The sequence below is a fragment of the Aulonocara stuartgranti genome (genome assembly GCF_965226115.1).
Source record: "Aulonocara stuartgranti genome assembly, chromosome: 13".
Taxonomy (NCBI): Eukaryota; Metazoa; Chordata; class Actinopteri; order Cichliformes; family Cichlidae; genus Aulonocara; species Aulonocara stuartgranti.
In genome coordinates, this window is record NC_138949.1 from 9,556,459 (window position 1) to 9,627,109 (window position 70,651).

The following is a 70,651-nucleotide window of genomic DNA, read 5'->3' on the forward strand; positions in this document are numbered from 1 at the left end:
AATCTATAGAGTCTAGTTCTGTGGTAGACAATGGACTAGCTTTTGGTCCTGGGTAAGATTGTACAACAACTGCCTGAAGTCAGTCCTCACCAAGCGAACAGAGCAGAGCAGGCAGTGACGTGGTGGACAAGGTCAATGCCACAATTTCACAGCTGGCTGTCATGTGGTTCATGAGTCCGCAAGGCTCGCCGTCTGGAGTGTGGACAGGACACAGGAAGCCCCAGGACTCGGGCAGCAGCTTACGCACAGAGGTGGTCCTCATCTTAGCGAACGCTGCTCCTCTGTGCACGCAGCGGAAGTGAGACAGGTAGCGAATGAAGTTGAGCTTGTCAGCTACAACGCACAGCCCGGTGTTCTGCAGCATGCCCAGACCTGTGGGAGGAGGGAGCACATTTTTAGATGAATGAATGAATGTTTTAGTGAATTTTCAAAGCTGGCCATGTATTAGTCTTGGACAGGACCTGTCTTAGACTGGAGGTTTCCAGTGGCCAGCAGATATTCAAATGGTCTGGTCAAGTCAGTTCCCATGTTGAGCATCTTTATCATCATTTCAGAGCTCCATCCTCCGGTCACTTTGCTGCCTCTCTTGTCAAAGGACAGCTTCACAGACACCAGCCATGCAGTCAGTCTCTCCTGCGAAAACGTTTGAGTGGTTAAATCACACAACTGAAGGCTTAAGTGGAAGAAGACACTTTGTGTGAGCACTGTGGAAAGTGTTGGGAAGGTTACTTTTAAAATGTATTCCACTACAGATTACAGAATACATGCCCCAAAATGTATTTTGTAAGGTATTCCGTTACGTTACTCAATGACAGTAACGTATTCCAAATACTTTGGATTAGTTAATATATTATCATGCTTTTTACAACTACATGAATGTACTACTGCTGTGTGATTTATTACTATTACTGAAGGCTACTCGCCATAATGGCTTTCCACCGGCGTGGAAATACCAAAAGAGAGCACAGTCTAACATATGAATCAGGAAAAGACCGCCGTGTAATCCATTTATTTCAACAAAGTAACTGTATTCTGAATACCACCTTTTTAAACGGTAACTGTAATAGAATACAGTTATTTTAAATACATAATGCCGGTACAGTGGTCCCTCGTTTACTGCGGGAGTTATGTCCCAAAAATAACCCGCGATAGGTGAAATCCGCAAAGTAGCCAACTTTATTTTTTACAATTACTATAGATGTTTTAAGGCTGTAAAACCCCTTACTACACACTTTATACACTTTTCGCAGACAGGCACAACACTTTTCTCTCTTAAACGCTCTCAAAGTTCAAACCTTTGTAGAAAAATAAGTCCAGTATTACAAAATGAAGGCAAAGGCACCCGCGGTTGCCTTTGACGGTGCAAAACGTCTTGTCGACATTGTGTTTGTTGGGGAGAAAAGTTACAAACATACAGTACAGCACACTGCTAGCGATCGAAGATTTACGTAAATTTAACAAGCTGAACGCATTCTGTACTGTAAAGGAGACACGGCACGAGATTGACTGACAATGGTCTACAGCCAATCAGGATGCAGAACACAATGTGCTGGAAAAACAAAACAAAAAAAACATGAAAAATTGCACCAAAAAAATCCGCGAAACAGCGAGGACGTGAAAGGTTACAGCGAGGGACCACTGTACATGTATTCCATTACTACCCAACACTGACTGTGGACATGGAGCAGTCAGGTAAAAAGACAAGAAGTAGTCCACAGAAAAGAAACATGAATGTAGTGAAGGAGGACATGCAGAGGGCTGCTGTGAAAGATGTTAGCAATCGGGTGAGATGGAGGCAAATGATCTGCCTAAGAGGAGCAGCTGAAATGCTACTACAGTCCTGCTCAGCAAAGGAGAAAGGACAAAGACAAAAAAAACTAAGAAAAATATTGAAGATTCTTGCCTTCAGAAACATGAGGTAGAGCTGACCAGGAGTGAGCACTTCCTGGCACACGATACTGTCGGGGTTTTCTTCCATGCACTCCTGCTTGGCAAAAGTGAAGAGCTTCCTCGTCATCAGACAGAGCAAGTAGAACTTCTCCACGTCTGACTTCAGGTGGATGCAGATACACTCACTGATCAAAACAGAGTAAGCCCCTTTTTTTAAATAAACATACCACCAAACATAAAGCAGAACGGGTGTCAACCGTATCCATCCCCAGAACTTACTTTAACAGGAAGTTGGCACACTGTTCATTTGTGTACCACTCAGGGAGGTTCATCTTAACCCTGAAGCGCTCTCCGAGGTAATTGAGCACCTTGCTGCGGGTGGTGCAGTTCTCCTCCATGACGATGCGCAGCATCTCGGACACACAGGTCTTGTAGAAAGAATTGTCCTCGCGGCCTTTGATCAGCTCCTGGTAGATCTGGAAGTCTGTGAAGTCCACCAGAGCCTGAGGAACATGAGAGCAAATGAGCACACAATGAGCCTAAAGGATTTTTATCATTAACTGTTCTGTAATGAAAGCTGCAGGCTTGCTCACCTTTAATGCAAAGCCTAGTGGGAGGAAGAAGAGCTCTTTCTGGTAGATGAAGTTCAGCATCACAGTTCCATTTTCCAGATAATGCAGGTTCATGTTGATGGCTGTGTGCTCCTCCCTCACGCAACGCATAGAAATACCTGAGTGAAGAAAAAGCCGGTGAAAACATGCAGGCGTGGACTCATTGCTGCACTGTTTTCTTTAGAAGTAATACTTACCGTACTGAGTGTAACCCTGACCCCTGTTCTTCCACTTGGGTCTTGACATGGCGATAGGATAGTTCCTCCTTGGCATTATCAGCATGCGGATAACCTTCTCAATTCCATTCACAATGAAATAACCTCCCATTTCCTGTCAAAGTTGATGCTGGTATTATAGGACAATATTTAAACCCATCCTGGCTCAGTTTAAAAGTACAGCTGCCATATCCTACCTCGGCTTCTTCGTGATGCTCTACAAGCTCTTTGGGGGACATGCCATGCAGGTTACACAGCTTGGACTTCACCATGATGGGCACATGACCCAGAGACTGCTTGATGATGCCTTTGGGAACTCCATTGATCGACCAGCTGACATCTGCCTGAAATGAGTCAACACTCACCCAGTCAACATGGATTATTTTAAAACGTTGCTGTGGGAATATAAACACGACTCAGGCTTACCACTATTTTCCCTTTGTACGAGCATCTTCTTCCCCGGCACTCTGCTGGGAACACCTTCATTTCCTTGCAGATGTTCCCTTTGGCAACCACTGGGTTTTGGATGGCAGCTTCAACGAAACCAAGGCTGATCCGTTCATTTTTGAACATGAACTCTAAGGGGGGGATGGACTGGGAAAGGTGACGGAAAAGTGAGAAACGTAAGAAAGGCAAAGATTATGGGAAGCAACTGCAAGAGGGATGTTCACAGCAGGTTGAGCAGCTTTCAGAGAAAATACTGCTGGAAATGATACCAGCAGCTAGTCGACCAGCAGGAAACCAAATTCTTCACTCACTCATTTCATCGTTGTTATGGTGGCTTTCACTGGCCTACAGTAACTCACTGCATATCACTGCACTGCGTGCTCAAGACAAGCTTACACAACTCCGAGTCACACAGTGTACGCTATTAATCGTAGTTTTAACTAGTTGGGGTTAATCGCTGGTCTTAATGAAGTGATTCATCACATTGTTGAGAACTTTGAAGAAACATTTGCTGACCTGCACAACGCGGTTGAGTCCGTCTGTGACTGCCTGGTCAAACGACTCGATGTGAGCTTTGGTCAGATCCTGAATGGCAGCATGCTGGGTGTCCTTCATGTGGCCAAAGCTTCCATCTGTCAGATTTTTCAGACTCGGACCTTTGGGAAGATCACTCCACTTACTTGAAAAATCCATGCTTGCGCTTGTTTACCACATGTGCATGGTTGACACAGGAAGCACATGCCCTACACAGGAAGAGAAGCGTTTTCTTCTTCGCTTAAGTTTTTTGGGTGTAACTAGACTCGCACACTGCTAGCTTAGCGCCATCTTGTGGGCGTAGTTATGCATAAAATTTCGTTTAGCTAAAATGACGCGAGTGGTGGTCATTGCGCCGCTCCTCCAGTTGGAGGCGCTGTGCAACCGACAAACAGCGGTGGTTTTCAATGGAAAAAGAGGAGAGAGAAACTGCGTTGACGCTTTTATAAACTGTAAAAACATGATATTTAAGTGTGTGTGCTGTGTGTATATTTCTGTGGAGAGGGGAAAGAGTATAAAAAGACTGGGTCCCGCTGTATTACTCAGGCTGCACTACAGCGTCTATTCACAGGCGCGATCCCACTACTGAGCGGCACGGGGGCTTTGACCTGCTCCGTTCCCGACCTGGGCCGGTGCACCCCTCCGTAGGCGACCTGGTGGTCCCGAGCTCCCCCAGGAGCACCATATCGATACCGAACTTAGTGCGGACACCCGATCGGCATAGTCCGCTGCAGCTCAGAGCTCCTGAGCTCAAACGATCCGCCAGCCTCAGCCTCCCGGTAGCTTGGATTACAGGCGCGCGCCACCGCACCCGGCGAGAAGTGCTCTCGTTCATGCAGGCTTTAAGGTGCCTACACGTGACGTCATCCGAGAGGGACGCTCTGCCCTCGCGGCACCTGCTCATTTAAAATAACATTATTATTATTCCAGAAATTTAAAAAAAGCTAAAGGTAAAGATTAAATCTTAATGTTTCACATTACATAGTCAATTTAATTTCATTATATAGCGCCACACTGTAACAACCCAACACTGTCTCAAGGCGCTTCATATTGTAAGGTAAAGATGCTACAATAATAGAAGATTACAAGAAAATGGCATATTGTAATGTAATAAAAGTGCATTGAAAACACGATTCAAAATCACACAAACTTCAACCATTTTATTTTTCAAGGCTAAATCTTAATAGGACACATCCACAGATCAAACTGAAAAACATTTCTCCTCCAATTCTTTGTCTTCCTGACCTTTGTCAGCTCCAGTTTCTAAAATCATTCAGTACTGGTTATCTTGACACATAATCCACAACTCCACTTATTACACTTTGCTTGCAGCAATCATTTTACACTACAACATTTAGTAAGTAAAAACAACAACAGTCTCCTTGAGCTGAGGAGTTGTTAATAAAACTGCTCTGTGCTGAGTCTGCTTAATGACAGGAGGGTTTGTATGAATGCAGAAACTTTCATATAAAACAACTCTATTACCAGTTTGCTTCGGGTACAGGGAGTGGCAGTTTGATTATCCAGTGTCTGTACTGAATGATGCTACTTTAAGTGCTTGATGATTTGGTGGACTGCCTCTATGTGATTAAGAGACTGAAATAATGTTGTGCATGTTTCTCATCTTATCTGCTTGGCAACAAATGATTCCTTAAAACATCTTTAACGACTGAGCCTTTGCCTCAGGTTTGATGACTAAAATGGGTGGATTATATTAAAATCTATGATTATTCACTCCAAAATATTCTTAGACACAATAATAGATCATCCAATTAGGCTGCTTTTCAATGTAACATTGTGATGTTTAATATACTGAATTGAGGTTTGCAAATTTTAAAAGTTTAAATTACACTTTTAAACAGCATATTCCATTAATATTAATTACAAGGCACTGTATGCATGACACTATGATTTAACAGCTGAGCCCCCCTAAAGGTTTGAACCCAGAGTGGCCCCTGCTTCTGATCTTCATTTCTAGTCATGTAGAGGAATGTGCCATATTCATTCTATTTGGCTAATGTTTCCTCACTTTTAAGAGATTTCTGTTTGATAGCCCATAAAGCCCTGCTACATCTTAAATAGCAGACAAAATTATTGTAATGTAATAAAAGTGGATTGAAAATAAGATTCAAAGTCACACCAAGTTCAACTATTTTACTTTTCAAGGCTAAATCTTTATAGGATACGTCCACACGTCTTTATATAGAGTGCTGAGGATTTTTCCAGTTTTTTAAAAAAAAAATTAGTTCAAAGAGGAACAAACTCCCATTCCATTATTTTGGACAAATGTGGAAAAATCCATCCACATCCATCCATTTCTCTTAGCCAGCTAAAGTTGTAGCCTATCACAGTTGTAGTTTCTCATATTTAATTGCATTACCTATTACTTGCGGTGAGTGCTTACCTATTTGAAGTGCATTTCAAATATTTTTTTCTATGAGCAGAAAAAAACACAACATAAATTCAAGCTGTTGTTCTGTGCTGTTTACAGTCCAGCATTTTGATTTTATTTAGTAAATTAATATCTTTCAAATCTTCAGACATCAGTTTGCCTGCAACAGGCATTACAGGTTCTCTTATACTCCTGATGCACTGTAGCATTAAACTGTAAACCACAGGGAGACTGTGGATATTACAACTGCCAAGCAAAAGATTACACATTGAAGCTCTGGATGACATAATAGCTGAAAGTATTCATGCTTCATTTATTTAAAAAAGAGAAAGTAGAGCTTTGCTTTAGGCTGCTTTTGTTTATTTTTGTGTTCATTGAATACAGTCACCGAAGAAAGAAAAATGGTTATTTGTATAATTTTTACAGTTATTATGAATTATTATTAAAAAATTATTATTAGTGAAGTTGCAATGTGTTGGTAATTTCTTCTTCCTCAAGTTGGAGGCGCTGTGGGACCAACAAACAGCAGTCTTTTTCAATGGAAAGAAAGGAGAGAGAAGCTGTGTTGACGGTGTTATAAGCTGTACAAAACGTGATGTGTGAGTGTGTGTGCTGTGTGTATATTTCTGTGGAGAGGAGAAAGAGTATAAAAAGACTGGGTCCCGCTGTATTACTCAGGCTGCACTACAGCGTCTATTCACAGGCGCGATCCCACTACTGAGCGGCACGGGGGCTTTGACCTGCTCCGTTCCCGACCTGGGCCGGTGCACCCCTCCTTAGGCGACCTGGTGGTCCCGAGCTCCCCCAGGAGCACCATATCGATACCGAACTTAGTGCGGACACCCGATCGGCATAGTCCGCTGCAGCTCAGAGCTCCTGAGCTCAAACGATCCGCCAGCCTCAGCCTCCCGGTAGCTTGGATTACAGGCGCGCGCCACCGCACCCGGCGAGAAGTGCTCTCGTTCATGCAGGCTTTAAGGTGTCTACACGTGACGTCATCCGAGAGGGACGCTCTGCCCTCGCGGCACCTGCTCATTTAAAATAACATTATTATTATTCCAGAAATAAAAAAAAGCTAAAGGTAAAGATTAAATCTTAATGTTTCACATTACATAGTCAATTTAATTTCATTATATAGCGCCACACTGTAACAACCCAACACTGTCTCAAGGCGCTTCATATTGTAAGGTAAAGATGCTACAATAATAGAAGATTACAAGAAAATGGCATATTGTAATGTAATAAAAGTGCATTGAAAACACGATTCAAAGTCACACCAACTTCAACCATTTTATTTTTCAAGGCTAAATCTTAATAGGACACATCCACAGATCAAACTGAAAAACATTTCTCCTCCAATTCTTTGTCTTCCTGACCTTTGTCAGCTCCAGTTTCTAAAATCATTCAGTACTGGTTATCTTGACACATAATCCACAACTCCACTTATTACACTTTGCTTGCAGCAATCATTTTACACTACAACATTTAGTAAAGAAAAACAACAATGGTCTCCTTGAGCTGAGGAGTTGTTAATAAAACTGCTCTGTGCTGAGTCTGCTTAATGACAGGAGGGTTTGTATGAATGCAAAAACTTTCATATAAAACAACTCTATTACCAGTTTGCTTCGGGTACAGGGAGTGGCAGTTTGATTATCCAGTGTCTGTACTGAATGATGCTGCTTTAAGTGCTTGATGATTTGGTGGACTGCCTCTATGTGATCACCACGTCTCATCTGCTTTTAAACCCCAAAGCACGCTGGACCCCCGACAGAAGCAGAGTAACATAGTGTACGCTGCTAAGTGCCAGGAGGGTTGTTATGATTCATACATTTGGGAAACCAAACAACCTCTGGCGAAGCGGATGGCAAAACACAGAAGAGCTACCTCTTCAGGCCAGGACTCTGCAGTCTATTTACACCTACAGGCCAGTGGACACTCTTTCAATGATGAGGATGTACACATCCTGGACAGGGAGGAACTCCGGTTTGAGTGCGGAGTCAAGGAGGCCATTTACGTGAAAAGGGAAAGACCATCTCTGAATCGAGGAGGGGGCCTAAGGGTACATCTTTCGCCATCTTACAATGCTGTGATTGCAGCCATTCCCCAACTCTCTGTGAATGGTACTCATGGCCATTGATCAGTGGTCTTTGATCAGTGGGTTTTGGTCATTGGTCATGAGAATTTGCATAATTATGATGAAGGAACTGATCTCTTAGCCCATTGTTCCTTCAGTGGGCTGGTTTCAGTCATTATGCAAATGTACTGTTTATAAGATTGGGGAAACCTGCAGTCAGCTGAGACTGAAGAAGTCACTTGGATGAGTGACGAAACATTTCTCCCACAAAACTCTACGTCCAGATGAACAGAATCAACTTTTGGGGGTTCTTTAATGACTGAGCCTTTGCCTCTGGTTTGATGACCAAAGTCTTCACTTTAAAACAGGTGGATTATATTAAAATCTATGATTATTCACTCCAAATTATTCTTAGACACTATAATAGGTCATCTGACAAATTCAGCTGCTTTTCAATGTAACACTGTGATGTTTATTATACTGAAGATTCACGATTCAGGATTCAAGATTCTTTATTCGTCACATGCATAGTTATACAAGTACAACACGCAGTGAAATGTATCCTGACACGCTCTTGAACTGCAAAAGGGGAGAGAAGAACATTATATACATAAAGTGAATATATACATGGGGGAACTTTATGAGCATTAAGCATTAAGTACACACGTGACGTCATCTGGAACCAGTTTAGAAAGCCGTTAACAACATTATCTTTCAGCAATAATGACCTGACATTAGTGACAGTAAAAACGCCACAGGTTAACACGTTTAACACTAAATAAAGTGTTTTGTTGTGGAGTTTGTGTTCCCCCTCACAACGTCATTCAGTTACTGAAGAATAAACCTGTAATTATGGAAAGTTTTTTTTTTTTTTTATTGGAAACTGCTGAAAAGCAGCTTATGAGTCACATACAGTGCTTCGTGGTCAAAGCTGTCTCTAGTGTTACTGCTGGTTCGGTAAGCAATACCATTTTTTTAATAACGGTAAAAGATCACACACATAAATATGTGATGTTTTAATATTGCTTTTAATAGGGGAATCAATCAGTCATCTGGGAGCCTGTGGCAGAGTGCACATTTGGGGGTTTTTGTGTAATTTTGTTGAGATGACTGTGCAGGAAGAAGACCCAGATGAAACAGGTAGAGATTCAAAACACACGCAATGATGTCATTGTGATTCTGATGTTACTCTTTTCCTTTTACATACACAATCCATACAAGTAATCCTCTCCACACCTCGCTCTGACGACATTACTTATGTGACAAGTCTTTTTTGTATATCTGATACAGGCAGTGACTTCATTGCCTTCCCATGTAATAAACTTTGATATACGTACAAGATTAAAAAAAAAAGAGGGAAAATTCCTTCAGAGAGATCTCAAGTTACAACTTGAGAACATGTGGCAATGCGATGGCCTGCTTGCCTGACTGGCCTGTAAGTTACCTTTCTGTACTGCAGAAACGAAAGAAAAGGCCATCACAACATCTGGAAACTCCCTGGTTTGGTGTCCTTCTTCCTCCTTCAGTTGAAACGTGAATAATAGGCTGACCCATCTGTGAGTCCGAAGCCCACCTATGCATTAAGAACACACCATAAAATGAGTGATTGCAGCTCTGTTTCTAGGTGTCTTCTCCATGCCCGTCTTTGCTGGCTGATGTCTCAGTCATGGGACAATCCAGTCTGTCCCACTCTTTCTGTTTGTTACAAAGCCCCAGCTCTAAACTGGACAAGGACATTGACTTGTTTTTTAAGAGCAGTTAAAGTGCTAGTTTGTGTGAAATTTGGATAATTAAGTGAACTGTTAGCATTTTTCACATTCAACATCCTTGGAAGGAAGCTCGTGGGATGGTGAATGCAGGATCTCAGAAATGTTCACATAAAAGGAATTAATGTGGGCTCCAATTTCACCTCAGCTGGATGTCCAGGAGAAGGTTTGGACCAAGGTTTGTGGGCGAAACAGAGTGTAAATACTGAGGCTGTGATTTCTGTGACTACAGATGTGCAACAGACTACAGGATGTTTCAGTGGTTTTATGTTAAATCATAAAAATACACAAATATCAACACATACAAGTAAAGGTGTGCAGAGCTCCTCCTTTCTCTCTGATCATGGAGTTGTCTTCAGACCTCAGTCCTAGAGAGAATTTGTGGAGGGAGCTGAAGCTTTGAGTTGCGAAGCAGCAGCCAAGAAACCAAAATGATTCTGAGTTTCTCTGAAGAAGAGTGGCCCAAAATCCCTCCTGATGTGGCCAAACCTGGTGACCAACTACAAGAAATGTCTTACTGCTTGGCGCTGTTGGTAGTTGCCAACAAAGATTTCGCCACCAAGTCATGTTCTGTGACATGCAGACCAATTTATAACATTCATGTCATCTCTTTCCTTGGAAGTTTGGTTGATATTCTGTCTCTCTCCATCAAAATGAAACTAGTCTAAAAGATTGCTCACTTCCAAAGAAGTAAGCAATCTTGCAAATTCAATCAGGGGATCAAATAATTATTTCCCTCGTGTTTTTTCACATCGTGGATAGTGATTTTTTAGTAAAAGCAACCCCACATAAGTTTGTGTTTGTATGTATGTATTGTATGTTTATATAGCATCTAAGATCACATGACCCTACATATATCTCAGTGGGTTAGAACAAAACAACGGACAGATGATGCAGCTGTGCCACACATCAGTTCTTTCACTGCTATCTTGGCTAAGATTATTAGATAAAATTTTAATAATTTGTTTCATTTCCTGGTTAACTAGTTTAAAAGGAATTTCTTCACGCAAAGCTGGTTGAATGTCCCTGTTTAAGATCATGTGGGTACACCTCCTGGGGGCAAATGAGGTCAACTTATGTCAAGAGAGAAGCCAAATTTCAGAAGAAAACCATGAGTAATAAAAGAAGGAAGAAATATAAGATAACTATGTGCGGGTGTGTGGTTCATCTGCATGATAACCTACTCATGTGGACTTTTCCCATGATAAAAGAAGTCACACCTAACAAATGGATTAGACACATTTTCTCTTTTTAACTAATCTGCGAGGCGTTCAAAGACAAATCAAAAAAACATTAGTTAATAACCAGTCTCACAGCAGAGAGGCAAAATTTAGAAACAAAAACTGAACTTTTATTAGTGTCGTATTATTTCACCATCCACCTACCAAAGGTCTGGGTCATTTCTGAACGTTCTGTAGCTCGTCTGCGAGCTGCGTTCACAGACCACTCTGCTTCCCTCATCTTCTTCAGTGTTGCTCAGAAGCCTGAAATGCACATCAGAAATGCAGCCCAACACGTGGATGTGCAGAAATGTTTGCATGACAGAAGCAGTAACATGTTTTATTCTAATAATATTGTCTCTGATAAAGACAAACGTTCATGCAGATTTCCAATAAATCATAACCCAACAACAACAACAACAAAAAACAAGAAAACAAAAAAAACAGCACACATTCCTCTGATCATGATGCTTGCTTTCGAGTCAGGTCTGTGACAATCTGTTCACTACAAAAGGTGTAACACTGAAAATGCAGCAGGATAATCTTTGGTAAAGATGAGAAAGTAGAGATATAAAACACACAAGGAAAAACATGAGAAAATGAGTCACATGTACAAAAACACTCTAAGTAAGAGGAAATGACATCAATGAGGTTTTCTAATGAAAGAGGCAAATTTACCCCGGTACAAAAAAAAAATAAAGGTGCATTTAAACGCCTTTTAAAAAAACAACTACAAAAAAAAACAATATACAGTTCCCTCTAAGGAACCCTTCCCTTTGATGGAAATGTCCCTACAGATTTAAAAACAATACTAAGATTTTGTTTTCTCTTCGTATTAACTTCAGTCTCTTACACATCCTTCATTCTCGAGTCTTCTTGTAAACACAGAGTAAAAAAAAAAAAGAAAGAATGAAATGTTTTGATGATTCACCTTAATTATTGGGACACAAAACCTCACATATTTCAACAAAAGGGTGTTTTTGTTTCTTTTCCTTTTTTTAAGGGAATCAAACGAGCCCCTAGAAACACATGAATGTGCAACTGTCAACTATTTCAATCTAATAAAAGACAACAACTGAACAATCTGACAATCATTTCTAACGAGCAGTAACACAAAACAGATTTGACACAAGTCGTCTTGGACGGGAACACCTCTAAAATCTTGTCTACTCACAAAGATTTCGTTCGAATGAAAAGGTCAAATATTTAAAGACCCCACAAAGCGAAACAAGTCCAAGTTATTATGAAATTAACCACTGTATTGGGACTTCCTTAACACCGCTGACTTTTCTTTGGTAATGACGATGTGGTAATGCTCACCACAGTGTGTTTTTCAACACACCGGGAAACAAGCATTTGATCAGCTTTGCTATCTTTTCCAAGTGTCCTTTAATGGGGTCGTTAAACATGTTTAAGAAGCAGTAAGACACTCTGTACAAGCTACTCTACGCTCACTTCACCAGCTCAATAACAAAGACCTACTTTACACTTTACAATAACAGTCTATCAGAGAGAAAACACAGAGTTCTTTACAGCAAACAGAGCTGTGGGTTAGGGCTTGTATGCTACATGCTTTCACACAAATATGCTCTCTTCAGATCACATAAAACAAATTGATTACAGAATAACTGACGAGGATTTTTCCCTTTTCGCCACTGAGAGGTCCCTGTAGCAGACTCGCTCCCGGGTTTACAGCCGAAGCACAGTCTCCCTGCTCACTTATGCCACCCAGCTGCCCTGATGTAGTGTCCACATGGTCAAGTCAGGAGGAATGTTCAGTTTCAAGGCCATCCTTTAGCTCAATCAGACAAGTAGTGTTAGCGTAACACACCAGAGCCTTCATCCTTCAGTCTCTAGAGCTTCTTGATCATGTCTAATATTTTTCAAACAAACTTGTTTGTAAGTCAGTTATAAAAAGTGATTAAAAACAAAAACAGAAAAACAAGAAGTGTCTGATGATTAAACAGCACTCAAACCTCCATAAGCTCACTAAAATGTCAAATGCCTTGTTTTATGCTATTTTCTTGTGGACTTAACATGACTTCAGTGAGCAACAGTGCAAAAGCTTAAAGAACGAGTACAGGTTACTGTAACAGAGCAAGCTAACTGGCAGGCTTTCTTTTTAAGGGAGAGTGGTTGGAAATGTAAGGCACTACAGTCTCAGTTGGAGCGTCTCTGCGACTTTCACCACTTCGACCAATCTGCTTGGGGATGCCCGTCATCGTTCAGAAACTCTGAGAACATTTACTGACCAGTTCATTGCCATCCTCGCATTCAAAATATGCATAATCAGGAGCGCACGGATCTTTCCTGCAGTTCAGAGAAGTCCCTAAAGAGAAAGTCTCCCTTGGGCCAACGTGTGCAAAAGTACGAAGGAGCGGCTCGGCAGCTTGCTCGCATGTGTAGCATCTCAGGGTGCAGAGAGGCGGCACGTGCGACCAATGAGGATGGGGGAGATGGAAGAAGCTTCTAGCACAGAAGAAAAAGGGAGGGGGCATATTTGTGCTTACAGGCGAGTGAAAGGACCCACGTGGAGAGGTGCTCTCAGTTTGGGAGAGGAACAGGAGTTGGTGGTGAACAGGGAGGAGGAAGATGGGGAGGACGAGTAAGGAGAAGAGGACGCAGATGAGGAGTCGCCGCTATTTAGGGTGAAGACACTGGAAATGGCCACGTCCACAATGCCTTGACATAACTCTGGATATAGTTTCCTGCATTAGGAAAGGATAAATAATAACAATAATAAAAATAATAATAAACATTTCAAATTTTAAACAGATGTGAAATTTGTTATATTTTAGATGGAAAAACATTGCTAAAGGACACGTAACATGGAAGGTACTGACTGTGCACAGGCTGGAGCGCCGTTGATTTCAATGAGCCACACTTTGAAGTTCTCGTCCACCATGAAATCAAATCCAAAAAGCTGGAAGCTCTGGTAGGACAGGTGCTTGGTGCTGATTGCGGACTCGATGCATGTCAGACAGCTCCTGTGAAACCAGACATCCAAAATCTTCACCGATCATCCTTTTATAACAAAGTCTCTTTGAGTGATGAGAGCAACCAGCATTTGCCAAACATCAGTCACGTTTTCACAACAGTAATGGTTGTATACTGCTGTTATTAACACCAGTATATGAGGTTTAATCGCACACCGACAGTTTTTAGGAGTTGTGATTGGGCGCTATATGGCCTTTCAATAATACAAAGAAAACCCGACCAATCAGATGACCCCCTATGAGCAAGCACGTGGCAAAAGTGGGAAGGAAAAACTCCCTTTTAACAGGAAGAAACCTCCAGCAGAACCAGGCTCGGGGAGGGGCGGCCATCTGCTGCAACCGGTTGGGGGCGAGTGGATGAAGAAAGAACAAAGACATGCTTTGGAAGAGATTCACAAATTAATAATCACCAATAATTATATGCAAAGTGGTGTAAAACCACTCATATATCTGTTAAAAAACAGTTACAAAAAGAGGTTCCGCTAAAAACCACAATCTTCCTTTTCCTGTACAAAACCACAGCATAGGTTTAAAGCTGTGTTTTTATTCACACAGGACGCAAGAAGGGTAACTACAAGCAAGCAAGGAGTAGATAAGCGAGAGTGAAAACATGAACCCCTATTATAATGTTGGGAGGATCAGGTCCAGGAATTGTTCAAAGTTCCTATTTTGCATGTTGTAGCACAACAAGCGAAAGTCCACATCAGACATGTTCTCAGCTAGGAATACTCTGTGCAGTTTGGACAAGAGAGCTCTCAGACTGGAGCACTAAAGAGGTAGGACACATGATACCCACCCTCTCTATGAATTCTCTGGACAATTACTCTCACATGGACTCAATCATCATATTACCGAGCTGATAGAGTGTGCTTTAACTTAAATTGCAGCTTGGTCAGGTGATGTTTTGGAAGTTTTATGTGTTAAAGAGGTAAAAACCAGCAGGATTCAGGAGGAAAATGGGAATATGTATGTATGGTCAGAAGGGTAAGATGGCGCTGGCACGGCTGGCAGCCTTAACCCAATTTCCCTCGGGCACCCTCCCCGGGCCTGGCTCCAGGGCGGGGCCCCGGTAACCCTATCCCGGGCAGTGTAAACTGTTCCCTCGATGTTTTCTTCATAAGGGTCTTCTGAATCGCTCTTTGTCTGGTCCCTCACCCAGGACCAATTTGCCATGGGAGACCCTACCAGGGGGCAAAAGCCCCCAGACAACATAGCCCCTGGGATCCCTGGGACACACAAACCCCTTCACCACGATAAGGTAGCGATTCACGGAGAGGCATTATGTCTGATTTCTAATTTAAAAAAAAATAATAATATTTTGCCTTTTAGTGTGGCATAAAAAAAGCTAAGCTCAGCTTTTTATCTAAGAACTAATAATAAAAACAATAGCAAAATAGTTGCCTACTTTATGGTCTGCTTTATCTGAGGTAATATGGTGGTCTCCAGCGTGACGTTGTGAGTGTTCAGCAGGTACAGCCTGAACTCGTCGAAGAACATTTCGTTCCCCTCCTCGTATCGGCCGTAGTTCTGGGAGTGCTCTTTCTGGATGCAGTGGTTAGTCAGGTGGCTGGTCATGTCCTGCAGGTCTGAGCTGTTGTAGGGCTCCGAGGAGGTCCGCAGCACGCCCTCGCGGTATAAGTAGATGTTATACTGATGGTCCACTAGCACCCAGCTCCTAGCAATAGCATAAACATAAAGCTAAGCTGTTAAGTTGGGACATAGCAGTGCTTTCTCTGTGGCTTTAAGTTTGGCAAAAAAAAGAAAAAGAAAAAAAAAAACCTGCCTGATGTCAAATTTCCGATGTCCCGGCTCAAGAAGCAGAGGCTTCTCCAAGTACTTCTGAATAACATGAACCTGTCCCTGATTGTCAATATAGTCCAGCAACTCATTAGCATCGTGGGATATCAAAATACCAGCACCTGTAGTAATAGTAAACAAGAAGAAAAACACACACACACACATTTACAGATATATATATATATATATATATATATATATATATATATATATATATATATATGAAGCTTCCAACTAGTGTCTTGTTTTTAACCAATTAAATACTAAATATAGATATCACCTTTAGCTCCAGCAGAGGACTTGGCTATCCACACTGTACCCTCTGCTCTTTCTTTCTTAGCGTTATAGGAGGCCAAGAAAACTTCCCGCTCATCTGTCTTCGGATTGCTCTTCAGATGGCTGATGCCATTCATAGCAGGAGCAACAGGTGTGTTGAGGTTAGTGGGATAGATGATGTAGGACTCTGGAAACCAGTTACTGGAGTCAGACAGCTCTGGGCTGGTCTTTATTAGCCTAGTGTTTAAGAAAGGGGTCAGAAGGAAAGTGGTCATGTAATAAACTGCAGTGTCAGTAACATGAATGATGGCAGGAATGACAGATTTGCACACACTTGACCAAGGATGCTTTTCTGCAAAGCTTGTCTGCCCCCCTGTAGTAATTCACCAGCTGCATCAGTCCGGGTTCATGGCCTGTAAGGTCACAGTGAAGATGCTTTACCGTCTGTTCATAAATCCGCATGCACAGTGCACAGAAACTCTCAATAAGAGAGACAATCTTTCCACAGGATGCAGCCCTGCACAGTCACAGCTGCTTTCTCATCCAGAAAGGGTGGACACCAAAAATAGCCCGAAAACAATTCTTAAGAAACAAGAAAGAAAGTCTGACTTACCTAAACGCCCAAAGGGTAATCTGTTCCGCTCACCCAGCATCAAGTTGAATCTGGGATTGTCTCTTTTCAGCCTCTTCCATTGCCCGGTTGAGAGGAGGATTTTGGAAACTTCAGCATAAACAGTACTGTTGTCGTCACGGGAAACAAAGGTGTACATAGGGGCGTTCATAATGCCGCTGCGACAGGGGGTCAGAGGTTTAATCAAAACGGTTTAGTGTGTGAGTAACTTAGCTGTCTGGCTAGTTGTGCGGCTGCCGGGTTGGCACTGCAGCAGACAGAACGGTTGGGGTTATCTCCTCTGTCCGTGCCATGATGATGAGTCAGTCATATCCCCTCCACACTTCCCAGTTAACTCAAACTGGTGCTCGGAAGATTAATTTCAGCACTCCGTGGCTAATATGTATTATATATAAAACACCATGCCACGTAAAGCAATTTCACATAAGTCGGCACAGGGTTATTTCAGAAGCCCCACACAAGGGAGTGACTGACTGCTGATACCGGCTACTGGGGCTGGTCCCGTCTGGATAAATTTACATCCCGTCTCCGGATTAGCTAACGTTATAGCTAACGGTCTGCGACAATTGCTAACAGTTATCTACGAGACACTTCCGGTATTTGTCCTCAAATGCAAAGGAAAAAGTCACAAGGAGCGGAAACATTAACTAAGTGGATAGTTTGCTGCACAATATCACAAACACGGGCTATTCTCCCACCGCCGGCGTGCGCTTTATTCTCTGAAAATCAGCAGCAAACCCTGTCATCCACCGTCGACAGCATAAACACCACCGCGCAACCGTTGTGGTTAGTGTAGTTTATTAACAGAGTGATGTCCAGGATAATATCTGTTTAAATGTTTATTTTATATTTTTAAAGCAATTTAACACAAAATGAATTCGATATGTATAAAAAAAATCTACTTCACTTAAACTCGATTTTGATTTAATTCAAAGTCTGGATGAAGTTCAATGACAAGAGAACTACATTTCCCAGAATGAAAGACTCTAAAGCGGCAATGCCATATGCGTATTGTAGCCAGGAGATGGCGTCGTAGACCTCACTAAAATTAGCAGACCTGTGTACTGTTGGCAACATAGTCCGCAGAAAAAAGTCTTGAAACTGAAGAAAAATCGCTCCACGTTTTATATTAAGTTCCTCTTAATTCTTAAAATAACTAACATCAATCACGAAACTTTTCGTGAAATTTGATAACGAGGTGTATTAGCTTTTGTAGCCTGGACTGGGCGGAACTGGAGGATAAATGGAGCACTCCCTACTTGTGACAACTTATGGGTCTCGTTCCAACATGTAAAAAACTTAGTTGCTTCATTTCGTTTACTTTAATGTCCCAGTCTCGTCATCATTATTCGATGTTTTATGTATTCAAAAACTAAGATCGTTGCTTCTTTGCGCTGGTTCCCTGTATTAGGTGAAAAGTTATGCGACGGCCACAGTTGTAGATTTTTTGAGAGCGAATTGGAACGAGACAGGAAGTCCTAGTTTCGGGAGGGAGAACAAACTAGAGGCGGGAATTACCGCTACTGTAAACATCGAGTTAAAGTGCATTACAAAAGTTGTTACGAGTGTATTCATATATTTTTTATAATTTTTTGACAAGATATCAGTAATAGTAAGTGACGTCCATTATGAATACTGTTGTTTGTTGTGGCGCATTTTCAGATAACAGTTCAGACAAGTTGGGTGCATCGAGACTGATAACCTGTTTTTACTGCAGCTCTCCGTGGTTCAGCTACATATACAGAGATTCAGATTACTTTTAGCCTTGTCACTGACTATTCATCGTTGGAGATAATGCTCAGGGAGGCAGTTGTATGTTGCTTTATGTGGGGATAAAGGAGTTTTATTTAAGTCTGAGAAAACGAAATGTTGTATTTAGAGTTTATCTCAGCTGGGACATGTGGAGTATTAAAGACATGGGCGAAGGATGAAGGCTGTTCAGTTTCAATGCTAATGAGTGTGGCCTACCATTTTTAAAGCTGGATTCAAATCACGTGTTTATTTGTTTTTTAATTCCTTTCATTTATATCAAAATCACTATAACTCAGTGTTACTGCATACATGGTTATTTATGTAACGTAATTAAGTGTCAGCTTTTTCTCTGTATGGGTTTTGGGGAGATTTGTGCCTTGGCATTTACTGGGGTCATGTATTTTTAATAACTCTTGTCCCTTCGTCTTCACCAGGCTGGAGCAGGCCAGGCATGAGTGGCGCACACCTGGACGAATGGCAGAAGAGGTCCTTTGACATTTCATCTGGCAGCTGTACACCTGAACAGACGGCCGATGCCTACCGGGCCCACATCCTCTCCATTCAGTATGCATGGGCAAGCTCCCAGCTCTCTCAGGCCGGCATGGCCAGCCTGCTCAGGACCTACTCGGGGCGCTACGCTGCAGTGTTGGACTCGGACGACCCGCGCACAGGGCTCAACAACTATGCAGAAAGCGCGCTCCATCTGGCCCGCAGTCAGAAGAACTACAGCGACAAATGGGAGTCATCCCTCACTGCAGAGAGCGTGCTGGAGTTGCCCAGTGTTCAGAAAACAATTCAGGCAAAGACAGGAGGTGAGAGCTTTGTGGTGGCACCAGCTGACATTAACATAACTGTGGGGCAAGAGGGTAAAGGTAGCTCTCTCACTCCTCCCTTTAAAACTGTGCAACCACCGCAGCTTAAATCAGAGGTTAAAATCGCAGCCAGTATCCCTGCTAATGTTTCTGTGGAAAGGCCCAGCAGTCACGAAGGGATTTCAGTCAATCCACCCTCATTCTCCCGACCTCCAGCTCAGCCACAGTCTGTGTTTAGTTGCCCTTCTCCAGCTCTCCCACATGTAAACCCTGGCCCCGCAGGGGTCACGCAGCACTATCAGTCCTCCTTCTTTCCCACCTCCAACACATCGAAGCGGAAAAATTTTTACAACACAGACGGAGGTGATGTTGGCAGGGAGCAAAATGGCAGTCAGGTGTCATCAGACCCACGGGCTGTTACCACCTTCAAAACAGCTCGTGAGCAGTTTGTTGTTGACCAGCAGCGAAAGCACTCCCATCAGCCTCAGAGAGGTCAGGCCCCTGGGATGGCGGCAACTGTGAAGAAATCTCTGGGCGCCAACAGGCCTCGAGGTGCATTTTCAAAATTTGTGTCTCCCATTCCACGACAGGAAGAGGAGGGAAGTGTGGCGAGCCGTAATTCCAATCAGGAACCTCAAATCCTGGACGAGCGTCTGAAAAACTTTGAGCCAAAGATAATCGAGCTGATCATGAGTGAGATCATGGACCACGGGCCTCCGGTGGGCTGGGACGACATAGCAGGTCTGGAGTTCGCCAAGACTACCATAAAGGAAATTGTGGTTTGGCCCATGCTGCGACCTGACATCTTTACTGGCCTCCGTGGCCCACCCAAAGGCATCCTGCTGTTTGGACCGCCAGGAACTGGAAAAACTCTGATAGGTAAATGTATTGCCTGTCAATCAGGTGCCACTTTCTTTAGCATCAGCGCCTCATCACTCACATCCAAGTGGGTGGGTGAAGGAGAGAAAATGGTGCGAGCTCTGTTTGCCATTGCCCGCTGCCACCAGCCTGCTGTTATTTTCATCGATGAAATCGACTCCCTGCTGTCCCAGCGGACGGACGGTGAGCACGACTCCTCGCGCAGGATAAAAACAGAGTTTCTGGTCCAGCTAGATGGAGCGGCCACTGCAGCAGAGGACCGAATCCTGGTGGTGGGTGCCACCAACCGGCCCCAGGAGATCGACGAGGCAGCACGACGACGCCTGGCAAAGCGGTTATACATCCCCCTGCCCGAAGCGACTGCCCGACGCCAGATAGTGACAAACCTCATGGCTCAGGAGAAAAACCAGCTGGGAGAAAGCGAGGTGGAGAGGGTGGTGACAGCCACGGAGGGCTTCTCCGGAGCCGATATGACTCAGCTGTGTCGAGAGGCAGCACTGGGGCCCATACGCAGCATCCAGCTCAGTGACATCGCCACCATCACCGCGGATCAGGTGCGACCCATCATCTACAGTGACTTCCACGACGCCCTGAAGACTGTACGTCCCAGTGTGTCATCAAAGGACTTGGAGCTGTATGAAGAGTGGAATAAAACCTTTGGATGTGGGCGTTAAACTTTTCTTTGTCTCCGTTCAGGTTCTGGGTGTTGAAAGAAATGGAAAATGTAAAGACGTTAAATGCTTTCTTTGTTCTGCACAAACCCGACAAAGTGGGAGGACCCAGGACTAAAAACAAAGAATGACAGTCTCGTGAAAAAGCTGAAAACTATAAGACGGGTCTCTTTAATGCAGTCTTTCTGTTTTTTCCCCATATATTGCCAAATATCCCTATGATGGGAAGTTGGCCTTATCTGTGTGATGAAGAGCTGAATTCAGTTGTATTTGTTTGCCTACGAAAAACAGGGCTTCCATAAATGACAAGGAAAACAGAATTAAAGAAGAGAAAAGGACCTTTTTATTGGCTACCAGTTAAATAGTTATTTTAACCCTCTGTATCAGCTTAGTTCAGTCATATTGGATTGCACAGGTGAACAGGTGCCTCTTTTATGGGTGTAAGTGTTAGTCTCTGTGCTAGTGGTCTGTTGTTTTGAGGTTTTTCAACACTACTTGTAAAGGTCAGGGTGTCGTAACATGAAGAAAAAATGAAGAAAACCTTACCTCGTTCCCACTTTGTACTGAGAGAATTTGCCATCTGCGTTCAGCTTTTTGGTCATTTTCAGGTGTTTGTGCCGGTCAGGCTGATTTTGTTCTGTTGCTTTGTGATCCAGTGTTAGGTAGTGTGTATTATACACAAACCATTTTCCAGTTGAAGCCCTGTTTTCCATTTAAATTCTAGTATTTCACATCAAGGATACACATTCACAGTCGAATTATGACTTAATGCTTGTCATCTGTTTGGTCTTTTTCAGTTAACTGCATCGAAATTGTTTTTGTCCCTAATAAATGTATATATCACACACACACATCTCCACAAGTTTTTGTCTCAGAGTGTGACAGTAAGCAATAAGTTTATCTCTAGGCTGCAGTGACATATCCGATCCCATGCGATCCACAGAGGGCAGTGTGATCACGTTTGAGCACCACAACCACGGTTTGCCTGAAGTCTCACTGTCCTGAAATGTTCCTGAGGCTGGATGTGTTAATCATATCCGCGGAAGTTGGGCAACACGGAGAGTATCCTGGGTCTTGTGTTTAAAAAGAGAAAAAAAAGAAAAACTTTGCCTGTCTTCCTGTTAGTGATTAAGACAGCAGTGTTACTGCAATACATCCCTTTTGCAGGGCCTCTGTGTTAGTTCTGATCCATGGAGTTTGTGCCCGGTCAAAGTGTTTGCAACTGCTTTCTCAGTGAAGACATCCCTCACGCAAGCGGTGTGAGGATTTTTAACATTATGTTTTTCAAGTTGAATGCCTCACTGGTCACACATGCACTACCACTGAAGGGGGCCATTAGAGATTGTGCACACATGAAACAAAATCTCATGTAAATTTCATCAAGAAATCTTTGAGAATCTGGAAGACCATGAAAACGGGGCTTTCATTTATTTTTCATCTTTTTTGTCAGGTCCCTGATAAATATTTCACACTTGTGTTGTTGGCCACTGTATAGAAACTTTGTTGAATTAGCCAGCAGTGAAAGTAGTCACACACGCACCCTTCCCCCCCAACGGGTGGGCTTCTCCGATCGCGGGGACTCCTCACAGCTGGACCAGGACAGATGCGCAGAATTCCTCTGGTGCTGACGGGATCTATAGAGCCCATTGAGTATGGACTGAAAACTGTGCCATATGGTGTAAGCTTGTAGCTCAATTTGACTGTGGCTGTGAAGCAAGTGGTCACATCTGGGGCAGTGTAGTCACAAACAAACACATCACACAGTACATTTACAGAGAAGAAAATAAGGTCATTTTACTTAATCATTTTATCCTTAATACGGATTCAAGCTGAGGTAGAAATAAGTATAAGCACTTGGTATTGCTTTTTTCCCTGTGTTCACGTATATGCAGTTGTGGAAGAACTACACAAGCTGTGCTCAAGTAGAAGTTTAAATGTAATAAGTTATAGGAATAAAATTCCAGTATTTAAAATCAAATCTCATGTCATTTGTAATATAGAAACATTACAGGTAAATTTATTACTATATTTATTTAGAGTTCTTGTGAAAGCATACAATGGTTTTAGTCAACATTTCTTTCTGCAATGTATCCATATTGTGCAGTTACCGTCTGCATTGTTTGATGCAGGGTCCGGTAATTCCATACTGCCTTCAGATTGGCTAATAGGAAAGAGTACATCATGCTGTTGTATGTCACAAATATTTTATTTAAAGAAAAACATTCTGTGCCACCAACCATGAAATTAGACTGTGTTTGCTGGCTATTACTGAAAAAGGGGGTTTCTTTACTCTGTTTTACCACAGTGCAGTCTCCAGAGTGGAAAAATCGAGTCCCGCAAAAACTGCAGTTCCACTAATGGCCACTTGAGGCTGGCTCCAAAAGCATCAGTTCACAAAGACTCCCGTGTTATAATGTCCAACTTTACAATGTTAAATAACATATTTACAGCCTGCTAATAAAGCAGTCTGGCCTCTATGGGTAGTTTTACTGCTCGTAACAGTGAGCTGGGTGAACTTTTAAAAAAATAATTAATTCACCTGGATTGTCTGACTTCGGTTGAGGTCATATTCATTGACAGGTGTATTGATGCAAGCAGCCAGAGATGATCTGGGTCTGCTGGGCCTTTTACAGTATTTTAATAGGTTATCTGAGTAATACTATGGCGTGCTGTGTGAGACAGACTATCTAACAAGTTTGTGCTGAGTGAAACGGTAGAATTTTAGTAGTCTGTTAGTTAGCACTAATTAGCTATATATGAATCTGTCTGTTTAATTATGATGATTTCTCTAACCACACTTTTTTTGCTTATTGTCCACCTTGCAGCACAGTTTACATTGTAACAATTCAATATAAAATTCTCAGTCTGAAAGGTAGATACATGTGAGAGTAAAAGAACATAATATGTTTTATAATATGAGTTAATTTCTGCTGCTGAGTATTCTCTTTCTGCAGAACATGCAAACATGCACTTAATGTCCCCGTTGCTCATTTAGTGAGACATATCTTTACATGATCAAACTGCATTCCTAAGTAGTGAAATCCATGTGACGAAATGCCAAGACAGGCAATCAAATGTAATCTGCACATGTTGAGAAACACCGATAAACACAGCGCTCCCATTTGCGAAGTTTGCAGTAAATGTTCTATTATGGTCTTCCACTAATGAACCGCAGCCCGGCAAAAGTGTGAAAAATAGTAATTTCAAACTTCTTGTTGGAACATGTTAAAGCCACCACTCTGGTTTAGTCTGCTTCTTGAAGGAGTATTTCTGTCCAGGGCTGAAAGGGGAAGTGAGATCTGGGATTCTGGCAGGGCCAGAGTTGGTTGGCCAGATTATCCCTCTCATGCAAATGCCCTCCCTCCCCTGTTGGGTCCTAGTCAAGCGTAGGGGGGCTCAGCGCTGGCCACAGCTGCTTCCCGTTTCAGCTAAATCACACAGCAGCCATCTGGACAAGGCTGTCTCAGTGCGCGGCGCTGCTGAGCTCCTCTGCCGGCCCGAATGAGCATCTCCAGACAGACCTGGCCCTCAGAGCCCTGGCCCCTGCCTTCTGCTCCGGTGGCTGATCCTCCCTGTCCCAGCTCTCTGCCGCTCAGAGGACCATCCAGACTCTTCAGGTCTTGGACGCACGGCACACGTCGACATGCTTTTGTATGTGTGTGTGTGGAGTATGTACCTTCCAATATTTCAGTCTCATATTGTCCCTTTGGTGATTTATTATCTAATGTGGCAAAATTAAATTTTAATTGAGTTAGTATTTGCCTTTTTCCCCTGAAAAACAAGTCTACAGTGTGGTTGTGTTTGTTTACTCTTCACTCCCTCTTAATTTTCTCACCGTCTGCTTTTTTTGTGTTTGTTTCTTTGCACAAATGCCAGTCATTCACTGTTTGCTACCCTTTTCTTTGACAGCTAGAGCTGGCAGCATGAATGACATGTAAACGTAATTATTTCACAGACTTTGAGGAGCGTGTGAAGAGAGCGAAATGTGGGAACGAATCTGAGGGAAACTTTCCGTTAACTCCCGAGTTAATTTTGCCGAGCCCGACCCCAATTTGTAGATTTTCACATTTCCTTTGGCACACGGATATCCAGGAGGTCTGCTTTCTCCTTACTTCTACAGCCATCTTTAAAAACAGAAAAAAAAAACAGAAACACTCTTCCCACACTATTTGCATATATAAAATATCCTTTATTGATATTTTTGCAAGCATTAAGCTCCCTTCAACTGAGGTCAACTTCGTTTTCGTCTCACGGGTCAAACAATTCTTAGCCATCAGGTATAAAACAGAAAAGTCCAGGAAAACATTTCCCTCTGATAACACTAAAAATAGCTTCCAGCAGCAGTCATGGATCAGATAACATCATACACATTTAGTACAGCCGAACTGAAAAAGAAAAAAAAAATGCAGCTTTGACTACTCTAAGAAACAAACATCGATCACTGTAATAAATACAAAAAACAGACAGGCATGTAAATGTATAAATAACGTGAAGGTTATTACAAACACAAGAGCAGGTTAAAACCTTACAGGGGAGCTGTGGGTCTATCTACACTGATTGTTACGTTACTGATTGTATTTATGTTACACTGGGTTTGCCTGCACTGGAAACAGCCGCAGAAGGAATTGACATTTTTTCTGTTATTCAACACAGAAAGGTGTCAAAGCAAAAAGGATGTAAATCCTATTACTTTAAATCTTGAAAAAAAGGAGGAAAAATAAGACCTTTTTTTTTATATATATTTACATACACAGGTGATGTGTATTTATGAAGTACTGTTCTTCATTCCTGTGAGGAATGAAGAACAGTACTTCTTTACTTTGTTTTCTTTAAAAAAAAACCCCTAAAAAAACAGAATAGTTCGTATCAGAGATGAAGATCAATGTTTTTAATAGTTGTATATTTATTTGTGTGTCAACAAACATGCATACCTTATAAAAAACACACAGACATTAACAATGTATTTTACATGATGTATTTATATTAATTTATTGCATGTGCTTGCCTGTGTGTGTGTGTGTGTCTGTCTGTCTGTCTGTGTGTGTGTCTGTTCTATCCTGTGAAAGTGTGTATGTGTGTTCTCTGGTCGATGTGGCTCAGTAGCGATGCTCTCCTCGTGTTATGTGAGAGGAGAACTCGTATCGATCTTGACTCCGGTGACCGCAGAGGTTGCACTCGAAGGGGTCTCTGAAGCCGTGGCAGCCCATGTGAATGGTGTACATGACGTGGTCCAGGAAGAGGACGCGGCAGTGTTCGCACCTGTACGCCCTCACCTGCTCCCCGTCCGCTGTCACTACTTTGAAGCCCTCGGAGGCCATCTCCATGGCCCGGATGGTGTCGAACTGCCTCTGTTGTTCCTCCTTCACCAGGGGAAGCACGCCGTTCCTAACCCCCTGGGTGATGTGGTTGGTCAGGTAGATGAGGCCGGGGGCTGCTCCGGTCGGGCGATCCTCGTTGTTGCTCTCGGTGTCCGTGGAATCCTGGCCGCTGTGGCTGGGCGAGCCGTCCTTCTCGCTGGAGGCAGACTTGGAGTTGGAGAGCAGCAGCAGGTTCTCGGCCGCACTGTCTTTGGCTGACAAGCCCGTCCCCGCGTGGGCCTCCGTCGCCGGCTTGTGGAGGGGGTAGATGGAGCCGAGGCCCACATCGGAAGAGGAGGTCTGGACCAGAGGCCGGAGCGACTCGGCGCCTAGGTAGCTGATGGCGCTGTTGATGGCCTGGTCGATGACGTGGGGCTGGATCAGCTCGCTTGCTCCTCCGTCATAAGAGAGGTCCGACAGACGTTTGTCACCTGAAGAGAAGGAGAGACAGAAGGGCAGGGTGAGGTTCGTACTACGCTTACACACTTTCACCTGCATCCTATCATCTCACCATCTTGACACTGAGCCACTGAGTCTTAAAATGAGTCACTTCAGTCTACCTTTTGATGTTCTATTATTCTCCCTCTTTTGATTGTTTTTTGCTTTTTGTGTGGATATGAATCGCTTAAATGTAACATGTCTATGCAGAATCAAGGTAATATTTCAATGTAGTCTTTTCCAGTGACGATTAAGCAAATAAAAGGTGCAGTCTGTGATTAGGCTGCACTGCATAGAACCAGGCTTGCAGAGAAAAATGCAACCCCAATGAACACAAACAGTCACAGTTACACTTTTTTTTTCTTTCAGCAAAAAACAGCGAAATTGTATTGACACAAAAGAAGCAGATTTCAGCCCTTACCCACAAACTTCTGTGGCATAGTGCTCTTACGTTTAGCTACATTATTAGCTAGTCTGTCTAGCACCAAGGCTCTGTCAGATCCCATCTGGCTCAAGTCTTCCCTCTGCTCATTCTGGTTGCTTTCTTCCTTTACTACTGGAAAGCAAGACAGAGAAGTAGATTTTAGCGTCAAAGTAACTGGAGTTTGTCCTGCTGGCACAAGCCTGATGGTGGTTTTCTCACAGAGCACAGAGCGGACTATTCTGACACACGTGAAGCACTTGGTTTACGAATATAACATTTGCTCATAATGATCTGTTTTCAGGTTTTAATGTAGAGCTGTACAGAACACTAAGTATGAAGTGTCTAAATTTATATAGAAAAAGAAACTGACTTAATTAGCTCGGATACCTACACGAGCCTATATTTAAATGGAAATGTAGCCTGTCTTGTTTTTTAGCAACAAAGACAGTGACTGTGATAGGCTGCTGTTCTGTGCACAGTTTCCTGCATCCCGTGCTTAGGATAAAGTAGGTCATTAGATCTGGGTGAAAGTTAAAGCGCACGCCTCGTGAGGCACCAACCTGTGTAGATGGTGTTTTGCAGTCCCATACACTGGAGGTAGTTGTGACACCTCTCTTTGTGCTCTTCTAGAGAGCTGCGCTGCTTATAGCTCCGCCCACAGTAAGCACACTTGTGGGGTTTTCCAACTGCAAAAAAAAAATTACATCAGTGAAAGCAGAGCAGTGCAAAACTTTTTTTATAAATAATTAACACTAAAGTAAGTTAAATGGCCATTTGGTTCCTTCTTGAAAGAACACAGGAAGGAATTGATGTAACGAATGCATTTTGAGCAGATTAAGAACAAGATAAGGGCTGATTAGGGATCTGGCACAACCAGTGGTAAAGGGGGAAGAAAAGAGCACCACCTACAAAAATGTAAATGACAAACAAAAACCAAAACAATTTCTGGGAGGCCCTGTGGAAGAACTCACAAGTAGAAGTTTATGTCTTAGGATGCCATAAGCTCTGCTGCTGCAGATAGTGCTGAGCTCATGTCCTCTGTATTTATGGGTAACTCAGGTAGCAACTTAGTGTAGAGTGAACACAGTGCAAACTGAAACCTTATGATGGAGAGCAACATTTTTTATTTTTCACTAAGAAAATATATGCTGACAAATACTGATGATTTTTGCTATATTTTTAAATACAGAGAAAAAAAGCCATAAACCTAAATTAAAAAGTGCTGAAAATTAAATCCAAAATATGAAAAAATCTGAGGAAGGGGAGGATTTTTCTGCCCATACCTGGACAGACAAACAAAACAAACTCAAATGGCCTGTAAATGGTAAATGGCCTGTACTTGTAGAGCGCTTTACTAGTCCCTAAGGACCCTCATCCACCCATTCATACTTGTTTTGTGAATGCTCATAAAAACAGCTGAAATTAGTTTAATGCATGCACTTTTTATTTTTGCATGCTAAAAATAAGTGACTAGCGTTTTTGGTTTTTTAAGGAAAATAATAAGCCTTTTTTTTTAACATATATTTATATTTAAATACATTCCTTTTACATATTAGGAGTTACATTACTATGATAACAGTATTCTATGTCTTTAATATTATAAGTCCAGTTGTCTCCAGTTTGAAAGCTCTCCAGGCTGAATTTATATGATTACAATTCAGCTCAATAACCAACATATATCAGATGCTTTAATCTTTCTCACTTATTTTTTTGTAGGCGCTGTTACATTTACGTTGTAAAATGACACAATCGTGATTGTTATCCCTCCATTTTTCTGACAAACCCTTCAGAAGGAGAATTCTGTTTACACCCAAATTACACTAACACGTACTTCTGCAAAGCATTTGAAAAAAAAAAAGTGACACCATATCTACACCCTGTCAACTTCCCTTTACATAGTCCCGAGCTCATGCTGCATGTGCTGCAGAAGTTGCTGTGCCTTTTGTAAAAATCGTCCAACATAAAAGTGCAGAAGTTTTCAGCGGGGGTGACCTTGCTCACCTGAGTGTGTGCGTAGGTGGCCGGTGAGGGCGTCCCTCCTGCGACAGGCGTAGCTGCACAGGTGACACTTGAAGGGCTTCTCCCCTGAGTGGAGCTTGATGTGACGCAGCAGGTTGCCCTTCTGGGTGAAGGAGGCGCCGCACTGGGTGCACTGGAATGGACGTTCTCCTGAGGACGAGAACAGACAGAGCAGACACACGTTACTGCAAAGATGTAAACACAAGGAAAGAAAGGGCAGGGGGGTGGGACAGAATAACTTGTATGTTTTATTGGCTTCTAATTTTCGGATTTTATGGATCGGATCAGACAGTTTGTTTCATTTTTAAGCTTTTCCTTGAGTGCACTAATCTGACTGTGTTTGTTCCCTCCCTCCACTGACAGCGATAAAAGTCTTTGTCTTTTCTGTGCGGATGGAAAAGCTGCGGGGACGCGGGAGGTCGCCGCACTACAAGCCGGATGATGCAGCGTCTCCGGGGCGGAGAGCGATCCAGCAGCCTGTGGGGAGGGTTTCACAGCAGAGTGACACTCCATCTCTCCATGCTCCCCCTGCCCCACAGACTTCTGGCGCTCTGATCGAACAAGAGCCTTTCAGACTCAGCCTGCCAGCTCCGTAATGCACCATTGCCTAGGTCAATTTGATCTGAAAATCTCATTTTTTCCTCTTCTTCGTCTCTAAAATAAGAGCGGCACATCACAATGCAAATTCAGCCTCATTTGAATAAAGCGAAGGAAACACTTTGTGTTGAGAGCCAGTCTTCCTGATCAGCGCTTCTGGAATAAACCAATATCCATCCTCTCCGAGTGTTGTGGCATTCTGTGAGAACGTTTTAATATGGCTTTCTTTTTTTTTCAAAGCCCCCCCCCCGTAAAATAAGAGTCACCAGTGAAGCAGCAAAAATATATAAAAAAGGAAATTCATTAAAAATGCATTTCAGGAGCAAAGACTCACCACAGAATATTTTCTATTTAAATAGGAGGCACTTCATTATATCTTTTATTGTACTTTCTTTTGCATTTACATTAGTCTACTGTTCCTTTCTTCCATTTTGAGTTTCATTAGTTTCTAAAGCCTGACAGTTAAGTGCCTTTTTCACAAATGTTCCCCACCACTGGTTTGGCTCCATTACAATAGAATATCAATTTTGAATTCTGAAAAACTTTTAATAGCCAGATAATTGTCACTTTGCAGAGATCCCATTTAATTGCTGCAGATATCCTGTTTCTCAACTGAGGGTATGTTTTCTTTGGACCAAGTTTGTCTCTGCTACTTTATCACACAATAACCTGATCAGTTGTGGCAATTCAGAGACTGTTAGATAAACAATCACGAATGCTAATGCTACACCTTGAAGTCTATTTCATGCACGATATTAGGCTCTGCACGCACACAGCCAGATGCAAGCATGCTACAAGTGAGTGTGAGGAGGACTGCAAAAGAATTTACTCTCAGAGAGTGTGTATGTGTGCATGGTGACATTGCTTGTGTTTCTGAAAAGAATTTATGTTTGGCTAAACAGGCGGAGGAGCCACAGCGCACACCTCTCTACCCCTATATCCATCTCCTTTATACTAACAGTGAACATGGGTGCAAAGGAAGGGCAAGAAGTGTTGCAGACGGCGTGGCTTACCAGTGTGGCTTCGCTTGTGCACCATCAACACATTGGGGCCAATGCAAACTATCCCACAGATATCGCACTTGAGCTTCCCGTTGGGCAGCCGGATACCGCCGGCCGAGGAGAAGGCCTTGGCTTCGGGGCTCGGCTGTGAGCCGTTCACCTTGGCCCCGGAGGCATCGATCACGCGCAAGTCTTCCGCGCACTCCTCCTCCTCCACACCGTTCATGTCACAGGCCAGCCCATTCTCCTCATCACTGCGAGCCTCAACTTTAATGTTACAGGCTGGAAAAGAGGGCAAGGGGGGGCCACGGTTTAGAATACGAGCATTTTTGTTTCTTGCATGATGTTAAATACTAAAGATGGGCAATTTATCAGTGTGATATTGATACTGTGGCATGAGAAGTTAGAGAGATGTTTATCCCAACACTGTGTTTTAATATTCCTACTTTTTTTGTTTTTTGCTTTTTGTATAAAGAACCATGATGCTGAACTCATACTGGGATTTCCAGCTATTAAACTGAACTTTACTGATTTTTTAATTTGTGACAAAATATACCTGGCTTTATTTGAATTTATTCATATATAGAGAGATATTTTTTTCAGTGGATCTCTGCACATTCTGTGTTTACTCCTGTTGGAATAAGCACCGTAAGCTGTAACACAGAAACTGCAACTGCCCTAACTAGGGCACCAACAGCTTTGTAATAGCAACTTCCTTTAGTGCACGTTTTCTTGTGAAGAGGGATGCTGCATCAGCCCTTCAGAAACTTTCCCTCCTATTTCAGACATTTTTTTTCTGAATTCACATTAAAAGGCAAAGCTCTTCATAAGGGCACACAGGTGGACAGCATGTCTACTCTTTGAGGATGTCAGTGAGGAGATGAAGAAACGTGCCGATCATCTCACACCATCACACTTTGGTGAAGCAAATGACAGCAAGATAAACAGGAAACAGAGACACAGGAAGCAGTGCGAAACTAGGGACACGCGCGGTATCTATCATAGCAACCGAGCGAACAACACAGATATACAGCCATGTGGCCTCTTCACACTCGTATTCATTTGCAAAGGTCTTCGTGTCATTTTGTACATTTCTAGCTTTTTAAAGTGCCGAAAGAAAATTATACCCGAGCGATCAGTGCCTGCTCTTATCTTATCTGTAGAAAAGCTTTAAAAAAACCAATACACACTGTAGCGTGTATTTGATGTCCAGTGTTCCAAGGAAAATAGAAGTGCCCTGTGCGATTAACTCTCAGCCGCTTCATTTTCCCACCAATGGACTTAAGAAATATTTAAGAGAACTGACAGATCATGTAAGTCCCGCAGCTACCAACCTGTGGTTTGCATGTCACAGTGACAGCCTGATTTCCCCATGCCTCTACCTCTGTTTGTACAACTGAAGAGGAAGAAGTGGAAATCATGAAATATAGGAATCCATGGAAAAGGGGAAGCTTCACAAAGAGGGCCTGTCTAACTGAAATACCAAGAATTATGGAGAAGTGACAGAAAGGGAAGCATGGGAAAGGAATTGTAAAACAGCCTGTAACTGAAACAGTTTTTTTTTTCTAATGCAGGAGTGTTGTTTTCACCGAGAGTCACTGAGGGGGCATAAATCCCCTAATGTACATTTTCCACAGAGGGAAGAGTGAAACATGAGAACTGAGTAGGATCACGAGATGTTGGTGATCATCCCTTTTCTCATAATCTGACAGTCCATACCCACACTTTTGAAAACAATGTGTTTATTTATTTATTTATTTTATGTCACATGAGAAGTAATCTCATCTGTTAAACTGCTGGGTTTATTGGACAGACTTGTATTTTGCTGGGGAGATAAGATAAAAGACACACCAACATGCAAAGAAAGGAAAGAAACCGTTTTGCTGTCTATAAAAAACAAAAGTGTGGTTAGAATGCTAAACTGGCCATCATTTATGTTACATAACCAAGTAGGAATTAGGGGCTACACAGCATTCAAAATGTCCTTACAATGCACCACAGATGAGCATGGCATGTAAGTGGGGATTGTTCTGTTATTGTGTTTAGTTTCAGTTAGGAGCTCTCTGTTTTTACAGACGTTTACGACTTATTTTAACGACTATTTACAGACATTAAAGAAAAACTATAAAATCTGTTTCACCCTCAGTTTGATCAGTGACTTAAATTAGCTTCAGTCAAATATGTCAACCATTTATCTGTTACTTGTTGCTATCTTTCTGAGTTTTCAAGAATCAGCTGTTTCACATTATATCAGTTAAAATAACAACTGTCCTTGTTTAAGTAGCTTAACATTGCTGCTATCCACTAGCTATTAGCTAGGCATTTAGCCATTAGCCTGCTCAAACTTGATCTATTAGAACCATTTATTTGTGGGTTTTTATCAAAATTATATAAGACATTTCTCCCTTGTTTTTATCCATCAAACTGTTAACCATTATATTTAGCATTAGCTTTAAGGTCGCCTTCTGGCTACTTTTAACTATAATCATTTGTCCCTTAATTTTAGCTAGCACTTTTGATCATTTATCTGTTACTTTTGGATAACACTATGTAGTTCTATAATTTATCTATTACATTTAGGTAACTAATTGAACAATTAACCACTACCACAAATTTTGGTTTATCTGTTGGTTATGGCGTTCCTAATAATGATTCTGTTACTTTTTAAGCTAACCTTTCTGTGACAGCTAACTGTGTAGCAGTTCCAATTTATGTACACTCTCAGCAAGTCATGTTTAGGTTATACAATGTGATACAATTAATTAAATTTAAAAAATCAGTGAGATAAAAATAAAAATAATCTGCTTCTGCTACTGGAAAAATGTTTGAATTTCATGAATGCAAATGCAGCAATCCAGCAGTTCCCCTGGTAAAGTTAACTCGTCACCGATTTATGGAATGTTGTTGCTAACTGTCTTTACAGATACAAACAGAAATCACAAGCTATGAAGCCATAGTCATCTTTTTTGAAGATTTTACGTTTCATTTATTGCAAAGTGTACATCTATGAGGTTCTCACTTTAACCACTGAGGGTTTTTTTCTCATTGAAACAAAACATTTACATGACTATGTGTTAGTGTAGCTTAGCTGTAGGGATTTTTTTGAGTTATGAATTTGCATTTGCATATCACAGAACTCGAAAGCAAAACTCCATAAGTGGCTATACCACTTCAATCCTGCTAATTTAATTTATGGTTTTAGCCGCAAAACCTTCAACTGCCACAGCGTAGGATAATTACACTGTTTTTAAATGTCGATAGACATTGTAAAAAGTACATAAATTACGTGCACATTAGCTTTTGAAAGAATTCTCTACCCCCCCAAAAAATACAGAACTGATCCAAGAATAACGCCTTTTCACAGTGAGGCAGGTGTACAATTTCAGGAAATGGTTGATACAGAGCGGGTGGAAAAAAATGTGTTTATCTATTATCATCTAATACACCAGTGAAGCTTTGAGATTATCAACTAGCTGGAGCAGAAGGGAACCATGAACACTGGGCTGACACCCACTTCTCATGGATATGGGGAAGTTGTGACTAAATTGGGAATAGGAAGAAAGCTTTTGCTATACATCTTGTTTGTCATGAACATCACACATCCTGATTTACTCATTTTGGGAAGCAAGTGTCAGATCACAGTAGACAAACAAAACAGGTCTCAATAAAATGGTTATAACCTGATACGGATCTACTCCTCACACTACAGGTAAAGAAACAGCACGCCCTGGAGCAGTGACTGGAAAAATAATTAACAAGTAAAATGCTAGAGCTTTAGAAAGGCATAAAAAGAAAAAATAAACTAGCTGCATTGACAAGGATGCATAGCGGGTAGGAAGCAACACAGCACTGTGCTCTGCAGCGTGGAAACACAAGGAGCCACTGGAGGTTCCTGTTACTGAGTTGTGCTGCTCTCACTGCCTGAAAATAACCCTGTGTGCAAAGTAGTGGAACCACAAGTGTTAAACCACGCCAGCAACACACTGAACACAACTTGCAGGAACACCAAAAACAGCCTGCTTTTTGCCCTCACACGTTTTTTTGTTTTTTTTCGTTTTTTGGGTTTTTTTTTCAACTCGCCTCCATGCTTTCGGGAACTAAACCGCTCAGTCTCCTTCTCAGTCTCATGTCTCTGACATAGCCGAGGACCTATCTGAATCACTGAAAATGAAAGCGAAATCATTTCACTGGGATGTTGTGAAGGTCATCTTACAGTCTTGTGACTTTAACAGAGTCTCTGGGCTTATGTTCGGTGTAAGAAACACAAGGCGGTAAAAACGTTTCTTTCACGAAATGGTTAAATAGGCGTCACATATTAACCTCCCTCGTGCGTGTAGTCATACATGTGTAGCTTGTACCACAGCGAATGTGCGCCAACAATGACGTTCCCAGGCTATAAAGACTCACTTGCAACAGGAAATAACCTGGGTTTCGAGGTTTTAAGCTTTCGATACTTTGAGGTCCCATGTCCCACATATAGTCCCCTCTTTTTTCACTAAAGAGAACTGAGCAGCACATGATCCTGGGCGATAATTATAACTCATTTGGGCTCTTATCACTGAGGCAGTGATGCATAGATGTACCAGATACTTGCACTTCCCTTCTTTCTTTCTGTCCCTTATATAGACACACACTCGTGCAAAAGGATTGAAAAGAAACTCGCACGCAGAACATAAAGTCATACACCCAGCTGCACCTTCTTTCCCTTCTTTACAGGCTGCCAATGAAAGTCAAACATTTAGATAATGCTCACGACGACCATTTCCCATTTTTTTCGGTTGACTAAGACGTGCATGTGTGATGTAAAACGTGGTTCCACACACATCCTCCGTTACTCGGCTGAACACGTGTTGATTGTTTAGACTCACAGATTCCTGCCTGTGTCGGGTTCAGCACCTGACAGCTCAAAAGTAGGAAAGAGAGAGCCTTTGTGAGTAAGCAGGTGTGCGACCTATGTGGTGCGGTGATGCGCTCTCCGAGCTTGGCCCCGTTCCTGAACTCTTTATCTCCAGGAGTGTTGAAACTGCCTGATGGCAAGTTCTTCTTAGGAAACTCTTACACATCCTATTTCAGTTTCCTCTCACATCTTATTTTTGACTGTGCGCTGCTAATCTTTGCCGTTATCTGGATGTAAGTGGAAAAATACTGATAAGATGGTCAATTTTGAGCCATTCCATTTTGTCTTTTTTTTTTTTTTGCATTCTAACTCCTATATGTGATATGTGAAGATTTCAAGTGATTCATTCAATAGGTGAAAGTATGTTTTGGACATTAAAAAGGCACAATACACACAAAACAACTATGCTGTTTGTCCTATGAAAGGTGAATGCTATGTCCGGTTATCTTGCTGTCATATAAAACCGATCAGCCTTTAATGACCAGTAAACATTTCCTGTTTCACAAACCGCCCATGTTAGGAGACTTGAGATAAACATATGTCACTGATGTGATTCCCCCTTGCATTCTCCATCCTGATTTTCACCATGAGATTCCCTGGCTTGCTGTTTGCAAACTCAAATCAAGGCCACATTAGCTATTCCTTAAGATTCAGCTTATTAATGACGTGCCATGGATCAAAGGGATTTTTTTTACCTTTCCTGCCAATGACCTAAATGTGTCTCTTTGCAGCTTTAAATTAATTTTTCCAAGGGATTTGGAACAGCAAATATCTCCCACTGGATGTTCATTTGATTAATTTTATGCTTTTTTTTAACATATATGTCACACTTTTGATCCTTACATTACTTTCACTTATCGCTTTACTCTGATTTGGATGCTTTGGGAATGATACGTCTGACTACTGCTGGGAAGGGCACTGCAGTCGTTTAGGCTTGTTTTTGATTGCCGCTTCATGGGATATATTCAATACATCAACATAATTTTGCTATCACACACTGATTTTTTTACTTTCATTTTAATTCACAGAAGCAGCGGTGACGGTCAGGCTGCGCTTGAGTTACCTTTGTCCCCTCGGTTGTTCTGCTGCTGGGTGGAGCCGGCTGACAGGTCTTCAGGGACAGCCATGGGCTCTTCTGCCTCCTCGGACGCTTCATTGGCAGGGGGACTGTCCCTGTCTGGGGTAGAGACACACACCAGCAAACACCCATCACTCACTACGCAACCCCCGCGACATGACTCATTCAGGGGTAGCAAAATTACCTCTCCGTCCTGTAAGAGCCTGTTTGTGGGCCTATTGTATCTACTTTGTGCATTCTACAGCTCAATCATGCAGTAGGCGAGCTTTTACCTGGCATCTGGGCTATTTCCTGGGCCTCCTCTGTCTCCATGCGGTGCAAGTACTCTAATGGGAGAAAGATAGAGATGTAGGTGCGTGTAAGTTTAATCAAGTGCAGGCGCAGGAAACAACGTTATAAAAATCTAGAGTGGAGTAAAAGGGTGTACTTCTTGGCGTGACTCCATAACCTCACTGAGATCGCTCTTGTCACAGCCGCAGATACACCACTCTCCCTCACATTACATTACAAAGAATTACAGACATTTTCATTACAAGTCTGACAGAAAGACGGAGCACGGAGAGCAGCTCGGGCCCCGGCTGATGGGGGCCCTGACGGTAGCGCGGGGTTGCCGGGAATAGGCTTTCAGACCACATTTGTTATTTATTGTTAATTTCCTGCCACATAATCATCCCAAAATGCAAACTGACTGCCGCAAAATTAAGCAGAAAATTAACTGGCCCCAGGTCACCGGGGATGCGGGTGTTTGCCGTGCCCAGCTGATCGGCGTTCGTGTTCTCTCTAATTTACTGAGCATGCATCGCTGAGCCCGCGGCCTGAGTGCAGACACACGCAAGCCACAATCAGAAACAAAGAGAGGGAGGGAAAAGAGAGAGAAGAAGAAGGAGATGAGAGAAAGGCTGCGAGACGTGCATGGAGAGAAGTAGATGTCTGTGAAAGGGCAAAAAGTCAGAGGAAGGTGCAGAAAAAGAAAAGAGACAGAAAAGCAGGCAGAAGGACCGAGAACTTCTCTTTATTTATTTATTTTTACACTCCCCCCCACCTTTTTTTTTAGCAAGAAGAGGCAATCGAGTCCAGAAGCGCTCCTCCGGCCAGGGCTGCATATCTGAGGAGTCACCAATGCTCGTGGCCCCATTAATAATGGATGGCCCTCAAGCCTGCAGCAGATGGGCCCGACAGCCTCAGCCCCAGCTCCGCCACTTCAAGAAGCCCTTGGTGGGGCCGCTGCCCAGTCCAAGCAGCCACACAGGGAGAAGTGAAGCTCCCGAAAATAGCGAAACAAACCCAGGGGAGAAGGGGAACCTAGCCCTTCCTGTTTTACTGACAGATGGCTCCACACATTTGGAACAAATAGTGGGAAGCAACGGGGCCGCTCTGTCGCAACGCACAAGATTCTGCGGAGTCAAGTCAGGAGCTCAAAGGCCTGCAAGACACTCAGGATGCAAGTGCGAGAGGAGGGAGAAAGGGTGGCGCGGGGGGGGGCATAGGTCACTGGTGCAGATGATTTGTTCAGCATAACACGGTGGTGTTGCGTGTTACTGCGCCGAGCGACGACTCGGCAGCGCCGTTCCTCAGCATCTGGAGTTTGCAGGTCGGGGGCAGAGGGAGGTGTATTCTCATGTGCCCTTTTTTTCTGGGCAGATGGTGAGAGGGGAAACACGGATGTGTTGGCGGGGGGGCTTTGACAGAAGTTTAGAAAAAGGAGAGAGAGTTCCTACATTCAGCCACAACCCACTTGCGTAGGCATGTGGAAAGTAAAGTGCATGTAGAATATTCAGGAAATTCTTTTTTTTTTTGTTCAGAACACTCATGGCACTTTTTCCTTGTGTTTACCGACAGCTCTGTTTTTACTTTTAGTGCTTCTACTTTAACATACTTTTGGCATTTGGTGATCATCAAGTTAAGACTCAGACTGAAAGTAGAACTTTTTGATAAAAGCCGGAGCACGACTAAAACATTTCCATCTAACTATCCAGACTTATTAATGATTCTCCTTCTCAAATCAGAGTGAAATTATTGTGTGTGTGTGTGTGTGTGTGTGTGTGTGTGTGTGTGTGTGTGTGTGTGTGTGTGTGTGTGCGCGTTGGCGTATGAGTGTCAAAGTGTATGAGTGTACGAACTGGGGGCAGGTGGAATCTTTCAGGCGGTGAAATAGGAGTCAGAGAAAAGACTTCTAACACAGAGCGCAAAGGGGGGACTGGAACAGTTTTGGTCGGAGTACGTCAACTGAGGAGAGGCAGGAAGAGGCTTGTGGGTTGACAGAATTTTCGGTCCTCCTCCTGTGTGTTTGCACGTGCGTGTGCGTGCGTGCGTGTGTGTGTGTGTGTGTGTTTGGTGGATGGTTGTGGCGGTGTGTCGCTGGGGGTGGGGGTAGCGAGGTGCAAAGCTACACCAGGGAGCAGGGTGGAGATGAGAAACACACGAAACCGTTAACAGATACTGAGGACCACACCAGCAAAGTCTGGATACCCTGGAGAAAGCTGACACAGTGGCGTGTCTGTGTGTGTTTAGATTAATGCACAGTTAAAACAAACTGAAAATATGAAGGATTTTTTTTTTAAGTGACACTTCTTGAGAGTTTCACTTGGAACTTTCTACTGATTAAACATCATAAATATGACTGAAGGCCCAGTATTTTTAAAACAAGTTTATACTTATAGGTTTTGGCAGCAATTAAATATTTTAAATAAATTAAACTATATCTGCAGATAAACAGCAGTGCTGTGACACGGCTATGTGAATGCAGCTTCATCACACTTCGCCTCACATCAGGAGCCCCACTTTGAGTGATTTCCTACTCATACGCTCCACTCAGACTTTCCACTTTTAACTGAACAGTCTGAGTGACAATTATCGAAAAACATCTCAAATAATAACGATCCGTCCTGTGAGTTTTGCAATAAGTAACACCGCCGTGGGCGCCTTCTTATCAATAACGAGGAAAAGAGATGATCCCACACTGCCAAGCAACGTGGCGCGCGGACACCTCTGTTCGTGTGTGCACGCAGAGATGCTCATCAGTAATTCATGAAATGTATGGGTGGAAGTGGGCAGATAGTGTTAGCAGATGTGTTCTGGGAGTCTATCATTGGAGGAGGGGGGTGGTGGTGGTGGTGGTGGGAGAGCAAAGGTGCGCTGAAGAAGAAGTTTCCTTCATTTGCATCTGACACACTTCACTACTCTGCTATTCAGACAGTACAATCATTTTAATAACTGTCTGTCTTCCTCTAACCCCTCCACCCCCCTCCCCCTTTCACACCCCCTCCTACTTCTGTTTCTACTGACAAGAAAGATGATGTATCCGCAGACAGATTTGCAGCACTTTCAGCACTTCTCTTTCCAACTGAGCTATGAAAAAAGCCCTATGTGCGCAGGTACTGAGCTCCGTTTACAAGTTCAGAAATCAAAAATGAGTTTTCTGCTATTTTATTTGACTTTTCGCGTAGTTTATTTATTATCTTACATTTATTGTTAAAGTAGATAACTGCTTTACATTTGCGGAGAAATATATTTTTTTCTGCTTGACCGTAAACTTGAAATGTGTTAATAAAAAAAATAGGACACATCAGAGAAAGATGCTTTCCAAGTTTAAAAAAATTTAATTAATGCCAACTTATTTTACGTCCCACAAACGCCACTTTTAAACACACGGTTAATTATAGTTAATGAATAATAATTTAGAGAAGGGTTAAATATATATATTTGAGGAAACTCAGCTTTCTTGGACTTCTGTTTTTTTATCGCGTTTAAAAAGAAAAAAAAAAACCCGATCATTCCCCCCCCCCCCCATCTCTTCGGCGGTGAATCTTTCAGTTTTCTGCCTGGGCGTTGATGAGCAACTTTTTCACCTTTGAGCGTCAGCAGCGTGAAAAGTTTCATCAGTCCTGCCTGTTTTCTTCCCTCCACACAGACGCCTTACCGGCTAACCGAGACTGCGGTTCGATTCTGAACAGGCCGACACAAAGATTAACGGAACGAGAAATGCTCAGAGCGACTGATTTGTGTGTAAACTCGAGCCGCTTGAGAGCGCGTTTAGTCGGTGCGTACTGATTTCCTGTTTAAGCAAAAACATGTTCGCATTAGTTTAGGCCCCGGTCAATTTTGCGCTTTCAACAATTTAAAGAAAATTATTTCCTGAAAAAAAAAGTTCATTTTAAATATCTTAATAAACTTGAGGCACTTTTAAAAAAAAGGGCCCTAAAGTTTACAGAGTGCGCACATCTGTTGCAACAGGTGCCGTAGTCGAAGAGGGAAAAACAGTTAAACGAGTTAAAATGATAACGAGCCCCGAGCCGATCTGTATGAATTCTTAAAGAAAATGTGATTCGGATTTTTATAGAAGTCGAATTAATTGGAAAATAATTTATCCATATTTCCCAAAAGAGAGAGAGAGAAAAAAAGACGCAAGGAAAATGGGGAACATTTCCCTCTACTTCCCTTAAATTGCTGCACGTAGCTTACAGACACAGACAACGCTTTAAAAACAATATATTTTCCCCGATATATTACTGAAATACAGTCTTGTTATTTAATCCGTTATAAACTCTGTGGCAGTAGAAAATTACGCGCATCAAACGGGACCTTGATGCTGAGGCGCACCTGCACCGAAACTATAAGGAGAGTCTTTTCCAGTCAGGCGCAAATGTCTCCTAAACCATTTCACTGCCATCGAAATCACTTTAGAGGTATTGGCCTAGCCTTTGAGGTGAGAACCGAGCTGAAATGTGCGGTTGAAGTCACTTTACCTGCTATTCCTTGAGTTTGCAGTATGAAGTTCTTCCAACTCTCCCCGGCTCCATGTGCAGAAGGTCGCAGCGCCGCGGCGGCCCCATGGAGCTGCGCCCTGAGTCCCTCCCCTCTCCACTGCACTTCCTCGTTCCAGCCCAACATGACTATGTCTCTCAGCTCGGCTGAGGCATTTTGCTTGCTTTTATCCACAGTCTGCAGTGGGGAGTCGGGCCACCGAACCCCTGGCACTTGCTTTGTGCCGTGCCAATAAAAGCTGACACCCAGTAGACCATCACTGGCAGCCATGCATGAGATGGGATGAGGCGAGCGAGGAGAGTGGACCATTCATTGTTTATTTATTTCATTCACACCGAAGAAGCTGATTGGGGTTGGGGGAGGTGGGGGGGGGGGGGGGGGGGTAGTGTGGGCTGGAGAGAGGGGGAGGGGGGGTTACTCCTCACTTGCATATTGGACAGCTCCCCTTCTGTCACCTGTTCTGGCACTCTGAAGCAGTCCATGAAAATAACACAAGTGTTTCCCATATAATGAGCTTTTCTTCTTCTTCTATTTAATGTTTCATCCAGTTTGCTTCCCCCATCCCCCCACCCCCACCTCTCTGTGTTACCTCTAGCGTCATAGCCTCCTGTCCTGTACCTTAACACAGCACGAATGAAGCGTACACAATCAGGATTACGTCTGAGCCTGAGCAAACAGTTGCATCTCTTAACATTAGCCTCCTTTATTACTTCCTGTTTTAAAATACGTGTACAGTAAGTGCATCCTCTCTCAGTCCTGCAGCAGATCATCATTCAGATATGCATTAATTTACTGAAATGTGGTTTTCCCTCTGGTTTCATGAGCAGGAATCTACAAACCAACACTGGGCCACCGGCTCCAAGTGTATCAGATGTGTTAGTTTCAGATGCTGCCACTGCTGCCAGCATTCACATTAAAGTCAATCATCTCAGTTCCAACGCGGCGACAGCTCACATGCTCTCAAAGTCGAGCTATCACATCTTACAGTACGGCGATAACACACACGCAACTGCTGCCCGGTGACAGCCGCACACACCATTATACAACACTGTACTTCAAAGAGGCTTTCTGGCCTACAGTTTGTTTTATTGCTAACCTGTGTGGCAGCTTCTAAAGCAGCCCTATAGGTGACTCCTGAGCGGACTGCCCACAAATGGAGTCTGAATTTGTTCAAATAAATATACATTTTGGACTGAAAATGAAGAAAATTCCAAATAAAACAGGAATTGCACACCGCCGTCAACTTTAAAACTCAATTTGAGATATGTCCCGTCACTAGTATCTCATGGTGGAGCTTGTAATGTAGTTCAGTTTGAACCCCTGCTTGATCAGCTGTGTTTACATATATAAATGAACCTAACGGATTAGGTTGGACAAGTTTGCACTTCATTTTACAGAATATGTGATAGTTTATACTCCACTATTTTCTCTTTCTCCTTGTGGCTGTTTTTTCCCAGTGTCCCACAAGCCCCAAAGAGGGCTCTTATCTCAGGAGAGGCCGTGTGGCTGGATTGCTGAGTCACCTTTTGCGGGAGGCTGCCCTTATCTCCTAAGAAACACAGCATTCAGTTGGTTGCAAAAGGAGGAACTTTGGGCAGGAGCAATGCGGCCTGCTGTGTCTTCATGGCCATAATATGGATTGCAGCAATGCTCGCTGACTTCCTCATAGCCTCACAGTCGGTGCTGCTTTTTTTCTTCTGTAAGGTCCGTTTTAACGCATGACATGCAAAGGTGTGAACACGCTGCAGGATGGGTTAACTCCAGAAGTCGCGCAAAGGGAAGGCTGGGACAGAAAATGTGACTCAGCGCTACTGGCGACCTCGAAGATGTTGGTTCATGGCTGTGATCGCCTGTGATAAGAGATGCTGTCCCGTTCAGTGACAAAGCAGCTTCACTTCAGCCGAAATTTTAGAGAAGTACCAACAGAAGTGGGATCAATATTCAGATCTTCCCTCTAATGCCTGACTTGTTCAATTCTTACTGGTCGTTTGGAAATGCTCTCAAACTTCAAGGTTTTATAAGGTTATTATAACTCTGTAGCATCGAAAATGACACATGCGACATGCATGGAGTGTGACTCAAACTGCACAGAACCCTTTGCTCTCTCAGGTTAATCCACAATCTGAAGCAAGCCATGTTGTTGTAATTAATATCATTATCTAGCAAGCCTCAAAACATCATCAGGCAATGTAGCCGGCTGACTAACATACAATAGGCTGCGGACGGTTCTTATTTCATGGATCTTTAAGCAGTATTCACTGTTTCACATTTGGAAGCATGAGCAGCATGTAACCCTTAATTGGTTTCAACACCTTAATAAGTCAAAGACGTTCAAGACCGATAATCACATTAAATAGTCCAATTTATCTAAAAAGTCAATTGCAAAGTGAAAAACTCTCTTTCTTTAGGAATGCATTATGCTGCGAGGATGTCAGAGTAAATTAAATTCCCCTCTGCACACTAAAGCATCAATTTCCTTATGGTAATTATCTGCTGGAATAGACGTGTCACTAGAAGGAGTCAGGCATGCTTGACATTTAGCCTTTTTATGGAGCGGCGATGAGTAAAAATTAAGATGAGGAAAAGGAAATTAATCTGCAGCCCGGGCAAGCATTGAGAGATCCTGGAGGATAGTGGCTGAATCAATCATGGTGTTTGTGAGCCTGTTTTGAAAAGGAGCCGCTGATGAGATTCAGACCACAGGCTGGAAAATCTAAGCTGGAGGAGGAGGAGGAGGTTTTTAGCAAATAGAGTTATGATTGCTATGAGAAGTCTTACGTAGTCCTGTTGGTCTTAAACACAAAGTAAATTGGGTGCTATACAGAGAGGCCGTCTCACTCTCAAGATTATTACCACTGTCGTGTTGTACACTGAATATGTATTGTACCACCAGGTGAAATAAATACTGGAAACATGGCTGCAGACAGCCACATTATTAGGGGTTAAATAGTGAGCTTTAAAAGGTGCCGTTGTCCTCTGCAATTTCATGCATTTGTACGCTAAGCTAAGCAGTTAAGAGAGTCCTGCTATCTAACTGTGCAAGAAAGCCAAGGAGTTAATTGCCTAACATGTTCCTCAACTTTCTAGTGTCTTTCAAAAGTCATAAAATTAATGCAAAACAACAGTAATTACAACTGAAAAGGCTCGCTTTAACAAAACTAACAGCTGTTTTTTTTAGCATAAGTTGTTTAGCATAATAATCTGTGGCTGTTAGACATCAATCACCAACAGAGCCGTGAGCTGATATCGTGCCAAAAGGAAGGGTGCTGCCTCTAGATTCACTGGAGTCGCAGCAGCATAAAGGAAAAGGGATAAATCTTAACCTTTCCATGCACATAATTCACTTTACTTACCAATTTTCTCAGCGATGCATTAACTGGTAACATCTTTTAAAAAGAGAGAGAGATTGCACTTACTGCACTTAATAATGCTCTGTTACTTTGACAACTATGGTGGAAGTTGTGCAGTTCTTCGTATGTGATGGGTTTGATGGAGAGCTGATATCATATTTCTCGCTGTGTAAAGACTGCTTTGGACAAATATCAGCATGAAACAGGACCGATGGAGTTCAAAGGCAGTTTAGGGTCATTAAACAAGACACAATGGATGATATTTGCAGACTTGCCTACATTTCTTTTCAGTCTATATTTGGGAGTCAAAAGTGTCTGTCCAGAGGTCAGTGGCCTACGTGTGAGGGTGACGTTTTTTTCATGCTTTCGCTTGGGCCAGCGAGCTGCTGGTGTTCTGTGGTGAGGTTAGCAGCATTAAAGCAATAAGTAACTTTTGCCTCCAAAGTCTTCATGTCAAAAATTAGGACTTTCTAGGCTTCTCAGTTTAAAAACTTTTTTTTTTTTTTTGGATTATTTTTAATTTAAATCTCTTTTGAGTGCCCTCACTTTTAGAAGTGCAACAATAAATAGCTAAATAAAACACAAATGACGTTAAATATACAATAATTAAAAAGAAAAGATGCATGTATTAGTGATCACACAACCCAAAGTCCTCACGTGTATCAACTTTGTGCTTAAGTACAAAATCCTCATGAAATGTAAATCTAAACAAAGTATAGATGAAGAGAAACAGGAAAACCATCTCATCCCTATTTCCTGTCTAAGCGTCAAGCTGCACTAACCGCAGACATAAAGCTATTGCTGCCAGGCACATCATAATAATGTCAATGTGCGTTACAGTCGCATCTACAGAAATCTAAGCGATGTATATACTGAAGCCCACAGACAGCATTTTGAATGCAGATTAGCCTGTTTAGTCATAATGGATCTGTAAAGCTGCCGTAATTTGTATACTTTTAAAAACGTAATGATAGCGCTAAAAATCCTGACTTTCCTCAATATTTCGCCCCTCTCTTTGCCCTTCATGACAGACGCACACACACACATAGAGTAAACGAGCAAGCAAGCGAGTCAGTGAGAGAGAGCAAATATTTAAGAGGACAATGCAACGCACTCACTACCCAGAGTTAGAAAACCACTCATCTAAATCAGGGAAATTATGATAATGGGGCATCTCATTATTCTTTAACTCACTCTGAATAACTCACTGACATCACATCATCGTAGATGTATTCATATAAACAGATTGGATGGCGTGAATAGGAAGCTGACACCTTCGAGCCCTCTCTCATCTCGTTTGTCTAAAAAGGAGATGAGACCCGTGCTTCCTGTCTGGAAGCACGGGTCTCATCTCGTTTGTCTAAAGTCTTGCTGTGGCGCTCGTGCACCAGACAGGAAGCACGGGTCTCATGAAGGGGTTGCAGGGAGCCACGGCGGTCACCGTTCTGGACAGGGGCGCTGTGTGCCTGAAAACAGAAGTTCCAAATTCTTCGAATGCTCTGTGAAAAGATGTAATGATATCTGTGAGTCACTGAATTACACGTTGTTTTAGATGATGCAAAAATCTAAGAACCTAAAGCTAATCTTTGTAGTGAAACACAGACTGACAGAAAAAAAAAAAACCCTCAGGCACTTCTGTTATGAGTGAGCGTTAGTAAGCAAAAATCCCGGGGATGTCTGACCGTTGTAGCAGACAGTTAATCAATCCAAGCTTGTCTTTTTTTTCTGTTTTGGGGGAAAAAAATGGGAGGCCAAGCCTAATCAGCAGAGGAAACAGATCGCAGGGGGGTGTCAGGCACCAGGAAAATGGATCTGGGTTGTGAAAAACCACCATTACCACGAGCTGCTCTGGATTCAGCCATCTGGAGATGCCTGCTCCAAAAGCCGGTAAAGTTCGCTAAACTGGGGCCCAACTAGGAAACAGGTTTGCACATCCTTAACAGACAGCCAACACTCCCAGAGTGGAGCCATGTTTGCTCTGCACAGTTAAGGGGCTCACTCGTGTCAACGCACATATTTTCAGTGTTGCACTGGGAATTAAACACCTTAAGATTTCCTTTTTAAATAAACCTTTTCAGGTTCTTTTGATGAAATTTGCTCAATTTTAGAAAATCATCGGTGAAATCCTCCCCTACAACACATATAACATCTCTCAAATTCCTACCTGTCTGTCTTTAGGAATGACGGCCGTTGTTTTTAATCTGTTTTTTAACATTTCCAATTACTGAAGCCTTTTCCAGCTGACCATTAACCTGCACCTCACCTGCCCACTCATGCAAAAAATAAGGTATACTAAGCTTTTAAGCAATGCCACTCAAATATGTACAGCACCCAAAAAAAGATAAAGTTCAACAACAAATCAAATTAAAAAGTAGGAGCATGAGAAAACAGTGATTATTCAGGATTTATATTATTTCTCTTAGCTGTTTTGTTGACACTGTTTTTATCTTGTCTGCCCATTTCCCTAAAACAGTGTCCGCTCTTTTAGTTTTACTAATTTCATGCTCTTTGGTTTATTTTTCTCCAGACTGCACGCATGTTTATGCATATTTTTTGCATTTTTCTTGGCTCTGTGGTGTAGTGGTTAACACGTGCACCCCACATCTAAAAGGTCCCCAGTTTGACTCTTAGGGGTGATACAAACTTAACCTCAGGAGTTAGTGTGCGCCCAGTGCCCGTCTCTGGCTACACTTTGATATATAAGGTAAGCTGAAAGTATTGTCATTTGTGTGTATTTCTGCCACTGTGGCGAGTTGTAGTCACATTTTCATAGACACCAGTAAATAATGGGCACCTGTATGGTGAAGTTAAGAGTGCAACCTCATGTCTATGGATTGCATTAGACCGCCCTCTAGTGGAGAATTGTGATGTTTGCTTTTTTTGTCTAACTGGATAAAATGCTGGGAGAAAGAAATATCAAGGTGTGCAAAATAGTAAAATGATAAACTCAATCAACCCACAAATTTATGACTTACTTATTTCACAAGATGACAAGATAAACAATACAGACGATATATTATATACTTTTTAAATGTCATATTTTATAGGACATAATCAGTTAGCAATAACAACGGAAGTCTGTTATCAGAGTTTCATTCAGACTCACCCAGATGAGCTTGCAGAAGTTGCAGGAGCAGCAGAGTCAGCATAGGCAGCCATGCCTGTGTAGCCAGGGATGGTGGTTCGGCTGGCACAAGGAAAAGATGTTACAGACACTGTAACTTGTAAATGAGACACAGTGAGACAAAAAAAAACACAATTTTTTACACCTGACATGTAAAAAAATTGTGAAAAATACTTTGTGCTTAACAAACAGTTCTAGAAAAACCACAATGAATGTAAGTGTGTGTGTGTGTGTGTGTGTGTGTGTGTACTGGGTGCAGTTTTCTGAGAGGGATAGAAGGCATTCAACCCATCAGGTCTGCATATTTTTGCTTCTGGTTTATTTTTGTTTTATCCTGAATGAGGACGACCACCACCTGCCACCTCGCCATACTGATCTTTAGTGCTTAAAGTTGAGATTTCAACAACAAAATCAGAAAACAGACTGACAGCATGACAGTATCTCGGTCCTGTTTCCAAGCTACCTTGATCCTTGCATCACTTTTCAGCACTGTACAAAGCCCCAACAGGCTTTTTCAGCCTGGAAACAATACAGGAAGCTAAAAAAAGAGCAAAATAAAAGCATTCAGAGCAGCAGATAAAAAAAATAAAACCGTAGACACTTCTAAATGTCAGCACCATGGACATGACTGATCATTTAGATTAGAATTCCCTACAAGGTGAAATCTGGTGAGATCTGGAATGTCTTATTTCCACTTGTTGAACTGCAGCCTGCAAAAAATGTGACGCTCCCTGCTTGTTGGCTTTCCAACTGATGGTGCAGCAACGATTCCACAGAGGAGCCACACTTAGACTTGGGAAAAAAAATCAATCCTAACTTGACATGCACAGCATGAATAACAAGTTAGGACTTGCTCTCCTCCCTGTCTGTGCGGACATTTTAACAGATGATGGCTAAAGACGGGCAGAGTGCTGCAGATGACTCGCTCACAGGAAAGCAGAGAACAAAGCAAACACCTGTCAACAAGGTGGACATTTTTTTCAGCCTGGCCAATAGGAATACACTTGTGCAAATTGACTAACTATGTTTGAAATAAACCAATTAAAATGCTCTAGTGGTTATTTGTTGAAGCTTCAGACTTGTTTAGATGAAGTTCATAATTATTCTAAAAGTGTCATACCGGTCCATCAATAAATAAGAAACACACTAACAGGCTTCACAGTCTAAGTCCACTTTGTTTTAAGAATAATTACCATTAAACAAACCTCTGCTTTTTATGTATACAATGACAGTGAGTCTCACCGTGCTGTCGGCATGCATGGAGGAACGACGCTCCTCTTTACTGTCAGTGGCTGGAAGTCTTCATCTATGTTGTCAATGTTATCCATGTTCTCAGAGCCGACGGTGCCACTGCACATACACGAGAGCCCACTCAGTAATGAACGCGAAGGTCAGTGCTCAGAGAAAATATGCAGAGTAGCTGGATTCAAACAAAATACTGCACCGCTAAGAAAATAGCAGAATCAAAACATGATCACCTAAAACATTTTCTGTTTAAAGTTGCTCAGTGTTTCATGGTAGCAGCAGGTTAAAGACATCATGCAGCAGAATAAATGTGGCAGGTATTAAAGAGCTAAAGGACCCCAAGATTTTGTACAGTACTCTGTGTGGTGGCAGCTCAAACATAAAATACTCACGTGTACAGAGGGATCTGACCTGATCTTGGATATGTACTGCAGCTGAACAAACCAAAAAAACAGGAAGGTGTGTGACAAATTTGCATCATAAAAGGGACTAAAAGAGAAAATGAGCTCCCACTGATGAACGAAATCTTACAAAGATATTGGTTTTTTGGCATCATTCCTCAGTCGAAGCTGTCGCCTGTTCCACTCAGCTCCTACAGACTTAGAAAGAACGGAAACAATCACCGCTTCATCACAATTTACCGATCTACAGATCACCTTTATTTTAACACTATAGGTACAACACATGTGCAGCAGTGTTTATGTTTTAACCCCTAAACTAAAGCATCAAACACTAAAATCTTTACCGCACTCATGTGAAGCAAGGATAGGCCTGCGAGTATTTTTCTTATTCTAACTGATCCCACAAAAAGACTAACGATGGGGTTTTCAGCTACTGTGAAACAGCAGTCCAATGTGAGACTGGCTCAAAAATAAACTGGAGTGCATGTGTTCACTGTAATGAAGGAACATGTTACCCCAGTGCTACAGTGTGGCTCACCAGGGTGTGTTCAGTCATGTTTGCTGGCGGGGTGCTACACAAACTGGATCAATGCGGTGGGAAAAATGCACACACACACATATATATACACAGTCAAAACACTGCAGAGAAAGTGAGACACAGCGAGGGAGTTTTTCTGTTCCTTTGGATGTCATGTTTAATAGGATGTAAAAAAAACTGAAATGTCAGAAATTTGGGGCATGCTATAAAATTAATTTGTTAGTTCAAGTAGCTCCTGGATGTAGCAGCATCCACGGCATCAATGCCAGACAGGAGAACCAGATTTATTTTGGCCTTTTCACATAAAGGAGAGAACTACAGAAATAAAGAAATATTAAGCTGCATATCTGCTTCTTTCAGTCTCCCTGCTGCACACACTGTATGCCAAAAGGTCAAGACTGACAGGTAATGAACTGCAATCACATTTATCACTTTTATTAAAACCAAATACAAAATATTAGCACACCTATGCATGGGTTATTATGAAAATTGCCTTTGAGAAACAATAACCATCCAAAAATCCAATTTCCCTCAGTTGTGTGAATGATCTAAACCCCCAGAAGCCCTCTGCTGGGGCCAAGAAAACAGAGCTCATGCCTCGGCAGTGTTTGCCAACATGCAAACACTCTCCATGGCTCACCTGCCACAGCTGAGGTCGGCTGTTGTAGCGCCTCAGTGAGGCACGCTCACTCACTGGGTCTGCCAGTTTCTCCAGGGTTGCTTCTGGTGCCTTCAAGTGCCGCGGTACCTTTGCAATCCATCCAGCGTCCTCATAACTCCTGCAGAGAAATTAGGACTTCTGCCCATTAGACACGTGGACCGAGTGCCTTGAGTGCAATTGATTAACTTGATTCCCGAAAGTTATTTGCTTTCATTTGAATTCTTAACCAGCCTCCTTCGTTGCAGAAAATATATTAGACAGCTTATTAACTGGGGAGCCGATTCTTCCCCGAGGCTTTAAGCAAGGCTACAGTTCATCTGCATGATTTCATTAAAGAGTAATTAACACAACAAGAGGACGCATTGTTCCCTGATGACATCAACGGAGCACAAAATCAAACCTATTCCCTCCCGATAACCCTCAAAGCAACCACATCGTGTGTGGACTTTGCATATCAGTAATCAGGAGGTAAGCTTTGTTCAATGTTATTGTTATTGAAAGGAGCCAATTAAAGGTGCCTGTGTTCTGACCTCTGTGTTGCAGAAGTGTATCTGAAGTGTCGAACTGCCGGTGAGATATCTGGCCCGACTCCTGGATCCTTAAAAAGCAATATCAGAAGATTTATCAGTGTCGTGTTCAACTGGAAATCATGAGGCTCACGTATGTATTTTTAACACATCTAATGATGAGTGTAGGTTTTATTTTTTTACCTGTTATTATTAATATAATTATACTCAACAGTATTGAAAACCATTATTTTTAAAAACGCTATTAAAAACCATAATTTCTCACTTAAATTCTCACCTGGCATTAGACCATTAATTAGCGATGGCACCAGCCAAATGATCTTTCAAATTACCTCTGATAAATGCAGAAAATCTGATACAATCTGTGAAAATTCATCTGAGCTCAGATTCATCAAGTAAACATAAATGGATAATGAGGCTCATCCTACGGGGGTCAATGACGTCTGAATCAAAATTTATGGAAATCCATCCAGTAGTGCTCGAGATCTTTCAGTCGTGACCAACAAACAGGCTGTAATTACCACCCCTAAAGCTGAGTGTGCCTAAAAGCACAAAATATCAGGATGTTCTCTTAATGACTAATGCAAAACAAAGACACACAAATTCCTATATTCACTCCAAAGGGCATCCGAGCGAGTCAATCGCAGTATTTGACGTTTTTACACATCAGCGGGCAGCATTCAGATTCTATTGGTTTTGCAGCTTTGTGCATAAAAGAACAAGGCGTGTTGACACAATGCTGAAAACACAGCAAAACCAGAGGAATAGCAAATGCAAAGCAAAAGTAAACTGGCTTTTCCTCCTTTAGTTAAAGAGGGAGATGAAATAAGAGTATAACGTAGACTCCACCAAAAAAACATTCTAGCTACCATCTAATTCAGAGCCAACTAATTTCAGTCACATGTGTAGAAATAGGACAACATCCTTCTTTCTACAAAGAATGGTGGCTGCCTGGTGACCACATTAAATTGTTTTACATGCAACTTGCGGTGATCAAATGATTGCTCAGAGCTTGAGGCCGTTGCACACTCATGACAACTTTTGATTGCAAGGCGATTGCGAAGATCACCAGACAGAAGGCAACCTCTGTTATCAGTCTGCACGAGCACAACTCCAGGGGACTCGACTCAACTGGCTGCCGGCTGGTTGTATTCTGGTTATCTTCCTCTTGAACAGGAAGGTTGCAAATATAACAGTTAAATATAAATTTCTGTTCATTGTGTATTTATTTCTATGCAGACACTATAAGCTATGTTATGTCAAAAGTTTATTACACTTAATTTCTGTGTTATCAGAAACAGACTGCATGTAACTGCCAACCTCACCCCACTCTATCACAGACTGATAACGGACTGGCTCATCTTATGTCAACATTTATGGAAAGTGTGATATGGCAGAAGTGAGATAAGTTTATCTTATTGGATAAAACAGATACTGACAAAGTTTAACTCTGAGGACCTAACTTGCAACACCTGTTGTACTACTCAGCATATCACAAAATGTAAAAAATAAATAAAAATGCAATAACATCGTATAATGAGGGAAGTCTTTTGATAATATTGTATCTTGAACTTTCTCGTGAGTCCCAGCTTCCAGTATAAAGGACTGTTTGAACTAATTATAGCATATATATATATCATTTTAGCTAGTAGAAGTATGTGGAGGATGTTACATTACTATATTTGCAAAAGGAAAAAAACTAGCACAATGCAGTACAGGAGAGGAAAGAAGACTAAAAGGCTTATCGTGGTGGATTCAGCTCTGGCTGACTGCTGATCAGCTGGTTGGGATGTCTGCAGTGTTGCAAAAGCCTGTGTTCCCAATAGAGAAGTTGCAGCGTGCCCTCTTGTGGACATCAGGGTGTTTCTATCATCGTCTGCTGTAAACTGACTTAGATCACCAAATAACTAATAAGCCAATATCAGTTGTTTGCCGATCTAAGCAGATAACATCAGCTGTATGGAATCTGCTGTCTGATATAATTATTTTTTTACTCATCCTGCAGTATTTTCTGCGCTGTTCCAATTATTTTGTTGTAGATATCAGGGATCGTATTGAAAACTAATATGTGAATATGTGTGACCTTGAGCGTTGCTGCTAGCAGATACATAAAAAAGAAGATGACTTAATAAAACATTGATAAAACACTATCATCATGAATCTGTCACCCTGGAGCTTTTTATATTCTGGCCATCAATCACTGCACTGCCAGAAAAGAGTTGAGAAGGTCCATTGATTTCACTGCGCATGTGTTAACTTCCATACTAAAAATGTATTATCACCACTGTAATCCTGAACTTCACACTACTTAAATACAGGCTTTAATCAAGTCTCTATTCACTGAACAAAATACCTATCTGCAATAACTGAGCACTGCGAGACCTCTCTTAAACAACAATAATGTGTGTCAAGGTAATTATGGACGTTTCAATTAGCAGTTTCAGAAACAAAATAATAAAGCAAGGTTATGTCCTCAAAGTGAAAACCTGCCCACATAATAAGCAGTATTATGTGAGGTGTGATGAGACTGTAAATGAGGTACGCATTTCTGATTTAATACTTAATATGTGCTTGTGTTATGATAGGAAAGTGATTAATACAGCAGTTGTGATGAAGTGTAATGATAGTAAGCAAGCCAACAGCATTAGTTCAACCAAAATGTTTCCAGCGTCTGCACTGTAGTAAGATTTAGTATATAAATCAACAAAACTTTAATGTGCTCAGAGGAAAAACTGAAGAGGGAAAACTGATGAATTGTTAATGTGTGAAGTCTTTCATTTCTCATTTGGGCAAAAACAGGCAAATTGAAGATGTCACACAGTCGCACTTCAGTACAGAAACCAGTTCAGTCAGTCATCACTCACCTGATTTCCAGGATGTGTATCAGGCAGATTGTTACTGATCATCACTGTTGCTGGTGTCCTCAGTGACTGAGGTTGAATTTTAACAAGATCACTTGAACCTTAGGATGACACAACAACAATACATTCTCTGACAAATTGTGAACTATAACTATGCACAGCAGTATCTGCCCTCAAGGTCAAATTACCCTGCAAGAAGGCCCCGGAGCAACAAACAGCCATGGTCCCTGCTGACCAGCTCCCAGTCTGGATGTGTATGGATGTTGTGCCTCTAATTACCCATCAGGCACAGAGCACACAACAGACTACAAATGCCAGCTTAAGCTTAATTATACAGTATTTAGCCTGGAGATGTACATACCAACTAGCTGTTACCAATGCTCTTTAGTAGCTGCTCCAGGTATTTTATGCTTTGGGTTGTTGTAATAATTTAATTGCAGAATAACTTTTATATATGTTATAAAACCATATTATGACATGAAATGAGCTGAGCTGTTGTTTCAAAAGCTAGCTCTGGCAGTTAGCACTGCTAGCAGTTTTAAGTCCGTTAGTAAACAAAAGGCTTTCATTAATATTTGCATATTTACTGTAAAAATGTAATGGGAGCTTAAATGTCAAAGAGAGAGAGAGTGAATAAAACAAATTTAACTTACAGTGGAAAGTACTGCGCTAAGAAAATGATGAGCCAAGCAATATTTGTTTAGAGCTAGCCAATGCTAGCTAAAAAAAAAAAAAAAGCAGCAATATTTAGCTTAAAGTAATGTAATGTTTAATATTTTATAAAACAAAAAGCTTACTAGCTAATAATTTTTAGGGTAACAATAGATACTTCTGCCTTTAGAGCTGCCTAAATTGTTCCGGCACAGATTGAGCAAGGTGCTGGGAACATTATTGATGGCCATGTTGACAGTTGCTGCAGATTTGTTAGCTGCACATCACTGATGTGAATCTCTCCAAAAGTGCTCTATTCGCCTGAGATCTGGTGACTATTGAGACCATTTGTCTACAGCAGGGCTGCCCAATCCCGGTCCTCGAGAGCTACTATCCTGCAGCTTTTAGATGCATCCCTACTCCAACACAGCTGAATCAAATGGTTTGATTACCTCTTCAGCATGCCATCATGTTTGGCAAAGGCCTGATAACAAGCCATTCATTTGATTCAGGTGTGTGGGAACAAGGATGCATCTAAAAGCTGCAGGACGGTAGCTCTCGAGGACCGGGATTGGGCACCCCTGGTCTACAGTAAACTCAATGTCATGTTCAAAGAACCAGTTCAAGATTATCTGAGCTGTGGGACAAGGCACATTATCCTGCTAGAGCAGCCATCATAAGATGAGTCCGTATTAGTTGTAAAGAGATGAGCATGATCAGCAACAATCCTCAGGTAAGGGGCACTAAGTCTGCCAAGAAACACCAGCAGCCTGAGCTGTTGATACAAAATGTAGGGATCCATGCTTTCATGGCATTTACCCCGAGTTCTTATTCACTAAGTGTCCAAGTCTGACAACAGTTAGATCAACTTTGACGTTAAATTTCACCAAAGGCAGCAAACACAGCAGCTCTTATCGACAGAAAAGGTCAAGATATCCTCAACAATTCACCTCAGTATCACTATCACTGTACAGAAGCTTCACTCACTCATCAGTTGGCATTGGACCCATTCAGAGAGTGTTAAAGCCTCCTCCAGAGTAAATAAAATTAGACACTTCTCTGACAGCTGAGGAAAACAGTGGACTAACAGCAAACACTCACAACAAATGAACAGTAGTTAACTCAGGGGTAAAAACGTAAAACTGAATATTATATTCATGCATAGCCCTTTCTTTTTTATATGAGTAATTTATTGCTAAGTGTTTATATTGTTTTAATGTGCCATAATATAGTGTGTCCAAAAATATCTTTTACACAAACAGTCACGCACACCAGCTGGCTATGGTTGTAACAGGATGCAGTATAATGTTGTTGATTACTCTTGGCTGACTAAACTGTGAAAGGTATAATTTAAAAAAGACATAGTTTAAAGAAATAAAACATATTTGTTCTGCAGTGGCCACCATAGTTTGGATTATGCGCTTGAATTGGGAGGAGAAAGAAAACAAAATTCCGTTGACTGCAATCTACTGCCATCTAGTGGTAAGATTTTACACACTGTAACTTAAACAACAAATTTCTGTTAAGAATACTCCAATATATATATTTTTTTTTTCAGTTTTGCTGTAAAACTTTCAAATTTTTTTCTGAAATACTCATACCAGCCTGTCGCAACCAATAAATCACCTTTCTCTCCTATGCTCAGTTTCAATTTAAAGCTACACAAATGCGCTTCTATGTTTTTTAGATGTAATTACACAATAATCAATGTGTTGACTGGCTGATTAGAGACTTACATTAATGAGCCGTTGAACAGGTGTCTAACATTTTTCGAGTAAAATTGGTTTCCACGCTGAACTTCACGCTGTACCTGCATGAAGACCACTAATATGAAGTGACCAGAAGGGGGCACTGCAGCACCCAACAGCAGGTAGCTACAGCGAATAATTTGAATCATTGTGGGTGCTTTATGTTTTGTTTGTTTGCTTACTGTTTCTGTAGAGCCTAATATATTAAGATTTTATACATTTATTCATTATTTAACTTATTTTTAGAATTGTTTTTATGAGAATAAAATATCTAGTGTTTCGATCTGTCACCCTGCCGCAGCCATCATCCATAATCATTACAACGAAAACAAGAAGATTGATGAAACAACCTTGAAACTCGACCAGAGAGCGTGGTGATACTGCAGCTTTTCAGCCAAGGGATAATTTACTCTTTAAACAGTTTTTTAATTTGTATTCACAATGCAACAGCTCAGCAGATTTTCCTTTGGGGGGGGGGGCAAGCGATATATTAAACTGACACTTAATTTTTTCAATTGTTGGTTATTCATTTGGTGCATCGTGAAAAAACAACTGAGATAATATCTATATATAATATAGTCAAACGTTATGTAATTCCAAACATCGAAGCACAAATTTAAAGGAGCATTTACTCCCATATGAGATAAAGAAAAGCAAAAGGTCTTCATATTTGACAAAATTTCAGCTTGTTTTTTTCCCTCTAAGGGTAGTTGCCCTGTTAGCAATCAAGCCTTTATCACTCAACAATAGATTAACTATCCAATTTCAAGGCTCTGACTTGCACAGTATTTAAAATATGCTTCTGTTTGTTTGTTTTTTACCACTCAGTCTTGCTCTCAGAGCCGCATGGGGGATCCTCCTGTAGTTCCAGGCCTCGTCCTCGCTCAGGTCTACACATACCACTGAGAAATTTGGGGTTGTTTGAGGCCTCTCTCTGAAACCGGGAGGGACCCACAGAGCAGAGGGGACATGATCAAAATCTATGAATTTCTTTCGACCTTTGAGGCCCAGGACTACCTCAGCTCCAGCACTCAGCTGACCACAGCAGGGGTCCAACAGGGGGACATCATCTCGCAAAGGAGCCAGGGTGACACGCTCAGCGGGGGGCTGAAGTCTAAGGGAGCCTACGTGTCCAGTTTTCGGTCTATCTCTCCTACCATCTCGGTGCAAACTGGAGTTCAGCCGCCTGATGACGTGAAGCTCTGAGGAAAAAGGCTCGAAGGGATCCAAAACTGCAGTCATTACTGCCTGGGAGGAAATTCCTCGAAGGCTCCTGTGAGTTTGTGCAGTGAGTGCTCGTTGCCCAGAGACTGGGTTAGTTTCCTGCTCGGATCAAATTACTGACATGTAGACCTGTGTGCTGAGCGTGGAGGTGCAGCTCCACATACCTGAGCACATTATTCTGTATTTGTAATAATATAATAAAGCAAAGGTCTAAAAACATCCCATCGTATCCATTCTGGATGCCACACCACGCTGATTCACTTCAGGGGAGCTTTCATAACTAATAATGTTCCCTCTGAGCTTCTATATTTTGGCAAGCTACACCTACTAATTTATCACTCTGACCACATAAAAACATTTAGTCAGCCATGCCCTGGAAAAATACTCTACACAAATGTTGTTTTAGTGGCAAATGATAAAGGGAAGACTTGGCCCAGCATCAGGGTTAGTGAACTGTGTGTCTCCTCCTCGGAGAACGCCACATTACTTCCCGTGATTGGTAAGGAGCTGTTTAAACCCCCTCCTTTTGAAAAGTTGCCCGCTTTTCCCTCAAGAAACCACAAGATGGAGCAGTAGAGCCTAGACGTAAGATGAAGCAGAGCAACCCAGTCCCTTTTGAATTCAATGACAGTCTACAAATATCACAGCAAAAAATAAAAGTCTCAGCTGTACTGTCATGATGATGCACTATGAATTCAGAACTACCAAGGTGACCACAAGTCCAACACCGACTTTGACCGAAGTCCCTGAAGACATATTATTAAATTAAATTATTTATTTATTTATTTTTGCTCATGAAGGCTAAACAAGTTGTTTTCCAAGCCTGAAGTGCTTTTAGCACAGAGAGACTTCAAATGTAGGCTCTGTTTTGTTTTTATTTTAAAGATTTTTTTAAAGCCGGCAGTAAACTAAATGAAAATTATGTAAATCACACAGCCAAAGCAAAAAGTGTTTTTTACAAAGGCTGTAATCTGGTGAATGTGCAGGCTTTGAAAGAGCTGTCTCATATTCACTGAAGCCAAAAAGCACAGGAATACTATGTGCCTCGCTGCCTATTAATTAGCCTCCTCGAGTTGTCTGAAATTTAACGTACAAATGTAAATAAATGCCCCACAAATTTACAGGCACGATGGGGCGTGCGTGCTTTATAATGAATACTGAAGGCACCCTGGCTAAGTGGCATTTTTTTTCTTGGGAAAGAACTGATGCTAATGTGTCAGTGGTGGTGATGATGGTGATGCTTGCTGATAGATGATTTTTACTCGGGCTGTCATTAGGAAATGTAAACACCCAAGAGCTGTTGAAAAGGATGTGTTAAAAATAGCCTAATTAGAGTTATTCTGATAACCGACTGGTGAATATGCCCAACTCCCACACAGTGCTCCTCCACAAAAGGAGAGCAGGAATGACACTTGTGAAATCTTCTATGGCTTTTTTTTTTTTTTTTGGAAATTACTTTTTTTCTGGTATATCACACCATTGTCACAACAGTCTTGTGGCTTGAAGTGTGCAGATTTTCAAGTATTTTGTAGGAATTCGGTTATATGTGGGTCTAGAGGTCCACATGACTTACTGGAGTTGGATTCCATTAATCCTTCCCTTATGAGAGGTTATAACTGCATCACACTGTATTCCTTCCAATGCTTTTGTCTACCAATTATTTCAGAGGGTTTTTTTTTGTTGCTGCAGGATTTTAAATACCAGACTAGGCTTGAGATGACTGTATTATTTTTTTTCCTTTTTTGCAGGGAATCAGATATTTCTGGAGCAAGCAGTCATTACCATTGGAGCAGCCCTTGTTACTGAATCCTGTGTTATTAGTCAGCTTGTCTGCTATTCTCTAGACTCCTCCACAGTCTCAGAAATAATTTAAATCTCACATCTCGCCTGTGGTGCCAGGTCCAATGCTATAGTGCGGCAGCCACTAATTTGCACGGTCTGCATTCATCTGAGAAATAACTGTTGCTCTGGATTAAGAGCCGCTGTTGTCTCCGATGATGCTGTCGCTGCAGAGGGTCATCAAAGCAAACTCCCAAATGTAGCGCCGGCTTTCTGAAGACAATATAGGCCGATGCTGCTCCGGGGCAGCAGAGCCAGTATTTTTGTTAATTAGAGGGTTGAGGGTGAGTCGGTATGACACCTCAGAATCGTACAGGCAGGGCTAGGAGGTGAGGCGGCCACCTGGCACGTGGGGAGCGTATCATCACGGGGCGGAGAGGATGCTTTAGAATGGGGATAGACAGCATCGTTTATCACTGGAAGAAGGAGCTGCAAGAAAATTAAACAGATAAACGCAAAGAGATGAAAGACAGATATTAATGTCTGCATGTGTTCGTATCAGTCCCGCATAAAGGTTTGATATATTAGGCAGCAATACCTTTGGGGCCACAGCTCATGAAAGCAATTCCTCTATCCAGCCATCTCTATATGCATGATATGCAATAGAGTTCATACAACAGAGCCCCATCGACGTTTGTTGCATAAAGCATCCGCGGCTGGGATTTCGTCCGTATGTCTTGTAAACTGCTGAAAATGCATGACCATATTTATAGCACAAGGGCCCTAAGTCATAACTCGTAGGTCAAATTCATCACACTGTAAAGGCACTGAATTGATTACTGCCCGTTGACCATGAATGCATTAGATTAGAGGGCAAATTGGCTGCAGTGTAGTCTGTGTCATGCTGTGTGTGGCACCCTCAACCATTTGGAAAAATCCAAACAGAGTGCATAGATGTAGCTCCCACGAGCAGCAGGGGTAGCCATGTCCTCAGAGAGTGGCCGAAGGCTTTATTGTAGCGCTGCTTCCCGGCCCTCGGTTGCTGCAGCTCTCCGCTTGTCACACTCAGTTAGCTCAATGAAGTAATGAATATGCCGCTGTACATTTTTCATGAGGGAGGTGGGAGTGAAAAATCTGCTCCTTATAATGCTTTTAATATGGAAGTTTTCACACACCCTCTTCCCCCCGCAAAGCCCTCTCCGAGCTATCATGGAGACGCATGAGCATGATGGTTTAATGTTAACATTCCCCAGGGGAGAGTCAGCATAACGCAATGTCACTTTCAGTGATGAATATGGTGACTGCAGCAGACATACAAGCAGCTGTATATTATGACTAAGTTGGGATAACGGTGGCGTCTGCCCTCCTTTGAGAGAAGGCTTTAGCTGCATGGGGGGGAAAAACTGGTGGCCAATTCTGTCACTTGAATGGGTGACTCAGGCACATCATTACAGTAATGAATTAGTTTATCAGGAAGCGCAACCATAAGCTTCCAAAAATGGAGGGCTATTAAGTATTCAAAGATAAACGCAAACAAACACAAGGAATAATCAACAAGTAAATAATTAGGCAAATGATTCCGGCTTGGCATGTTTGCAATTATTTTAAATGAACTATTTAAAATTATTTAACGTACAAGAAAACAAATACCCACGCAGTAGATCTAAATAGTCAAACATTATTACTGATACATCACTGCTCCTGATACAAACTAAATAAATTATATTAGGACTACAGATCTTTCCTTTTTTCACATTTCTGTCTGGAGAGGCGTTAGACACGAGGATGCAAATGCTGACACCAAAGCAGACAGAAATAACAAAGTCAAACCTTTAATTTGGCTGATACATGAAGTCCAAATGAACAAAGTCCAAATAGCAAATGAAAAAGGGAACAAAAGCTGAGATCCAAAATACACAAGGGGAGCAGAGAGCCATACGGGGAAAACACAAGAGCAAACAGGGAAGGACAACTGATGTCTTGGCAAAGGACAAAGGAAAGGCAGCGCTGTATATATGCTGAGGGCTGACTGAGGGACAAACAGGGCATGTGCTACTGTTACAATGTGGATGTTTAGATTACAATGTGGCTTCAAACAGTGGCTTCAAAAAGCTCAGGGTTCAGATAGTTTGTTTCTGAGTGATGCTTCACCCACCTGCCTTTTTGAGGGGCAACGAATCAAATGGCTTACACGGAGGGGAGGAGTTAAAATGGCATCTTTCAGACAGTGGATGGACTTGGGAGCTGCACAAAGGCCCACTTTGCAATAAATAAGGATTATAATGAATTGTGTAAATCATGCAAATCTGTGACAGATTTTAATCAATTGAAATTGTTTTTAAACTGCATATTCACATATTTGTGTTTAGGAATAAACATACAAATTGGTGGAATGTTTCAGTACATTTATACAGTATTGTGCAAAAGTCTTGAGCCACCCCTCATTTCTTTATATTTTGTTAGGAAAATGGGAAACGTGAAAACAGACATAGAAATTGAGTATAGAAGGCAAACACATAGTTTTAATTTAATTAGCTTGAAAGTCAATATCGAGGATGACCACCTTTATTCCTCAATGCAGCCTGAACTCTCTTAGGCAAGCTTTCTTGTCATGTCTTTAAATAATCTTAAGGAGTAGCTATCCAAGCTCCTTGCCTTACCTTTTAAAAAAAATCAGCACAGCATGTTACTTAATTACGTAATTAGTTACACAACGCGTTACATTCTTTTCTTGTTACTCTATGAAATTACTTAAAAGGTACTGTCACAAATAGTTAACAATATAAATCTGAGGCTACAGTGCACACTAACACACATCTCTATACACATGGTAATTCTTTTAGTTTTTAGGTATGGGGACAAAGCAAAGATAAAAACCAGTCCAAAGACACTTTAAAGCAATCGCCACAGTCCTTCTAATGGAAACTGCAAGTCTGAGTGCTCATCACTGCTTTGTTACTTGTTGATGAGCAGGGTCTGGCTCTTGGGCTGGGGGGGTCAGCGTGCACTCAGCTTTAAAATCCCTTTGGGCTGTTGGCTAGTTTCGTGTTAGCAAACTGTCTATGCAGATGTGAGAGCTTGCAAAGAGCTGGTGTTGTGTTAGCAGTATAATGCGGTTGTCCCTGTCCTGGATGCTGTTTGTGCTTTACCATACTGTCCTTTTGTGAAATAAAAATAAATTGATGTCTATATCTTCACTCCTTAAATGGCTGCATGAGCCACCATTTTTCTCCTCCCGAGCATGAATTGAAATCAGCTGATTGTTGGAAATGCTAACAGGAATAACAACATATTTGTAACTGTAATGTAATTACTGAATTTAGTACAGTAACATATTACATCACTGTGTTATTACAGTAATGCATTACTTTAACACTGGGAATGAATGTCTGGTGTTTGGGATCATTGTCATTCTGAAAAATTAAGACTATGGTTTGCTGTAATAATATAATTTATAACCAGTTCCTTACTTTGTTTATTATGTGTAGACACTGGTTCATCACTTAAGCGAGTTGCCTTTTATGCTTGAAGGATTCGTAGGTCAGGGTTAAGTGGCTTAACAAACAAACAAATAAAATTTCCCCAAGACTTGCACCGTACTGTAGGTCTCCAGACCTACCAGATACAGAAGGTTAACAACTTAAGACACAATTGCTAAGACTAAAATCAAAATATAGTTAAAAAGGAAAAATAAAGACGTGAAATGACTAGCTAAAAGCTTCCCAAACAAAAACAGGAACCGTATGGTAAAGGTATTGTAACAATATCCACTTTATGCACTTTTACTTAACATTGACTTCAGAATGAAATGAACAGATAACAGGTTACACTGAGGAAAAGGTACTTTAGCTCATCTGTTAAGGATGCTGGGCTGTTTCGTATCATTTCTGCTTTTAGAGATATTTTTTTTCTCAGCCTCGAGGTGTCTGAAGACACCACTCCGCATCTCTGCTTTTGATCTCTGCGTAATAACACATGTGATTTTCAATTACAAATAAGACACTGCATTAGGCAAAGATACACGGAAGGTAATGGACTTCCTCTGTTGCTCGGTAAGATGGACTTGTCCCTCAAGACCTCTGTTTCCATTATTAAACCACCTGCACAGTGCCCACCTCTACAGTTTCCATCCCTTCTGACCAAGGTGAAATTACCTGCTTTTGAACCTTAAGCATTATAAAAAGAAAGAAAAAGAGCCGCAGAGTTGTCACCCACAGTCTCAGCCTTCACTGCCCGGCAGGACTTTTTGTGTTCTTTAGGGCGGCAGCAAACAAAATATGCATTGTTGAGGTCTGACATCCCTATAGTTTTCATAATCAAAATATCCCAAGGGAGTGAAAAGCAGCATGTGAGCTGGTGGCAAATACTTTCACCGGCCACTCTCCCAGTATGTATCAAGACCTGGATGATGAATTACCATAGCAGGGCCTGAGAAAAAAAATGAGAACACCCCAGGATGAATGTTGTGTTGCAAATACAAACACTTAGTATTCCGCAGGGCTGAGACAAAAGTGGCTTCTTTTATGATAACCTAACAATTCACTGTGCCATCTCCAGTCTAACAGCAGCTTATGCAGATGTGCACGGCTCAGGAGTGCTCTGCTGTACTGAGGATCACCCCCCCACGCACTCACACACACCACCCCCTTGAAATTGTTCAGCAAGCAGGTCACATTGGCGTGGGCTGCCTGTTGTGGATAAAATGCTGAAACACTGTGCTCCGAGACACTCTAAAGCCTTATCACTCACCTACCTGGCCTATAACAGTCTGTGATGGATAGGCCCAGACTGAACCTGCAGTCTCCTGTCCAACCCATGTCATTTAGAGAAAATAGATTTGCTTGCTCCTAGGCTTAGATTACTTCTTGACTCTTAAACAAAACCGAGCTATGGGTTGCTTCCCATACACTACGCGACTTAGAAAAATCACACAAGAAAAAAAGAAAACAGCTCTTAAAAAGCGTTTAAGTGCTGTGTTTGTCAGCGGCTGAGTTGTGTGGCACAGGGGTATGGATGGGAATCGAGTCAACGCTGCAACGGTGACCTCATTTGGAGGCAAGACAAGGCAGTGAGTTGAAATTGAAAATGTGAATATCCAGCTAATGGCAGAAGGGAGCTGGAGATATAATACCAGATCTATAAAGGACAATTTGAGGCCCTCCACTCTTGAGACTCGGGCGCTCAATCATGAAGTGATTCACTCAGATTGATCAAGGAGCGTTGTAATCACATGGGAATGTTACATTTGGCTCCAAAGACGGCTCGCATAAGTGTCAAGAGATTCAAAACTGGATTTAATGGATCTGAGGTGATGTGCTTAGAAATCCTTTCAGAAGGTGCAAATAGAATCCTCAGAGCATTTTACTGGCATTTAGCAGCTGTCCGGTGAAATTAATGTGCAGAACAGAGGAATAAATTCACCGTCAGAGACACAGAAGGCTGGAATTTACTCAGTATTCTCACAGCAGAAAATCAAAGGGCCGTGGCCCTCTGAAAGAAGATTTAGAAATCTGCTAATGAACCGCACTGTTGATAACAGTCCCGCATTAAGCAGAAAGCCTAAATGCACTTACAGATAACAAGCTTTCTTTTATTTAAAGCGATTCCAGTTAAAAGCTCGCTGCTCCCTCTGAAATTGAAATAAATGCCGCAAATGTGATATTAAATATTCATAACCTTCAGCTGTCATCTAGCTTTTCCCCGTTTCAAGACAAACGTGCAACAAAAAACATGATCCAGCGTAATTACGCACTTCTAATAAGTGTGAAAGTAGATGAGTGGGGCGTTAAGGGAAAGCAAAGCCAACTGAGATATCATGAGCTGCTTTTCTCACTTATATCAAAGTTCCCAACACTTGAGTTTCATGAATGCAGGCAGGTAACTTCCTTTTTCTTTCCTTTTTTTCTTCCCCCTCTTTCTCACGGAACATTTTCACATCTGTCTAATCGTTGTCTCCCAAAGCTTTTAATGCCTTTGATAAGATTGCAGACAGATAGGCCCATTGACTTAGGCTTATGTGCGTCTAAGAGAAATCATGACAGTAAACCGGTGCTTTTAAAACTTTAGATGGAATATGGCGCTGAAAAGGTTTTATCTAAAGCTTCAATCAAACTGCACTTTTATACTGAGCTTTGAAGAAGCGCCAGCCTGTGAAAAAAAATTCATATTGTTTTGACATATTAATGAAACTACCTGTGTTTATGTCGTGTTTTGCTCTGCTATGTGACGTAATGATTCTACACAAAGCAACAGGAGGAGCCTTATTGTCAGTTTTTAAATTAAGAATAGTACCTATAGAGGATACACATTAGTCGTGGGCAAAAAAATGGACAGCTGTAATCTTCATTATTAAAGGCATTTGATGCATATCTTAAACAGCAAACCGGGTCTGTGACCATCTTTAACTCCTTCTTGTCTAATATGTCATTTATGTTTTTACATAACCCACCTTGGCAATGTAAATGTAAATTGGCAGTTTTGCCATGTTTACACTTCATATGTTTGGTATACTGATGTTCGGTAACATGTGTTGCCCCTGTTAAAAATTTTTTTTAATGGCTCAACATATTGTATAGCAGGGGTCTCAAACTCCAGTCCTTGAGGGCCAGTGTCCTGTAACTTCTCCATGTGTCCCTTCTGCAACACACCTGAATACAATTAGTAGGTCATTAGCAAGACTCCAGAACTTGACTGCATGCTGAGGTGGCGGCAATTCAGCCATTTGATTCCTGTTACAGCAGCTCATGAGTGAATGAACATGGTGCAAAAAGTGTACATTTAGTAGATCATTTTCCAAACACTTACATTTACTTAAATTTACTTGAGTGGGGTTAGGAGTCACCACTTCAGCATGCAGTCAAGTTCTATACTCTTGCTAATGACCCACAAATTTTTATTCAGGTGTGTTGTAACATGGAAAAGTTGCAGGACACTGGCCCTCGATGACTGGAGTTTGAGACCCCTGCTGTATAGCGAGTGTCATAAACCCTTAAATGCACAAGTGTTTGACGAATGTAGATCTACTTCAAAAGCTGAAATTAATAACATTATTTGCTCATGACCTTTAAAAACAGCATAATAAACAATAAACAATCCAATGCCACTTAATGGCCACGTTTTAGTGCTTTGCCTCTTATGTACCAGGGATTGGTTTTGTATAAGATAAATAAATAATGTTCTTAATATGATGACATTTAAAGACAAATTACACACTCATAATCAGTCCTAGCAAATGTTTAAAAAACAGTACAATAAAATAAAAATGTTGTCCTAAAGGACTCTTTAATAAATACAATGAAATATTAGCAACATCCTTTTTCATTTTTACTTTCTCTGAGCCCAGGCGGGCACCTTGTGTGTCTTCTAAAGTTCTTTGAAGTTGAGTGCACTGTTACACTGGACTCAGGTCTAAAAATAGTCTTTTAATGTCTTTCTGCAAGTTTGATGTGATGCAGCCATACACATGTCACATATCTTATTACACCTTTTTAAAATCTATATAATCTTCCTGAGTGTTAGTGACTTGTGAATATCAACGTATCACCTCATATTAATCAGCTTGCCCCTATTCTGAACCATAAGGTTAATGTTAGGACTACACTGACTCTCTATATGCAAAATAAATCTTTTAAAATGATTCTGAGGCAGAAAAATACATAAGACAGTTTGACAGCAGAGACAAGTTAAACAAGACTAATACCCCATACTTACTAATGACTGGATTGGATCCCATTTGAATACATATGCTGATCATTTTTAAACACTGTAATAACTACAGTGATGATAACCCTATTCTGGGAGAACTTGCAGCTCCTCCTGTTTTTTGTTTCTCATCCATGATGATATTTTAGGGGTTTTTTGGTTTTGGTTTTTTAAAGCTCTCTTAAAGATTTAAAGAATTTTTTGTTTTTTTTTTTGCATCACAGGAAGTAGAATATGTGTTTTCTACTGCGTCTGGGATCAGTCACAGCCAGTTGCCATCTTCAAAGTGACTTTGTCGTGCTAAGACAGCGATAAAATGGCAATAAGACAGAGTAAGTCTTTCAGTATGCAATGGAATGGGGTCAAATCGGCAATTACATGCAATCTGTTTGTGATGATATGGTGATTAACTGTGACAAACTGGCAAAAAATTGCAAATCTGTTGCTGTTTATTGCAAATCTGTTGCTAAGTGTATGCACAGAAATTCACGTTGAGTGCTTAGTTTCAGAGTCCAGCCAAAAAACAGGTTTGAATTTCAGAAATTCGTCCACAAATAGCAACACAGTTGCTGTGGGAAAGTGATTTAAGTCAAAATTGCTTAGATGCTCCGCAGCTTTCCTTTTACATAGGAATATAACTAAAACACAACTGCTTGACCACTGGCTGTAGTTTAGCATATAGAGCAGGTCATCTACTAATCGAAAGGTTGAATCCCTGGCTGCTTCAGTCTGCATGTCAAAGAGTCCTTGGGCAAGATGCTGAACCGCCAGTTGTTCTCCAATGCACAGTGAGAAAGCACTTAGGCACAGAAAAAAGTACTTGTGTGAATATGTGTGAATGTGTGATGAATGAGGCGAGTTGTATAAAGCGCTTTGAGTACTCAGGTTGAGTAGAAAAGCGCTACATAAGAACCAGTCCATTTACCATTATACCCATCCAGCCAACCTGATGGCGATCTGTCTGCATTTATAAATTAGACGGCAGTTTGTCTGAGTGTGTGACTGCAGTCAGTCTCAATCAGACCAGATTGTTTGGAAACAGGTTGCCTCCCACCACGCAACCTGTGCAGTCACCTTGCAACCAAACATGGTGGCCCAGATATAAAGTGTTTTGCACATTCAACCTCTGGGCAATCAGTTGGTCACTGCGACTACTTGGAGTTGGTCTCTCTCAGAAAAAAAGAAATCAGTGCAGTCACCTGGCAATGATCAATAGCAAGCAGTGCTATTTTTAATCTAGTGCGACTGAGCCACTGATGTAAGGTACTGTGCAGGTAGGACCAGCCCTGGCTTTGGTTTGATCTAGAGTGTGTGTTTACTGCAGATCTGCCATCTTCAAAGCATTAAAGTGTGTTATAGTATGGCCATGGTAGAGCTCTGGGGGGCTAACTGCTGACGCTCACCAACCATAGTACGAGCATGCTGACGTTTACCAGTTGTAGTCTTTAACGTATTAGCATATCAGGTGTGCTAAAACTGCACAACAGAGGCTGATGAGATTTGGAAAAACAAATGGGCAAAAGTCTATCAGATAAATAATAAAATAATATAAGTGAAAAATATGAGCCGCTGGTAGCCACCAATGGGACATATTTCAGTGAGGGCATTCCTCCTGGCCACCAGGACAGACAGCTAACATGGAAAAAAATTTACAGAGATGGCTTAACTGATAAAATAGACTAAAGGAATTAGAGGTGTGTGTTATGCTGCAGAATTTTACTCATTAGCCGACACTGCAGCTCAGCGATTGTGTCATTTGCCATTAAGTTTACAACATATTTCATAATCTCTTGTGAAGAGCCAATAACTCCGGAAGACATTTGATTTTATGCCACATTGCTGCGCTCAAAGTCACGTCTTCACACCGATGAAGATTTCAACTTTCTTTCGCTGACCGAGAGTTTTGGTTGGTTTCTCAAAATACGCGATGCTTTCATTTCAAATGACAGAGCCGGCCGATTGCTATAAATGAATAATGAATTTCATCACCTACTGTAATATGAACACATTTCATCTCAGCGCTGCAGCGTGCATTGTCCAGAACAGGGGAGAAGCCTAATTACATAGCTACAGCATTGGGAAGACCGGGCTTAATCTCTTATCGGTTTCTCTAACAGATGTATCCAATTAATGGCCTGTCTTTGAAGAAATGTAGATGGCTACTTCTCTGGGAATTTTATTTCAAAGTAAAACACCCAGCCTCGTTTCTGATGAGCAGACTTTATGCCCAGTCCTAATTCTTTTGTCCAATACACAGATCTGATCTTAAGTAACTGCTGAAATATGAAGTGATTTAAAGAGAATCTTGAATGTTAATGACCTGGACAGAGACGCTCAAGGGAACTGATAGAGGCCCTGTGATGGAGCCATTACTTTACAGGCTGAGTCACAGCAGGTAAGCTGCTTGGGAAATTACACATAAGGGAGTATTATCTTGTAAAATGAAAGACTATACAGATAAAAATGGCAGCAATCCCTCTAAATGGAAGAAAAGAGAGAGTGTGTGTGTGTTGTGGGGGGGATTCGTGTATAGGAAAGAAAAATCCCACAATCATTTACCACTTGTATGCACAAGAGCAAGTCCAGCTTTCCTTGAATGAATGAGCCTGATTTGAGAGGACACTTACAGTCATAGGAATAGAGGAGTTAAAGACAGCCAGAAAACCTTAATAGATCTGTGCCACTGCTCCCCCGCTGCTCTGAGAGAAGCCTGTCACGTAGCATGTACATGCATTTAGGCTTATTTACCTCGATCCCTTCGGCTGTCTGACAGGCACGTCTCACCGCTGGAGATGCAACATCGTTGTCTGGCAACCTCTTGATCAAAGTTTTGCAGCGGGGCCAGCACGCTGCACAGAGGGTGACACAGCTTTGCTGCTAATGCAAAAGATGACAGGCGAAAGCGTGAACACAACATATGCACGCGTTTACGCCAGCCTGCCTTTCAGTGTTCATAACCTGGACCTAAATTATTCATCTTCATTTTGATCTGCTGCTTGATTGGCCCTTACGCCTCTGCATTCGTTTGATTAATCTTCAAACTAAAATAACGAAGGCAAAAACAAAAAAGCATATATGCAGCAAGTCGGATGACCTTTCGGTTTCCAAATTTTGGAAGCAAATTGGAATCAATGAGATCGAATTGTCCAGTCTGGGCTTTATTAATGGAGTTGGAAATCCAGGGGCAACTCCGGAGCGTCTGCACTTCCAAGGGCTCATGTTTATATTGGGATGCTTATAACTACCGGAAATGAAAGCCCTGCATTACTGAGGAACTTAATATCCTCTTTGACAACTTATTAA

The 70,651-nt window shown here is 41.8% G+C and overlaps 5 protein-coding genes and 1 long non-coding RNA gene across 7 annotated transcripts in view; 2 read left to right on the forward strand and 4 right to left on the reverse strand.

Annotated features, from left to right (window-relative positions):
• polr1b (RNA polymerase I subunit B) overlaps positions 1 to 4,522 on the reverse strand; it is an 8,669-nt gene extending 4,147 nt beyond the window's left edge. The window contains exons 1-9 of the mRNA XM_082557543.1: positions 3,680 to 4,522; positions 3,143 to 3,310; positions 2,914 to 3,060; positions 2,699 to 2,831; positions 2,484 to 2,620; positions 2,170 to 2,393; positions 1,904 to 2,075; positions 462 to 633; positions 91 to 372 (exon numbers count right to left, since the gene is read on the reverse strand). Of these exons, the coding sequence (XP_082413669.1) occupies positions 91 to 372; positions 462 to 633; positions 1,904 to 2,075; positions 2,170 to 2,393; positions 2,484 to 2,620; positions 2,699 to 2,831; positions 2,914 to 3,060; positions 3,143 to 3,310; positions 3,680 to 3,856 (1,612 nt within the window). The 5' untranslated portion in view covers positions 3,857 to 4,522. The remainder of the gene's footprint in view (positions 1 to 90; positions 373 to 461; positions 634 to 1,903; positions 2,076 to 2,169; positions 2,394 to 2,483; positions 2,621 to 2,698; positions 2,832 to 2,913; positions 3,061 to 3,142; positions 3,311 to 3,679) is intronic.
• Positions 4,523 to 11,258: 6,736 nt separating this feature from the next.
• ttl (tubulin tyrosine ligase) lies at positions 11,259 to 17,622 on the reverse strand. Its single transcript, XM_082556588.1, has 7 exons — positions 16,832 to 17,622; positions 16,553 to 16,631; positions 16,223 to 16,455; positions 15,929 to 16,064; positions 15,551 to 15,820; positions 13,993 to 14,136; positions 11,259 to 13,857 (listed from the first exon to the last, which is right to left on the reverse strand). The coding sequence occupies exons 1-7, from the start codon at positions 16,998 to 17,000 to the stop codon at positions 13,656 to 13,658; spliced, it is 1,233 nt and encodes a 410-aa protein (XP_082412714.1). The 5' UTR covers positions 17,001 to 17,622; the 3' UTR covers positions 11,259 to 13,655.
• A 251-nt stretch (positions 17,623 to 17,873) lies between these two features.
• fignl1 (fidgetin-like 1) lies at positions 17,874 to 21,810 on the forward strand. Of its 2 annotated transcripts, none has more exons than XM_082556738.1 (2): positions 17,874 to 18,461; positions 19,036 to 21,810. In XM_082556738.1, exon 2 carries the CDS (start codon positions 19,053 to 19,055, stop codon positions 20,964 to 20,966), a length of 1,914 nt encoding a protein of 637 aa, XP_082412864.1. In that variant the 5' UTR covers positions 17,874 to 18,461; positions 19,036 to 19,052; the 3' UTR covers positions 20,967 to 21,810. The 2 variants fall into 2 exon arrangements, with proteins under 2 accessions (XP_082412864.1, XP_082412865.1); XM_082556739.1 differs by lacking the exon at positions 17,874 to 18,461 and adding an exon at positions 18,507 to 18,661.
• Positions 21,811 to 25,131: 3,321 nt separating this feature from the next.
• On the reverse strand, positions 25,132 to 41,810 carry ikzf1 (IKAROS family zinc finger 1 (Ikaros)). The gene is given in 9 exon segments (XM_082556880.1): positions 25,132 to 26,751; positions 27,180 to 27,314; positions 27,743 to 27,868; positions 29,184 to 29,351; positions 30,812 to 31,081; positions 36,760 to 36,873; positions 37,047 to 37,100; positions 41,520 to 41,741; positions 41,744 to 41,810. Coding segments are annotated over 9 exon segments (1,833 nt in total). The 5' UTR covers positions 41,796 to 41,810; the 3' UTR covers positions 25,132 to 26,059.
• A 142-nt stretch (positions 41,811 to 41,952) lies between these two features.
• Positions 41,953 to 54,506, reverse strand: spmip7 (sperm microtubule inner protein 7). Its single transcript, XM_082557744.1, has 10 exons — positions 54,434 to 54,506; positions 54,249 to 54,346; positions 51,388 to 51,455; positions 50,837 to 50,975; positions 49,789 to 49,856; positions 49,650 to 49,691; positions 49,255 to 49,362; positions 47,995 to 48,075; positions 46,234 to 46,387; positions 41,953 to 46,174 (listed from the first exon to the last, which is right to left on the reverse strand). Exons 1-9 carry the CDS (start codon positions 54,465 to 54,467, stop codon positions 46,249 to 46,251), a joined length of 777 nt encoding a protein of 258 aa, XP_082413870.1. The 5' UTR covers positions 54,468 to 54,506; the 3' UTR covers positions 41,953 to 46,174; positions 46,234 to 46,248.
• Positions 54,507 to 54,590: 84 nt separating this feature from the next.
• LOC309720645 lies at positions 54,591 to 57,562 on the forward strand. Its single transcript, XR_014280548.1, has 5 exons — positions 54,591 to 54,645; positions 55,512 to 55,629; positions 56,293 to 56,378; positions 56,653 to 56,766; positions 57,473 to 57,562. It is a non-coding gene; the product is annotated as an uncharacterized lncRNA (long non-coding RNA).
• The last annotated feature ends 13,089 nt before the right edge of the window (positions 57,563 to 70,651 follow it).

Coding starts and splice junctions, on each gene's coding strand:
- fignl1 (XM_082556738.1), top strand. CDS start 19,053: ATGAGTGGCGCACACCTGGACGAATGGCAGAAGAGGTCCTTTGACATT.
- spmip7 (XM_082557744.1), bottom strand. CDS start 54,467: ATGGCTGTTTGTTGCTCCGGGGCCTTCTTGCAGG. Junction 51,456..54,248: donor ATACACATCCTGGAAATCAG/GTGAGTGATGAC, acceptor TTGCTTTTTAAG/GATCCAGGAGTCGGGCCAGA. Junction 50,976..51,387: donor TACACTTCTGCAACACAGAG/GTCAGAACACAG, acceptor ATTTCTCTGCAG/GAGTTATGAGGACGCTGGAT.
- ttl (XM_082556588.1), bottom strand. CDS start 17,000: ATGAACGCCCCTATGTACACCTTTGTTTCCCGTGACGACAACAGTACT. Junction 16,065..16,222: donor GTCCTCTGCTGGAGCTAAAG/GTGATATCTATA, acceptor CTATTACTACAG/GTGCTGGTATTTTGATATCC. Junction 13,858..13,992: donor GGCGCTCCAGCCTGTGCACA/GTCAGTACCTTC, acceptor TTCCTAATGCAG/GAAACTATATCCAGAGTTAT.